The sequence below is a fragment of the Cucumis sativus genome, chromosome 4, assembly GCF_000004075.3.
Source record: "Cucumis sativus cultivar 9930 chromosome 4, Cucumber_9930_V3, whole genome shotgun sequence".
Taxonomy (NCBI): Eukaryota; Viridiplantae; Streptophyta; class Magnoliopsida; order Cucurbitales; family Cucurbitaceae; genus Cucumis; species Cucumis sativus.
This window is the reverse complement of record NC_026658.2, coordinates 15,998,022-16,070,110: the sequence shown is the minus strand read 5'-3', so window position 1 is coordinate 16,070,110 and position 72,089 is coordinate 15,998,022. Positions and strand designations below refer to the sequence as shown.

At 30.1% G+C, this 72,089-nt stretch overlaps 4 protein-coding genes across 4 annotated transcripts; 3 read left to right on the top strand and 1 right to left on the bottom strand.

Annotated features, from left to right (window-relative positions):
- The first annotated feature begins 182 nt into the window (after positions 1 to 182).
- LOC101210304 (alanine--glyoxylate aminotransferase 2 homolog 2, mitochondrial) lies at positions 183 to 4,660 on the top strand. The gene is made up of 9 exons (XM_004149880.3): positions 183 to 542; positions 947 to 1,177; positions 1,892 to 2,062; positions 2,675 to 2,818; positions 3,076 to 3,255; positions 3,339 to 3,564; positions 3,683 to 3,796; positions 4,159 to 4,245; positions 4,326 to 4,660. The coding sequence occupies exons 1-9, from the start codon at positions 306 to 308 to the stop codon at positions 4,367 to 4,369; spliced, it is 1,434 nt and encodes a 477-aa protein (XP_004149928.1). The 5' UTR covers positions 183 to 305; the 3' UTR covers positions 4,370 to 4,660.
- A 30,125-nt stretch (positions 4,661 to 34,785) lies between these two features.
- Positions 34,786 to 50,366, top strand: LOC101210550 (regulatory-associated protein of TOR 1). Its single transcript, XM_004149881.3, has 23 exons — positions 34,786 to 35,088; positions 36,680 to 36,782; positions 38,186 to 38,268; positions 38,348 to 38,506; positions 38,585 to 38,701; positions 38,843 to 38,985; positions 40,614 to 40,768; positions 40,843 to 40,987; positions 41,073 to 41,151; positions 42,150 to 42,251; positions 43,053 to 43,136; positions 43,253 to 43,363; positions 44,579 to 44,932; positions 45,029 to 45,215; positions 45,784 to 46,407; positions 46,618 to 46,947; positions 47,040 to 47,166; positions 47,484 to 47,608; positions 47,703 to 47,848; positions 47,988 to 48,089; positions 48,793 to 48,878; positions 49,211 to 49,295; positions 49,384 to 50,366. The coding sequence occupies exons 1-23, from the start codon at positions 34,786 to 34,788 to the stop codon at positions 49,720 to 49,722; spliced, it is 4,089 nt and encodes a 1,362-aa protein (XP_004149929.1). The 3' UTR covers positions 49,723 to 50,366.
- A 13,381-nt stretch (positions 50,367 to 63,747) lies between these two features.
- Positions 63,748 to 66,401, top strand: LOC101211290. The gene is made up of 2 exons (XM_004149884.3): positions 63,748 to 64,050; positions 64,670 to 66,401. The coding sequence occupies exon 2, from the start codon at positions 64,711 to 64,713 to the stop codon at positions 66,229 to 66,231; it is 1,521 nt and encodes a 506-aa protein (XP_004149932.2). The 5' UTR covers positions 63,748 to 64,050; positions 64,670 to 64,710; the 3' UTR covers positions 66,232 to 66,401.
- Positions 66,402 to 70,169: 3,768 nt separating this feature from the next.
- On the bottom strand, positions 70,170 to 71,052 carry LOC101210793 (senescence associated gene 20). The gene has a single exon (XM_004149882.3). It carries the CDS (start codon positions 70,950 to 70,952, stop codon positions 70,446 to 70,448), a length of 507 nt encoding a protein of 168 aa, XP_004149930.1. The 5' UTR covers positions 70,953 to 71,052; the 3' UTR covers positions 70,170 to 70,445.
- Positions 71,053 to 72,089: the final 1,037 nt, after the last annotated feature.

The following is a 72,089-nucleotide window of genomic DNA, read 5'->3' as shown; positions in this document are numbered from 1 at the left end:
AAAGTGATAAAATTATAATATCTTGAAATTCAGTTTAAAATGAAAAAATTAAGGGAAAAAAATAATGTTGAGTAAAATAATATATTAATATATATATATAAATGGTAGTTGTTTTCCTACTCCTCCAAAGTTCCGATCCAATAAAACACGTCACCTTCTGTTCTTGGCCTATATAAGCGTTCCGTGGTTTTGTTCATCCTTCACACTTCACTCTCTGTTTTTTTCTCTCTGCCTTCAAATTCTCCCACATTTCTTGTGAATTTCTTGAAGGCAGAAGAACGAACAACAATCAATTATTCGTTTCAATGCAGCGCCTCATTCGCCGGAGGTTGTTTTCTCCCTCCAACACCTCCCTTTCCCGCCTCCGTTACTTCTCTCAGCCCGCTCATAACCAACCTTCTCTTCACAATGACGTCCCTCTTCCTTCTATTCCCCCCTTCGATTACTCCCCTCCTCCTTACAACGGCCCTTCCGCTGATGAGATCCTCTCCAAGCGCAAGGAGTTCCTCAGCCCTGCAATATCTCACTACTACCGGAATCCTGTCAGATTTCCTCCCTTTTCTATATATTTATCTCTCTCTTTTTTTCTTTTTTTTTCCTTTTTCTTTTTTTCTTTTGTTGTTGTTGTTGTTGGTGATAGGAATTTAGGAATTTAGGAATTTAGGAATCTAGGAATTAGGATCGTTCATTTTGTTTTTTTAGGATTTCGAATTCTTGATTATCTGCTACTGATCTAATTTAATTATTGCTTGCGTTTTGCCTTCATTTAGGCATTGTAATTGTGTAATTATTGTGTGAACTTGTATTTGTTTTGATTTCCGACGCTGTTTTTGCTTGTTGTTTCCGTAATTGTTTTTATTTGATTTTGGTTTCTGACACGTTTGTTCATGTATTTGAGCACTTAATCGGGAGGACTGATTGTTTTTTTACTATTTGTTTTTTATAGTTGCTTGTGGTAGATGGAAAGAGGCAATACTTGTTCGATGACAAAGGCCGTAGATATCTGGACGCTTTTGGCGGGATTGCGACGGTTTGCTGTGGACACTGTCATCCGGATGTGGTGGAAGCCATTCTCAATCAAACCAAGCGTCTCCAGCATTCCACCGTTCTATATCTGAATCAATCCATCTCTGATTTTGCCGAAGCTCTGGCTTCGAAGTTACCGGGAGATCTTAAGGTTCGCTATTGCTTTTGTTTCTCGACTGGAAGAAAGTAGTAATTAATAGAAAAGAAAATAATATTAGCGCCATCACTGTTTTTCTTTGTTCTTGCAAGTAGTGTATCATAGTTGAGTTATACTCGTTTGTTTCACCTTAAATCTCATATGGTGGAACCCACCTGCCAAAATTAGTTTTGGGTTATTTTAAGATACAAACAAGCTTTTGGGTTGTCCTGTTTACAGTTGTAGTTCAATGAACGTTACTGCTAAAACAAGAGCCGTATGATACATATACACGTATTACAAATTAAGCAATAAGATATAACTTAGTGTATGGAATCTTGATATGTACAGGCTCTTTGTATGACCAGCAATATTAAACAACATTATTTAAAGGAAAGATAAACATGTTGCTTATCTTTTACTTAGTTAGCTTGTCTTATCTTTTTTTCTTTTTTTCTTTTTTTCTATTTTAATGTCACAATTATTGGGTAGATAAGACAAGAACCATGTGGTTTGAGTGTGAATTATTTTGCATTTAGGTAAGGGGGAAAGGAAAAATGATCACTTGGATATTAGGTAGAAGAATGAGATGAGTATCGGTAGGATTGCACTTATTGGGTAAACCCTGGATATATATTACTCATTTTGTAACTATGATGATCCACTATAGTTCAAAAAGTTGAATATTTAATTAACTTTTGGAGCTTATAATTTGATTGTACTAATTAGGTGGTCTTCTTCACTAATTCTGGGACGGAAGCCAACGAGCTTGCAATAATGATGGCTAGACTTTACACTGGATGCCACGACATAATATCACTAAGGAATGCTTATCATGGAAATGCAGCTGGGACCATGGGGGCCACTGCACAGAGTATCTGGAAATTCAATGTCATACAGGTATAAGTTTGTTCTTTGTTTTTTCTTATGTCATTTTTTTATGAATACAAATTCTTTTGGGACACTTAGGAGGGTTTGATAGGCAAATTGATCAATGGTCTTTAGGCCAATTCTGATTGTGCTTTACTGCTCTTCCCCCGCTAGTTTCTAAGCTCTTAGTTTTTCCTTTTATGTTTCCCCTTTTTGGAAAGTAACTGATATTCCACTTCTATACAAATTTAATCAGACGTCGAGTTCTACTTCTATATAATAATATGATGTGGCGATGATTACGATAGCATTTTATACTCCATTAAGCTACGAATGTGTGGTTCTCTTCTCTACAAAAAGTAGAAAAAAAAATATATTGTTTTTTTCCTCTCTTTGTTCTATATGAATTTCATTGTTATCATCGTGTACTAGAAAGTTGAGAAATACGTTCCATTTCGTCTGTCCACCTTATCTGTATGTAAGATGAAGATAACTAGATAAGGCATGGGTCACTGTTCAGCATACATGTTCTTTTAACCTCAGGGGATGAAATTCCCTAAATTTACTTAAGCTGTAAAAACACATTATATACCAATTGTCATAAGCATAATAGTTGGACAACATTCCTAATTATGGAAACAGAGTGGAGTTCATCATGCTTTGAACCCAGATCCATACAGAGGTGTCTTTGGTGCAGACGGCGAGATGTATGCAAAAGATGTTCAAAACTTGATTGAATTTGGAACTTCCGGTCATGTTGGTGCTTTTATATCTGAAGCAATACAGGTCACATTTCTTCCTTTAAGTACTTTCCATTGATTCGTTAGATGATAAAATATCAAATTTACCTTCACTCGTCAACTTAAGTTTTTAGATTCTTAGTAATTTAAGATAGTAATAGAAGTGGTCTAGGATATCTTATATTCAAACCTCTGCAATGTTATTTTCTTCCAATTAAATTTACCTCATCTATTAGTTTAAGATTATGACAATCCAGACGGTTTCTGATTCTCCATTTAAAATTTACTATGTCTATGGCACAGGGAGTTGGGGGTATCGTTGAATTAGCCCCTGGTTACTTGCCTGCGGTGTATAAGTCCATAAAGAAAGCAGGAGGCCTCTGTATTGCCGATGAAGTTCAGGCAGGATTCGCTCGTACTGGGAGCTCCTTCTGGGGATTCGAGTCCCAAGGTGTTGTTCCTGACATAGTGACATTGGCAAAGGTTAACTTTCTCTTCCCTATGAGTTAGAATTTAGCTACACGATGCTTGGGGTGCGTTAATCATTTTCTTTGTGTTCTACATAGGGCATTGGCAATGGTACTCCTCTCGGTGCTGTGGTGACCACTCCGGAGATAGCAAAGGTTTTGACTCGTAGCAGTTATTTCAATACTTTTGGCGGAAACCCCGTTTGTACTGCTGCTGGACTAGCTGTTTTGAAAGTGATTGAGAAGGAAAAGCTTCAGGAGAACGCCCACATTGTTGGCAGCCACCTGAAAGATAGGCTCACTGCTTTGAAGGACAAACATCATAGTAAGATATCTCCAAGCTAATCATCTCAATGTGGAAGAAAATGGTTTTCCATTACATAAAATTGCTTCGTAGTTGGTTGGTTGTTGAAGATTACATTACCTATTTTGAATCCCTGCAGTTATTGGAGATGTGAGAGGAAGAGGACTGATGCTAGGTGTTGAACTTGTAACTGATCGCGAGCTTAAAACGCCTGCAAAAGCTGAAACATTGCATGTAATGGACCAGATGAAAGGTTAGCTGTACTAAATATTTAGACTAAAAAATAATAAGATGATATAAGATTGGAAACTATTTGGTCTTCAATTTTTAATCTTCCAAAATTAAAAGTAAAACAAAAAAATTTGAAAACTAAACAAAATAGTTCTTAAAAAGTTGTTCTTATTCTTTAAATTTGACTAAGAATTCAACTCTTGTACTTCAGCCAGATACGGACTATCATATAAGAAAATGAAAGAAAATATGCTTAATTTTTTAAAACCAAAACTAAATGAATTATGAAATGGAGTCCAAACATTTCTTCCTCCTTTATTCATCTTGTATATTTTTCTTGAGCCCTTTCTTATTGATCAAGTTTTTCACTCTGGAATAATGTAGAGTTAGGAGTGTTGATTGGGAAAGGTGGATACTATGGAAATGTGTTTAGAATAACTCCTCCCCTCTGCTTCACCAAGCAAGATGCAGGTATTTTGTTTTCTTCGACCTTCTAAAAGTCTGTTTGGATTGAAGAGAGTGATCTGATTTGTGAAGTTTTTTGTTTACAGATTTCCTTGTGGATGCAATGGATTACATTATGTCTAAGATGTAAAATTGGGGAAGAAGGAAGGCATGATTGAAGAATAATTAAGGAGGCATATCATCATAAAACATAGAGCAACTAAATTGGTATAGAATCTCATTGTTTATATCAAGGTTGTGTTATGAGAAAGTATTAATATATAATAACTCTGTAGATTTTGTCTCAGTTATCTTGTGGCATATATGATGAGACAACACCTCGTTGTCTCTTTGTTTCGTGATTTTTCAATGTGCAGTGTTGTTATTGTTACGATATATAGAGTTTAAATATAATGAATGAGCTGAAACTGCATCGTCCTAATTGGTTTTTATACTGACACCTAATTTTATTTAGAAACAAACTAAACTAATGAAAACGTATAGAAGAGGAGATCTCTAGAGAATTTACTTCCTCACCCAAAAATATTATATCACATTCCAGATGGATTAAACTACCAAACTATAAGTTATTATGGCAATAATTATCTTTAAACAATAATCAATCAAGCATTAAATTAATTGTTAATTAAAACTTTGGTAAATTAGCTACATCAATTCCCAGGGAAAGAGAACCAATTAATCTCTTTCTGTTGTGATCTCCACACTTAATCGCTATGATTTGATAAATATAGGGTCTCCGGTTTGATATGCTTTAACTTTAATGAAGGACTTCCAACATTACTTTTCCTAGTGCACCACTCTCTTTTTAGTAAATAAGTTCGAATGATCTCAACACTCTTTAACAACATTGAGATGTTTTCTCAGTCTTACCTTCATTTCGTTTTTTCTCAATTAAGCTCAATTTTCATCTTAAATTTTTAGAAGCCTTTGATATGCTCCATACACGTCAAATCTACAAATCATAATAAATGTAAGTGTAAACTTTGTCGTTTGAACTCTAGAGTGAGCCATAGAGATAAATCTTAAAATAACCCACTAATGTGTTTTCACTCTTTTATTTCACCATCTCCTCAAAATTTGTTACTATTACCATCACGATGCACAGATGACTACTTGTATCTAAGGTTGTGCAACAATGACTTCTCGTATCTAAGGTTTTGCAACAACTATCACAATTTTCTACTCATTGAGGCATAAAGTTGATTTATTGGTAAGACCATGTTGATTTATAGATCATGTATTTAATTTCATCCATTTTCGAGGCTAGCAAATTTGATAAGTGAGTTGCTACACACTCTTAGGCAAATTTCAACTCTAACGACCACTGTCTTAATCAACCAACACTCTTTGTGATATTCAAGTTAGCACACAACGAGGTACCACAAGTCTAGACAAACGATTTGCAATGGAATGTAGTGGGTGAGTTTGTTCTATTTCATATACTATTTAGTTTCAACTAAGCTAACTCTATAAACACAATTTTCATTTATGAGTTTATATAGTTTATTATCTACTTTATTAAAAAGGATTTTCAATGTTTTTTAAAACTTATACTTTATTTGATAACGATTTTATCGTTAGTTTAATCTTTATCATAATTTTCACCTATATCAGATAAATAAAACTAAAAAACAAAAAATAAAATAAAAGGCAAGTTTTAAAAGGTTACTTTTTCTATTTTAATTTAAAACTTGACTTAGTTTGTAAAAACATGGAAAGAAAAGTGAATAACCAAATTTATCTCACTTATAATTGAAAATAGTATTTGATCATAGACTAAATTTTCAAATATAAAATGATCAATAATCGTACTAAATTTTCAAATATAAAATGATCAATAATCGTGGTCTAGAAAAGTTGTTTTCTTAACTCTGTCTCAAATTTAACCCCTGCTTTAAAAGATATGAAAATCATCATAAAAGATTACTAGAAAAATTAACAAAAGCTTTTAAAATAAAAAGAATTAAAAACTAAATTGTGTTAGATGAGGAGGTGAATATTTGGACGTTGTTGGTTAACTATTTGGGTTTGGGTTTTTGGTTTTGAAAAAATTAAACCCATCAATCTTACTTTCTCCATTTTTTTTAGTGTTTTTTAAACCAAATTTTAAAAATAGGAAAATATTAGTTTTAATTTTTTTCTTAAAAGAAAAAATTGGCTAAGTTGAATTGTCTAATCTATAATCTATAGTTTATATATAAAAGCTTGGATGAGGATAATTTTTTTCACTTTTGACATTTCATCGGTAGTAGTTTATGTAATTAGGTAGATGACAATGTTGTCTTTTTCCTCTCCTATTTTAATTATGCTAATTGAATAAGAAATTAGATGACTTTATGAATTAATTAGATTAATTGTAGATTATGAATAACTAATAACTTAAAAAAACTAAAAGCCTTTTCAACTTCTAATAGCTTAATAAAAATCAAGTCTTTCTAACTTCTAATAGTTTAAGAAAAATCGAAAGACTTTTTAACTTCTAAATGTAAATAATGAATAATTTATTTTGACATCTACTTATTAGCTAATTGTAATTAATGAACAATTTTAATAGTCCATCTAATTGAAAGAATTAATAATACATTTAATTATTATTTTTTACACAAAATACAATAAATATGAAACCATTACGAATTCTTAAATATGGATAGGTATAAAACTCCCTTTTCTACCTCTGGCTTGCACACAACTTAGATAGTCTTTAGAAATAATATATGAGTTTTATTGCTAGTTTCCACTAGTTGATTGTTTATTTCCTTTCTGTTCTTTATTATTTTTTTTTTTTTTGGAGTTTTTATTACGTTATATGAAGAAAACTTTGGGTTTTTCACCTTCTACGTTAATTTATAAGAAGAAAACTTTGGGTTTTTCACCTTTCTTAATTTGTGTTTTTAAATTCATTCATCAACTCTCTTCTCTAAAAGTTTCTATAATTTAATATGGTAAATAAATGAAGCATAGTTAATTTAATTTTCAACCGTTAATTTAATATGGTAAGTAAATGAAGCATAGTTAATTTAATTTTCAACCTTCAAACGGTTGCAAAGTAGAATTGTCTAACAATCATTATAGCATTTCATTTTAAAAACTATTTATGAATTTAATCTTAAACAATCATTGAAACAAAATTAATCAATTGAAAATAAATATACTTGACCAACAAAAATAAAAGGTTGCTGTGAAAAAGAAATTAAGTTTAAACAATGAAATACATTTGTGATGTGCATGGCACACGTTAAAACTAGTGCATGGGTTTGGAAGAATATGAGAAAAAATATACTCATTTTTCATTTACCAAATGTAGGCAACTTGTGTGTTTCTTCATATGTATAGTATATTAATTGTGAGTTAAACAAATTTAAAACTTACTTTTTCTTCCATTATAAAACCCTGTTTATATTCTTGTTTGGGTTTCAAATTCATTTAAGAATTATTTGATAATTTTAGAAATATTAATTAAAATATATAACAACATTTTAAAAAATAATTGTAAATATAGCAACACCAATATATTTAGATTTTATCATAAATTTGATTATATTTGTATTTTTTTTTACTTGAAATCTAATTATAATATTCTCTTGTTTCTTTCTTTTAAGTAATTAACTATTATACTCTCTTCTTTGTTTCAAGTAATTAACCTAACTTGAACTTTGAATGCTCAATAAAGACAAGGATAAACTTTAAATTCATTATTTAATCCTAACTTGAATTCTCAATAATTTGAAGTTAGAGTTCATTAATTAGTTCCAACCTATTCCATATTAAATACTAATAGAATAACTTTTCATCTTCTTCATCTCCTCAAACTTGACCTTTTGGCTAGAACTTACATTTAGAACGACTTAAAACAATTATATCATATCAATGCTCAAACAACATGTTAACTTGAAAATATTAATTAAATTTATTGATGCATATGATTGTAAATGCAAGTTAGAGGTGTACATGAGTTGAAATTTTAGACCAACTAAAAAAAATTGGATTGATTGAACATGCTATCTAAAAGATTCAAACAAAATTTTCAATCTAATATTTAAAATCTAGATGTGTGTGTGATATGTGTGCGTGAGCATACATCACATCAGTGTTTGTACTCTGGAGACTCAACTCTAGTCTGACAAAAATAGAAAGAAAAAAAGTTAACTCATTTCAATGCAATTTGATTTGGATGGTGGGAGTTATTGAATGAAACAACACTCAACACATGATCCAAAATTTTGTATGGGTTCTTTGGAAAAAAAAAAACAATTACAACTAATTGAACTGCACAATAAGTTTTTCTCTTCATTGTGTATTATCATTTGATGAAAAACTTAAATTGGTAATATATATATATATGAACACGTTTATATACAAATGCTTCGGCAAAAAATTGTGTAAATAATAATAATTTCCAATGGCATTTATCATATATTGAAATTAATTTATATATCTTAATATTATTTCTTTTGATACATTATTTTCGTATTAATTTGTTCAAATGCGAAGTATGTGACATTTGCATATGAATATATGAATAAAATGAATGCAACCACCTGCAATAATAATATTGATTTCTTTGCATATTGAGTAGTTTAAAACCTAAAGTCAATAAATGTGTATAAATTAAAACTCTACCCTTTCTACCTTAGTACTTTACACATTTTTAGTCATAGTTTGTTAGTATTTGTCTTAGTACTTTTACACATTTTGAGCCATAGCTTGTTAGTATTTGTGGTTGAAATTTGGTTGTTTGGATTTTCGTTGTGGTTATTGTTGCTCCTTTATTCAACAGCTACCTTATTTCTTGGTTTAATAGTATTATTGGTTGTGGTTTTTGGCAAAGAAAAAAACAAAAGGTGTGCTGCAGCCGAGCCACTAATAAGACATTACAGTATTGTGGCTTGTGGCAAGTTGAAGAGTTGGATGATGGAAATAGCTTTTCTTCACTATGGAATCAAGGATGCTTGATCGTTTTATTGTAAGTAAACATTGATGGAGGGGAGTGTTCTTATTGATGTTATGGTAATTATATTGTTTATGGACAATTTATGTTCTTACGATTAAACTATTGTTTCTTATTTTTAATCCTCAAAATCAACCAAAATATTACATCACTTTTAAATAGTTTTATGTGTCTATCAATAATTAAATTTTTCATTCATAAATATCTTATCAATTTTCTTATTCTTTTTACTATTTCTGTTTTTAATATAATAAATTATTTATAAAAATATTTAATTGATATATAAAACATAGATCCTCTTAACAATAATTATAAATATAGCAACTAAATTCAAATATAACAAAATTCATGAAATAAGTCAATATGAACAATTGATTCATTTAATTTTTGTTTAATTGATTCATTTAATTTTTATTCATATTTAAAATATTAACGTCAATCATTATTTCTCAAACTTAAGTAAAGACGTGTAAGGCACGAAAATTTTTCATACAAATAAATAAACTAAACTAAATACAAACGACAAAAAGAAACAATATTTTGTTGTTGTTTTCTTCGACATTAAAAGAAGGTAGAAAAACAACTTTACAAACACCTAATTCAAATCTCCCTCTTTCTATGCATAACAATCAAAGATTTCATCTACAAATCAAAATAATGAAATTTTCTCCTTCCAATCATTCAAATATGCATTAAGGTCTCTTTCCTTTCAAATTGATTAATGTGACAAAATATTTATTTGAGCCTTCCATATTCTAATTAATTACTTTATAATTTCGTTGCTTGACATATATATTAACTAAAACTATCGAGATAGCCTATATATGTTTTCTATTCTCTGATCCAAAAAGTTCAAACTTAACCATTTAAATTCTTTAGTAATTTGATTATTGTCTAATTAATTATATTTATTTTGTAATGAATGTTGAACGGATGCTAAACATTGTTGGTACAAAAGTTGTATTATAAACTTTACAATATTTTTCAATTATGCCCTAAATAGTCATTAAGTTTTTCTTATATAAACTTTGAAAATTATTCTTAACTTTGGAGGTTCTATGATCTCAAACCTTAAACTAATAATTGCATTATTTTTTTGAAGTTGGTCAATTTTCATACAGCCATATTCGGTTTGAAAAATGTTTGAAAAATGTTTCGTAGGCTTACTTCAATTAAATTTATATATTATTATAAATTTAAATAATTTACTAAGATTATTTTATACATTGTCAAAATGCATTGATTATTCTCACTTGTGTGTACTCTTACAAATGTATAATTAGAATTGATGCGTAATGATTTCATTTTAGGAATTCAATTAATAAAATTATAAGTTTAACATGTTTATCAAACTAGTTTAAGGATTCAATGGTATATAACCCTAAGTTTAAATACATAAAGTGATATTTTGCACCGTAAATTGGTGAATGAGTTAATGTCCTGAGAATTGATTATAAGAAAAACTTCTCAAACGTGAGTATAATGGAATCCACATGATGACATAATTGAAATTATGAAAACAATAAATACAAACATATTTTATTAAGGGTCACGTACTACTTAGATGGTGTTAGCTTAATTTTCTCGGTTAGTTTTACTCATGAGCACTACTGTGTCAAATTCTCACACTCTTCTTTCTCTTTCTCCTCCTGTTCATCCTCACTCTTCAAAAGGTGACTAGAAGCACAAGTGTAAGGATGTGTAGCTAGTAGTACTCATTCCATCTCAAAAACTAATTGGTCTATATCTATTATAGAAACTGTGACTTGTGAGATTCTCTAACCTCTTAAGAATTTGTCGTAGCAAGTAAGAAGCGATTCATCAAAGGGTTGAAGAGCGAGGGTGAGCATTTAACGAATCGGTGAGAGGTGGGGAGAGAGAAAGGGAAAAGGTAGCATGTGTGCGAGAGCAAAGAAGGAAGTGTGTGATGTTAAGAGTACATGGATTGTAGGCAAAATGTCAGTACTTGTGTGTTTTGCGGAATCAAATCATTAGAGCAAAAAAAAAAATCTAAGAGTTAAGAGTAAATTATGTATAATTGAACTCTAAAATTACCTCATCTTCTTGAAAGGAAATCACTAAAAAAACAAAAATCAATTCCATCAGATTGCACACACATTATGACCTAATTAATTAACTTCACATAAATTTCAAGAGATAGATAGAGAAATATATAGGAAGAAAAAAGAAACAGAAAAAACAGAATCCCTCCTCATAAAAATTGTTGAAAATGAAATCAAAAGCGGGAAGCAATGAAATTGAGAATCAACGATGAGGGCGAAGAATCATGAGAGACACCGGAGAGTACCTATTATCATCGGCGGAAGAAGAAATAACTTGGAGAGATGAGCGGAAATGCCATCGGATAAATCTGATGGCGGAGGAAGCGAGGGCGATGAGATCGGTGATGAAGGTAGAAGCGCAGCGAAAGAGAAGGAAAGTTTTTCGGAGAGGAACACGCATCATCAATATTGGGATCGTATTCCCAAATCTCCATGGCCACATTTTATTATTTTTTTCTCTGTTTCTTTCCAATTCGTTCTTCAATACTATTCTCCGTCAGTCGCGAGAGAATCTCAAACCCTCTCTTGTTTAAATTACTACTATATCCTTCCTTCTCCACTATTTTAATCTAACCCCCAAGTTTCATAATTGCAAGTCCGTTCATTCGGTTCCTTGAATGAAGTTAAATGCCTTTGTAGAATTTCTCCAACTTTGTGATTGTTTAAACTTTGAAAGTTTAATCACTTTAGTTTTTATAATTTATATATGCACAAACTTTAAGTCTTCATTGGTTTAACAATTGATCATAGTAACTTTTGCCATAAATCATCCTAAATCGTAAAATATGATATCTAAATTAATACTTATTAAAGTATAAATACTATATTGTTGCAAATTTATAATTAAATTGAATTAAATTGTAACCATCTAAAGTTTAAAGTTTAGAGATCAGATGATTAGATGGTTGAAAGTGAAAGTTTAATTAAGGGTTAAAAAGTAATTTTTCAACTTTGTTTTTTCTTTTTACATCTTCATTTCTATTAGGAGAAACAAAAATGTTTTAGGTTAAAAAGTAAAATATAATAATTAGAAAAGGAAGTAACTTATACTTTAGTATAATCATATAATTAATACTCTACATTAATTGATAGACCATCGTTATTTTGTTTTAAAACCGGCAATATAAAAATTGTATAAATATAAAGATCGAAACACTTGAACTAAAGCAATTGTGATTTTTTATGATACAAAGGTGAGAGTGGTCCTTCAAATAAATATAAATGATATGAATTGACCAACAACCAAATAGTAAGCTATTGAAGTTGATGGAACACTAACCATTAAAGAGGAAAAACGTGTAAGGTACGGATGAGGGACAACTAGTAGTACGCTCTTGAGTCAAGGGAAGTATAAATGAACTAAATTGTAAATCATCCATTGATCCAAAATTTTAAGTTCATGAAAAAAAGAAAATTTAATATAATATCCAACGCTAAACATCTTGTTAGAATGAAAATAGTTTGTTGCATAACACTTGTTGAAACTTATTAATTATAATTATATTAGTTAATTTATAATTTAGAATAAAGTAAATATGGTTATTTACCTGTATGACATTTTTTATTAGAATTTATTATTTGCATTGATATACTTACCAAACTTAAAAGTTTAGATGTGAATTAGTATTTTTCTTTAAAATGGAAGGGCAAAAAAAGAAGGAAAAAAAAAACAAAAACAAAAGCAATTTAAAAGATAGTTGGGGCATTGTAGTAATTCAACTGCAATTTTATTATTATTTATTTTGTATTATTGTTTTGTAATAAAGAATGAGGACATTATGACCTCATCCTCCAATTAAAAACTTATATTTAAACATTCTTTTAGTTTAGTCTATTTGAAAACATTCCAATAGTGTCGACATTTTCATTTATTGATTTATTTGAATTTTCTTCCTATCAAATATAATTTTGGGACTATGTTTTCATTCTTTTGAATTTGATCATCATTTTCTGTCTTTTTCTAAACATCTATATGAGTTTTTTATTTCTTTTGCTTCTTCTTTTATATAAAAAAAAAAAATGGACAATTGGATCTACAACCACCTAGATTAAAAAGAAAATAAAACAAGAGAAAAAATATATAAGATCTAAAGATATGATGACTATTTTCATATAAGTAAAATGACTTGTACAAGCTTTACAAGCTACATGGTAGATTATTGTATTTTCAGTCCTAGAACAGTAAAAACTCACCTAAATGATTGGTGATGTTTTCACTTTTGTTAGATTTTTAAAACATTCAATCAAAATAATTAATAACTTTAAGCATATTTAAAAATCTAACATTCAATCAAAATAATTAATAAATTTAAGCATATTTAACTAAACAATTAAGATAATTATCCCTCCTTAAATAATTTAGTTGAAAACATTTTATACATTTGCAAAGTAGCTTTGGTCTCTAATGCCTTCCTAGTTTCTATATATCATTTGCAATTCCTAGTTTCTATATATCATTTGCAATTGATTGAATTGTTGCATACCAAACCAAATCAAAAATCCATCAAAGTCATGTGGAATAATCTATCCCTTTACATTGCATGAGTGAGATTGAATACATTTTAGACCTTATCAAATACTTTTGGTCTCTAATAATTTCATAGGTCAATTGTAATGGAATGGTTGAATATCAAAGGAAATCGAAAATTCTATCAAAGTCATAAACCTTTTTATCCCTTTTGCTCGTAACCCTATAAATACAAAGACAAATAGGGCTTCAAACACTGTCCCATCTCAACTTTTTATCCCTTTTACTCATAACCCTACAATCTGCAAAAAAGAAAGTTACTCTTTTCAAGATCATATTGCTAGAAAAGCCAAATGATATTTTGTCTCCATAGTTATTGACAAAAGAAACACAATACAAAAAGAAAATCATTTTAATATACATCAAATTAGTTACGTGTAGAGCAGCTTCAAAATTCAAACACTATACTTTTGTCCTTTCGCAATGGACATACAAATTGCAATAATGATTTTCTTTTCTTTGGAAAACTTATCCTTTTAATCCGATTTTGAAGAATATGTATATTTATTATCGTGTATAAGAATAGACTAATTTGAAGTTTTTAAGATATATCAATTTTTTAAAATAAATATTTAATTAGAAAGTCTCTTAGACAACTTTAAACTTGTGTTCGGAATAGTTATATGTCATTTTAAATTAAGAAAATAATTTTTAAGACTATTTTTCTTAATTTTAAATATCATATAATTATATTTATAAATTTGAGGATTAATAAAAAGAAAAAAAAAAGTCATTTTTTCACCTAGAAAAGCTAGTGAGAGCCTAAATTATCAAACTAGTGGATTTGATTAGATGAATAGCATCCTAATTGATTTAGACTAACCCATTATGAATAGAAATTACACTCACGTGAATATCAACTAGGAATTACCTAAATCAATATTCCTCGTGATTAGAGCATTATTCACTATTATATGCAACAGTTAGCAAGTTAATTATCTAACTTTTTTCTAGTTAAGATCCAATCACAATTATATATATCATGCATTATGTATTGCAATAATTTGATACCTAGCTAATGATTATACAACCTCTAACGGTGATATAATCATAAACATACAAACAGAAAAATAATTCAAAGGCAAAATCATAGAATTATCGGTTAACAATCAAAATCTCACAAGTTATAAGATTAGAAAAATTATAACTAGAATGAATCTCAGCTCATAATCGGTTGGGATGAAGAAAAGCAACCTAACAAATCTAGTAAAGTTTATATCTATATGTAGGTCAAAACGTCACGACACTGAGAGAAGGTGTGCGTCACAAGTTGATCAGTACATCGCGATACTATGCCTTGTACCCAAAATTGTTGCTCTTACCCTTATAGTGCCAAGTTTGGCTCCTAGCTAGCACTGTTGTCCCATGCCTAGGGACAAAATGGACTTCTCCTTTCAAGTTAATCTAATTAAACTCCTTTTTGAGTAATATTAATTAGCTTTATTTCATCACCAACTCCTTGTTCCACCCATTAGTACTCAAAACCTATATATAAAATAATAAATTATACACATAAAATACAATAACAATCTCATGTTAAGTTAAGTGGAATATGTCTTTTTACTTTCTGAATTCTCTCTCGAATTTTCTGGTGGTGAAGAATTAAAAAATATTTTTATATTAGGACCAAAAATAGGGTATAAGGCAGTTGTTTATTCAAAGTGAATGTGGGCGATGTGAACTTCTCCTTCTCTTTTTGACATTTTGAATGTTGAAGCACTTCTGATTAATTGTGGTAATTCGTTGGATTTTTATTTCAATTTTACCCTTCATCCCTCCACTGTATAAACCCTTCTCCTCCTCTCTCTTTTATAGAACACAAGAACTTCACCATCTCTCAATTCTCTCTCATTTTCTCTCTTTCTGCAGAAAAAAAATATATTATAATTTATTTCTCTATTATTTTTTAGTTCGTGAGTATAGTGAATGTTTATCTTGAGAATTGGTATTTTGGTGGATTCAAGTGTTGTTTTATTTCGGGGACAACGAGGTTGTAACAACTGCTAGCACCTAAAGCAGAGTCGTGAAACGTTTAAAAGAAAACGCGTTTCACAACTTAGTCCAACAGCTGACGTGGCCAAGTATGTCAGGATACAAAGCATCGAGAATGACCTACCATTCCTGATGTTTCTTTGCAAGCGTTGGTTTAGAGTAGCACGTCTGACGTATACATTTAGAGGTTGGAACAGCTCTGCCATTTTTTTAGTTTTTTTATATTTATTAATAAGCATTTCCCGGCGTCAAGGAAAACCCGTGTCAGGGAAAGTTACATTTTTCCCGACCTGCTGAATAGATACGTCGAAAAAAGTGAAATAATGATTTAATTGGTCCACTTTCCTCGACGTAAAGGGGAGAAACGTCACGGAAGCCAAATTAATTATTTAATGCTTCAACCTTTTCCGATGTGTCTGCAAAAACTTTGGGGTTGGTTCCACCTTCCTGACTCTATGTTGACCACATTGGGGAAAACTATATGTATAAGTTTTAATGGTTTATGTTCCTCAACGCCATTATTGGAACGTCGAGGAAAGTTTATAATATCTCCGACATTTCACATTATGACGTCGGGGATGGTTGTATTTTCTGACGTTTTCAAAAACGTCGAGAAAATCTAGCTAAGAACGCACAACGAAAGGAAAAGAAAAAGAGGGCAGAGAAAGAGTGTGACTGTTACCGTCCGTCGTCGTCGCTGCCAGAGTTCTCCACCACCCATTGTCCTTCCTCGCCGTCCATCGCCATCGCTCTCAATCAAGGTTTGTTCTTTTTTTTTAATTAGAAAAATGAATGTATTGCTATGATGTAATTTATATTTTTATGATTTAGATTCCAATGTATGTTATGTATTAGAAAATGTATGTATTGATATAATGTATGTATTCAAATTTAATCTCATTTTTTTATAATTATTTCTAAATATTAGTATTAAATTTGAATTGGTTTTAGAAGTTAAGATTGACATCGAGTATTATTGAATTTGAGATCGATAAATAATTTAAGATTGTTGAGATTTGTGGGGTTATATTGAATTGAGGGGACGCGAGAGGGGGTTGTTTATTAAATTTGAGATGGGGCCGATGTTTACTGAAATTGAGATTGTTATTTAATTTGAATTTGATATTTAATTTAAATTTAAATTGAATTTGGATATGAATTTCAATTTCAACTTCAATTTAAATATTTGGAAATGTTAGAATAGGTGGTAAAAAAGAATGAGTAGTTTGTGATTGATTTGTTTTATGGCTATTATGGAGTTTATGACAGCATTGCTTTTTATGTCAAATGATTTTTTAATTTGTTAGTAGTGTTGGGATTTATGTCCTAAAATTCGTAGATTGTAAATATAATTAATTTATCGTTATCCTGTGTATATTATGAACTCTTGTTCGCGATAGATTGTTTTTTACTTTGTATGGGTGAGAATAGTCAGATTGCTGAATCAATAAGCTTATCATTTTGGGGACAAGACCAAGTGAGGAGCTGAAAAAATAATTACACAATATCAAATTCACTTCTTTCCTACCTCAGGATAAGTACATAAGTATTCTCTTAAATAGTGTCTCTAAAACTTGAACAAAGAGTCTTACCCTCTCTATGGCACGAGAAGGGTTTCTGTTTATTGTTAGAACCATAAACAGGTTGTTCAATAGAGAAGTACTAGTATTTAAGGATTAGAGGTAACCCAAGGTAAAACGGTAATTTGACCCAGTTAGTGTTACGAACACTCGTGAATGACTAACTTACTGTTATTGGTTTATATCTATGGACACAAAAATATATTTACAGTTAGAAGAGTTCAGTTGTGAGTCTTTGACTAATGTGGTTTATGAATTTAGCCAATTAATCTTATATCGTTGTAGCTTCTGATCTATAGGTCCATTAGGTCTTATTCTTAGCTCGTAAAGGATAATGAGATTATTTGATAGTAATTTGAAATGTTCGAAATTTACTTTGAAAATTAGTATGATGTATAGTGATACATTATAATATAAAGTTTATCAAACTTTATTATATAAATTTAATTTTGAATATGATTTAAATTAATTTATGGGAGATAAAATATTTGAATGAATTCAAATAGTAATTTAATGTGAATTAAATTCATACTAAAATTATTGGTCATGGAGAAACTTATAATTGAATATGATTCAAATTTGATTTAAGTTAAAGATATATTTAATTTAGCTATTAATTAATTGAAAAATTAATCAATTAATTAATAATTTAGTTTTATTTTATTTAATTAAATTAATATAAAACAATCAGATATTATAGAGATATTTATTAAATATAATTTAAATGAAATATATTAATTAAATATAATTTAATTAATTATTAACTAATCGATTAATAGTTAATTAATTAGTAGATTTGAAATTTAATATTTTGAATATTAGTAGAATGTCACGATTTTTTCCTACTTCATTTCCTACTCCAAAAAGGAAAGAGAGTTATAAATACGTAGAAGAAAATAACTTTTCTTTAACAAATTATTTTTCTTTTTTGCAAAATAGTTTCTCTAAAAAAATCTCTAAACTTTTTTCCATCCCAATTGGTTTCCACGAATCAATCTCATCCTAGATGATAAGAAGGTCTCTGACGAGTGATGTCCTAATTTAGAGATTTATTTTATAAACTGAGAGAAGTCAAACAAGTTTTCTTTCTCTAATATATAATTAGAAAGCTTGCTTAGCCTTTAAGTTTTAATAAGAAAACTAGTTTCTTAATTATTTTTTGTCAATGTAATGGTATTTTGAGATTTTCAAATTAAATTGAGAAATTGTTCTATAAATTCTTCTACTGTCATAGGACTTTTATCCCTTCACTTAGGTAGCATTTAATTAAGTATGTTTGAAGTGTTGGATATGTTGGCAGTGTAAGGTAGTTTTAAATTTAAATTTAGTGAAAGTTGGGAGATTGGACATATATAGCGTTTTAATTGAGTAAGTTGGAGCAATTGAGATGAGAGATATAAGACTAATCAAACATATTTATGTTTTTAGGGTTTTTGACGATTATAAGTTTTCGATTGAGTATAGAGAGAGAGTATTCCAATTTTTAGAGTTTGCAAAGTATCATATGAACTGTACAAATACATTGTACATGTAACTTGTAAGAAACGAATTGTCATTTATGTAAGGATATAATTGATAATAAATTATTTTTAAAAAAGTAAAAAAAGAAAAAAAAAGTCTACAACGAGCAGTTTTGTTATAAATTTTAATATATATTTTTCAATTTGTTATTTAATATTTTATGATTGTGATGCTTGTCTCTTCTTAAAATTGGTATCGAATATAATTAGCCATTTTAGCAGGAGATCCATGACAAGTACCCAAAAACATTCAGGTTTGAATAGGCCCAGCAAGAATGGCCCAAATACATAATTTTAATAACTATTAGGATTTAGGAACATACATATGGTTGATTTATGAGCCCATGAGGCCCATTGAAAATAAGGTAGTGGAGCCCACTGAGTGGGCCATTAAAATCCCTCTCTGCGAACAAATGTAAAGATGACAGACCAATCATGAAGCTGCACAATCTCAATACACTGACCCTCCTCGACAGCTATTGGTTGGCTGTCCCGCATAAATAATCCACGTGATTTCTGGAGCTCACACCCTCACTGACACCTTAATTCAAAATTATAACTTATAATTCCATTATTTAAAACATTATAATACATATATATATATATATATATTTATGATTTTAGGAAAAAGAAGTTTTAGTGACCTGGAAATTAGGCGACCAATGACCGACATTCTTAACAAATGAGATGGGCCCCATTAAGATGTTCAACCAACTCCCACTGTTTGATCTTGCCGACATGTTGGCCCAACCCGTTGTCAGTATGGGCTGGATTCCTCATTATTTCGGCCCATTCATTATTGTTTCTTCTATTTTCCATTTCTTTTTCTTTTTCTTTTTCTTTTTAGCTTTACCAAAACTGTCTTATTAATTACCTTCATAATACTCAATTAAATGCTCTCTTAAACCATCTCTTCCTAATAATTATTTAGATTCCTAATCTTCTAACTAAGCTCTGACTCCAACCCTAACTCTCCTACTTAACCCATTTTCTCAACTAAATATTTTAATACACACGTATGCAACACTAAAGAAACAAAAGACGAGTTTTCTCTTTCAATTTCTTTCTTCTTTTTTTTTTTTTGTTTAACCATCACCTCAATCCATGCACTTGTTTGTTTTATTGTCCACCTAAAATAATTTCAAAAGTTAATTTTTCAGAAATAAAAAAAAGGATGCATACCAAACATTTTCAAATAAAACGTTGGTTAAAAACAATAGGAAAGTTGTAAATATAAAGATGAAATGAAAGAATCTAAAACCAAAAGAAATAGAGAAGGAGGTAGAAAAATAGTATTTAAAGGTTGAAAGAAAAAGAAAGTTGGGGATAGGAGTTAAAACTTTGGCAGAATTAAGAAAGAAGAAGGGTACAAAAATCATAGGATACCAATCAAATCACAACATATGATTTGGTTTGTGTTAGCACTTAGCTGTAACCTTTAATCCCAAATTTTCTAATTTTACCATTCCATAATCCCTTCTGACCTCCCCACTTACGTCACCTGCATCTCTACACTTCATACTTATTTTCCATCCAATTTTATGTTTCTTCTAAATAAGCCTTTCAATTTTGACACCTTTCATTTATTTGTTTTAAGAATGACATTAATTATTATTCACCACACAATCAAAAGGAAACACTCACAAAAATAAAAATGTTTAATAATTCTATTTTTGTTTCTAATAGTCAATATATGCTTTTTTTAAAACAATTATTTAATTATTTAGGTTGTTTTTAGAGAGAAAGGGTAGCCTTCCCATCAAAAAGCCTCATTTTTAGGCTATTTTCATACCTATCCTCTTTTATATATATATATATATATATATATATATATATATATATATATATATATATATAACTTCTTCCAGAACTTATTCATTCCTATCTATATTTAATTCAATCAAAAAGTATACCTAAACAAATATTGACAAATAAATATTGTTTATTAATTGAAAATTAATATCTGTTTCACTATATTCTATAATAGGAATAAAAGGTACCAAAAAGCATAATCACAATTAGCATAATCACAATTGAGACTGATTCTTTCAATTGAGTTTGAAAATTATGTAAGACTAGTCGTCTGATTTTTTTTATATGCGTTTGAATGGTTTTTTCAAAATGTTATCTCAATACAACGTTAATATCATCCACAAAAGTAAGGATGCAATGCAAAAACATGTGAAGTCGACAACTTCAATCTTAAACAAACATAAATAAACATGATTAAATTCAAGTTCGTATGTAGTTAAAACTCGTTACAATTACATAATTTTATGGGTGAACTTGGCTTCTTATCATTTACTGTTATATTTTTAAAATTGATGTCAGCATGCATATTATTAATTTCTGTCTTCTTAAGTTTTGTTCTTTTATTATTAAAAAATGGATTAAAGAGGGTTTTTAAATGTTAATTTAATTGATGCAAATATTAATTTAATTAATGGGTATAAAGTGATATTTTCTCAAAATGTTTTGGAATGATTCTTAAATTTACGCAAAATGTATTCAAACTAGTTTGATTGATATAAAGTTTCAAGTAATTTCTTTGGAAGTTTAGGGTACTACTACCTAATAGAAAAACAAGTTCAAGACATAATTATCTATGCATTTGAGAGGTAAAAAAAAAAACTTGTCTAATGTCTATGATGACATATGTAATTATTTTTTAAAAATGCAATTCAATAACAATAATTAAAAATTGTTTATTTAAAAAAATACATCAATTGGAACCATATTCCTCTATGTTTTGACATTCAAATCAATTAGCCTCCATTTCATTTGGTTTTTTTATGTTTATTTTTTAAAATTATTCCTTTCACGGCGAAAAAAATAATAAATTTAACAAAATATTTACAATATATAATTTCAAATTCTATCAATAATAATAGACTTTCATAATCACTTATATGCTTTATATAAGTGACATTAATAGACAATAATGTATCAATGACTATCATTGATAAAATATAGAATTTTGTTATAGCGTGTAAATATGTTAATTTATTTATTTGTTTTTCTCTTTTGTTATTTACTATTTCAAAATTTAAGTCGTTTTAATTTTAAGACTAGAAAATTAGTTTTATTCATTATTAGAAACCCGTTAAAAATGCAAACTAATTTGCTTAAGAAATTTGAGAACGTTGGAATCAATTTAACAATTAGTTTCAATATATATAATAAATTATATATCAATCATAATTATGTTATTTGATGGCCACATTGTGCTATGTTTGAGTATAGGTTCATAAAACTTCATAGGAAGTATACATTATAAGTAGAAGTTATAGTTTAGTGACCTTAGAGAATTATGAGATCGAACTTTAGGATCAACTTAACTATAAATATAAGATTATGCTATCCAAAATAAGTGTAATTCATCCTCCTATTTTCCATACGATAGTAAGGATTACTTACTTCGATGGAGTTGTTTGGTTGATAAAACCCACAAAAATTCATATATCTTTGCATGTTAAGGTAAAAGTTTTAGGTAGTTCTAAAATGTTATTGTTTGTTTGTTTTCACATGTTCCTAAACCTTCTATTTTGGATATTCGATTTTTGATGTTTTATATATTTGTAGAAGAAAACTTTTAAGTTTAAAGTTTTGTCTGGTAATTATTTCGATAAACAACTCTATAAATTTGATTTTAATAAAAAAAGAAGAGAAAAAAACAGGTGTTTAAGGAGATTCTAAATTTATAATAGCATGGGATTGTGTTTTAACATTGGTTATTGGTTTAAGAGGTTTGTGAGATTGTCTTTAGGCAACCTTGTGGATTAGATTTGTTGCCAAAAGCACTCAAAATGGCATCTTCTGTTCTTTTTCTTTTTTTCTTTCTCCACTGTGTTTTTATTTTTTGGTCAAGAATATTATAAATTCTCGAAATCTAACATTTAAGTTAGAATTTTTGTAAAGAGAAAAAAGAATATTAATTAGATGTAATTTGATGTGGGTTATTTGGGTGGGTGGATGATTGAGGAAAAAGGCAATATGGGGAAAAGTTTGGGCACCAGAAAAGCTGTTGTCTAATGTGTTGACGAAAGCTGTTTCACACTTGTTTTTCCTAAATTCTTCTTTCTCCCCTTTAAAGGTCAACCTTCTTTTTTTTTTTTTATATACATCTTCATTAATCAATTTATAACTTTTTATTATTATAATTCACATTTTAAATTCATCCTTACTTACGCTAACTCTCAAACGTATGTAGACTTCCTCAAAACGTTAGTTTTACAAAATTAGCTATTAAAGTATAAAAGTATACAAGATTTTCGAAAAAGAAATATTCGGTTTAGGAGTTTAATTCACGGATACAAATATAAATTTTACGCTAGATTTTTTCAAACATAATAAAACAAATTATGAAAATTAATATATTTTTACCATTTAAATTGTTGAAAAATATTTAATTAGAACAATTTGAATGATATAATGATAGACGTGAATCTACAAATTAACATACACGTTTAAAAAAGATTAAACTCATATGTCCAAGTTGAAAATTTTGGATATTAAAGATATGTTTAGATTGATTCCAAAATAGCATTTAACGTTTTCAAAATTACATACTCTGTAATGGTTGTTTAATTATGGAAAATTAATGTTGATATATAAAATTAAATATTATTTTAATTTTGAATAATTATGAAGAAAAGTGATCAAACTCAACTAGAAAAATATATTAAAATTATAATTTAAGAAAGAAAGAAAGAAAGAAAGCGGTGGTTCAATGAATTTGGGAAAAGGAAGTTTGGATGCACTTAGCATATGCATACCTCCACCCTATATCACTTTTAAGAGAATATTATTATTAGTTGATCAATTAATTAGAAAAATATGTTTAATTATTAATATTACAAAATGACTTCTTTTTTGGAGTAAATTTATTTTAACTCAATTATAATGAAAATAAAATTTAAACTTTGGTTCATTACATTGCAAGTGACTCAAACCCAATACTCCTCTAGAAATACACTTGAAAATGTATGGTTAATTTATTAATACAAAATTAATTTTGAATGAATAAATAAAATGAGAATTCAAAGTAATGAGTATTTGAAGTATATGGTTGTAATAAACACATTTAAATTGAGGGGGGTTATTTTAATTTGGTAAAGTTGAAATATGAGAGGGAATTGCACTGAGGGACATAAATAAGCTTTTAATTTGATTCCAAAATGCAATTGCGTTTGTTTTGTTGATTCTTTTTATAGACCCACATGGCTACTACTAATTCTACTCTAATGTGAAGAAATTTCAAAGGGTTTTCTTTTCTTCTTTGTATTTAAATTCTCATTGCTTTTCTTTTGATTACGCACCAAAACTGACCTCATTTTCTTCCAAATCAAAAGTGGGTGAGTTTGTGACCCACAATGCCACCATTATATTTATATCATAACCCCCATTAACCACAAATGAATACAAATATTGTGAATGTACGAATGAATCAAGTCAATGAACACATTTGACTCTCATGCATCTATGTTATCTTAGTTTGTAAGAATTGGAAAATTATACTAATTTGAATTTTAGTTTAGAAAGATATTTAAAAAAAACAGAACTTTTAGATTAATAAAAAAAATTCTTTTGATCTCTTACATAAATTAAACTAAATCCAATAAAACGGTTTTGAATTTTTTTTTTTAAAAAAAAAACAACCAAGTTTTTAAAATTGATTAATGAAATTTTTTGATATTTTTTTAGAAACAATAATAATAAAACAAAGGAAACAAATTAAATTTCAATTTGGTTGCTAATTTTGTAGGTTAATGAAAAAAAAATGTTTTGGTGAAATAAAATAAACCTAAATGTATCAAACCAAATCTATACCTTTTTTTTTAATGGGGAAAAATCCAAATCTATATTTTTTCTCGTTAATGAGATATTTTTATATTTAAAAAAAATGTTCGAGTTGATAAATGAAATATTTTTTATTAAATGAAATGAAGTTAATTTTCAAATTGATAAAAAAATATATTTGGAGATTATCAAAAAAAATTATATATTAAAGATAATAAATTAAATCAAATCCAAACTAATAAAATGGAAAGTTCAAAAATCAAATTCACATTTTTCTCAAGTTTGCTCGAGCAAAGACTTTATCAATGTTTTTTACCATACATCTATTTTCTACTATCCATCTATTGAAATTTCATTCGTGAAAGTCAAATATGGCCCACCACAACTTCGAAGGCTAAGGGCCTAGGCCAATTAAGCCTTCACAACCAATTGGCTCGCTTCAATCTTGAAGGTCGAGGCCAATGAGTCTCTCAAGAGTGGATAATCCAGATTGACCTTCTATTTTGAAACGTCTATTGTGGCTAAGTTGAGCTCTTGAGTGTCTAGTTTCTAAATAGGTAGATGAAGTACTTTTTTAATTCTAAAGGGATAAGGAAAACTTTTGAACTCCATTACAAATGAAACATGGCAAACATTTTAAAAGGTAAGTTTATCTTTATACTTTAATAGCTTGTTTTGAGTTTTTATGTTGTGATTCAACTTAAGCATTAAAGTGTTTGTAGCAAACACCCCAACGATATATTTGTTTATTTTTGCTTGTGAACTCCACTCCAAATTAAAAATTTGTCATTGGTAGTATATGACCACTTATTTTATTTTTTTTTCATTTCGATTAGAAATAATAATGTAAAGAATTTTGTGAAAGAAGATTATTAGATGATATAATTACACAAATTGTATATGAAAATGTGAAGTCAAACTAGAAACAATACTTAGTTTTCTTGTTGGTGCAAGAAATTTGTGCATGTTTTGGTGCACATATGACCCACTCGTCTAGCTCAAATATGTTGTTTGGAGTTGATGTATCATAGCATTATTCATATCAATATGGTATCGAGTCGAGAACACTTTGATGCATAAATTAACACATGAAGTATTTAGTTTGACAAAGCACATATCAGATCTTAAGGTGATTATTGGTATATGTTTTTTCTACAAGATCTACCGGAGGTATGTGCAAAATCAATATTGTCAAAATTTGGTACACAATCATTCAAAGTTGGAGAGTGTAGTCTCAAGCTCTGCACAATCATTCTTTTATTTGGTGAAATTTGATAAGGTGGGCTAGCTGACTTGAAACCCAGTGTCTGACTTTTTATTTTTGAATGTGTGGACGTATATGCAAGCTTTGAGTGCTCATTGAGGTTGGACCTTGTCTTTTGGATGACCTATGTATAAATAGAGATAGATGATGACTACCAAATGTATAAGCAAAATTTTAAATAACAAATATGGAAAACAACTTGACAGTAATCATTTTCACCAAGACAAATGGGATTAGAGTTAATTGACACACGTCAATAATCTTTTTCAAACAAGCATTATTAGCCTCTTTTTTTTTTTTTTTTTTTTGTTCAAATATAGATAACTAAATGATATATCAATTTTCAAAATAGTAATAAATGTCTTGCTTGTTTGCTCAAACTGGCAAAAACAATTTAATAGCGAACCTAATCATTAACATATGAAAAGAAAGAAAAGGTACGCGCATATATTAATAGTTAATTTTAAAACACAAATTGTCAAGGTTTAAGTTAATTCACACATTATATACCATGTAAAAAAAAACCCCTCACAAACATAAATTTATATATACTTTTTAATAATAAACTTACAATTTAGAGCTAGTTTGGTAACGTTTTCGTTTTCTGTTCTCTGTTATTGATTTTCTGTTCTTTTTTTTAGAACAAGAAGCAATAATTTGTTTGATAACTGTTTCGTTTTCCTGTTTCTTGAAAAAAGAAACAGAAACAGAAAATGTGTTTGATAACTATTTCTTGTTTCTTTACTTTCTTTGAAATTTATTTTTTATTTTATTCACATTTAATTCAATTAAACATCAAGCAAAATTATATGTCTTCCATTAAACATAAAAAAAAAAAAAAATTATCAAACCTAGATAGAAAGGTTTTCTTGTAATCTTATGGAGAACGAGATGAATATTGAGATCTGAAAAATAGAGCCGACGAGAAGAAGATGAAAGCCCAAGGCAAAGAGGAAGACAAAAACTTACAGCTAAAACACAGATTTGACAAAAACCCACAAATTCTGTGAAACCCCATAGCGAAAACACAATTCATGCAAAGAGGAAGAAGAAAACCCAGATCTAGCGAAGAGGAAGGTGTTGTGTAAGGGAAGACGATGAGAGGTGAAGAGGAAGACAACGAAGATGATGAGAGAAATATTTGGAAAAGATGAAGGAGATAAGAGGAAGAAAAAAAAATCACGTGGAGAGTGGTTATTTGGAGAAGAAGATGGAAATAAGAGGAAGAAAAAGGAAATCATACGAGAAAAATGGAATAGGAAAAGAATTGAAAAAAAGTAAAAGAAAACCAATAAAAAGAGTTGAGAAAAAGAAAAGAAAACCAATAGAAACAATTGAGAAAAAGAAAATAAACCAATAGAAAAAATTGAGAAACATGAACGAGATAAACTACTTTTTTCTCGTTTCCAATAATTCCTTATAAAATGAGAAACGTTTTTACTTTTTTAAAAAAGAGAAATAGAAGACGTTACCAAACATATTCGTTTTTAAAAAAATAAAAACAGAAATAAAAAATGTTATCAAACGAACACGATCTAGTAAATTAAATAGAATACTAAAATTGTGGAAGAAATATTAACATAAGAATATACACAATATCAAACTTTTGAAAAGCACAAATCAAAAAGTTATAAAATATATTTATAATTAATCCAATTAAAACAAAAATAGGTAGTAGATGATGTGTACTCTAGATGGAATGGATTTTTTTTTTTTTTTTTTTTTTGACTCAATGTAGGTAAGATTGGGTGTCATTGATTATCAATATAATAATAGTATAAGCCAAATAAAAAAAAGTTGAATTATACACTTAAAAAATTAGTAGTAATATTTTTGTAGAAAAAGAAATTGAAAAGAGAAGAAGAAGAAGAAGAAGGTTTCATTAATGAAAAGAGGTACAAATATAAGAAGACATATAAAAGAGTCCAAAATGCATGGACAAGAAAGCAGTGGAAAAAATTGAAAGAGAGATTATTGGACAAATTGACAGCCTTTATATGGGTATCACTAATAAAACAAATAAATACAGCTTTCCAAACCTGACACCAAACTTCTACTTCATCCCTAAACCTTCTATGTTCCAATTACCATTGGCCCAACAGAAAAAAAAAATGTAAACTATCTATTTGTCCATAATTTGAATCACATTCTTTAAAAAGTAGTGCAAATATATATTATAGCATTTTGTGTACATTTAATGAATGTAAAATGTATGGTTAATATGAAGTTAATGATACTTCAAATAAGAATGACATAATCTGTGTAGAAATCAATGTGATTTTTGAAACATTTGTTCCATTTTATATTGTACAATAGTGAGTTTGGTTAAAATTCAGTATGGTGGTGTTTGGATCCAATCTTCGTCCAAATCACTTTTGTACCATTTAAAATTCAGTTTTCGTCAATCTCTATTTTAAAATAAATTATTGAAATGACTAAATAGTATGTTAGGGGTGATTTTGGTTCAAATGGTATAATCAACATCAAACAAAAAAATTGAAGGAATAGAGTCCAATAACTTCGCTTCAACAAGCCTATGATCGAGCCTAGTAAGACACATAGCATGAGACATTTTATGCTTGCCCAAACCTAAAAGATATAAACCAAAACGTCAAATGCTACTAAATAGTAGACCTGAGGAAAAGTGTTCGGTTTTAGCTAGCCAAAGGCAAATAGGGTACACCCCTCAGCTCAAGAAGTGGAAGTGATCAATTCTCCACACTATAAATTCAATTTACTATATATACTTATCGATAATGTAATTTAACTATTACCTTGTATTATAAACACCACGTTGATGTGCACATTTGAAGATGTTACAAGTTTGCGTTTTTTTTCTACATTACAAATTTATCTATATTATTAAGTGAATTTCAAATACAATTTTTACCATCCAAAATGGGACATTAACTAAGTGAATACAATACTTTTGAAAAGAATGCAAATATTTTTTAATTTATAAAAAATACCAAATTTAATTTGAGTATTTTTCTAGAGAACTAGTTTTAAACAACAAAACTATTAAAAGTATTTAGAAATTAACAAAATAAATGTCTATTTGAATCTATCGTAGTCGTGCACGTTTATATGAGTCTATCACAGTCTACTACAGATAAAAAGTAAATTTTTGCTATATTTGTTAATAAACTAGCTCATTTTACTATAAAAACGTCCATTTTCAATATACTATGGCTATTATGATGAAAATATGAATTGAGATATACATCCTTTGTTTCCTAGTATATATGTCACTCTCTCAATATATTAAAGTTACGATATTCACTTTGTTATTTACTTTATATCTTTTGTTGTTTTTCTTCTTCTTGATCTCATTTTGTTAACAATTGCAAACAACAAATAAAAATAATAATAATCAACACGGCAGACAAAACATAGATAAGAAATTAGAAAGACCTAAAAGTAGGAAGGAAATGTCAAATGACTCATGTTTTTTTTTTAATCTTTGAATGTCAAAAGACACTTTGCTGACATCAAATTTGAGTGAAATTATCTAAATACGCCCGTGCACAACCAGTTTCGCTCTTGCTCAACCTTAATGTGTCTTGATTGGTGTTGATGCCATTAGGTTCGGTGTGGTTGGGACAACATGAATGGTTGCAAAGAAGCCATGTTCAAGATCTAGAGAAGCTAAAATAAAAAAGACGAGCGGATAAAGGAAGAGACAATATTGTAATCTCATGCAATGATGACTACATCAACAAATGAGTATTTAGCATTTTCTTGAAAAGTTAATTTAAAATGGATTACAAATAATCCAATTAAGGGTTCAAATTGCACATATCTTAAATGTTATGGAATTCCGAAAAAATTAATAATAACGTTTTTATAAAAAGAAAAATAAAAAAAGATGTAAAAGAAAACAAAATGCATTGAATGGGAAAACGTGGACGGCCTGCCGTAAGCACGCGCGAATTATCTTTAATGCAAACTATAATATAATTTAGTTAACTGCCTAATCATTCGCCTTAATTTTCCATCTTTTTTCCCCCACTTTCTCCCATCTTTCTCTGGAACACTTCATTTTGAACTCTAATTTTTTTTTATCGCATTTCTTATTTGTTTAAAATCTTTAATCATCCAATGCCCACATGACACATGGGAAATCTGAAAAAGAAAAAATATATGTTTTTCAAATATTGTATTGCAAAGTTTAAACTAAACATTAAACATTTTTTTTGGGTTAAATACATATCTTTTGAACAAAATATCAAATTGGTCCTTTTAAAAACTCTCAAACTTACCTACCTTTGGTGTATTGAAAAAAAAAACAATTTGGATCTCTTTATTTATTATTTTAGATTTTGTTAATTTTTTAAAAAAGTTATGAGTTAATTGGTATGTTAGTGAAAAAACAATGTAGTGATAGAATTACGTTTTTCTCGATAAATTTAATAAGAAGAAGAGACCGAAAGATTTACCATTGAAATATCAATACAAAATTAAATTGAGATAAAGTTTAAAATATTAGGTACGATTTTGTAATTTTTTAACCAATTGCATAAGATAAAAAGATAAGATTACATTCTATCATTATTAATTTCACAAGATTTTGTGGGACATTTGTGTACAAATTAAATTTATTATGTAATTTTCAAACAAACAATAATTTTATAGTGTGAATAAAAATCACAGACAAGACAAGACAACAAACAAATTGGTAGGAAATAAGAAAACAGCTATTTTCAAACAACCATAAAATAAAATAAAATCACTCATGTTATTTTATTAAATAACAAGTCTACAAGAATATATATAAATGGTTAGAAAGAAAAAACAAACAAACAAATCTGAGATAATTAAATTAAAAAATAAAATAAACAAAAACTTAGGTACATTTGTCTAATAATTAATTAAAAAAATTGAGAATAAATGATTAGTGTATGTGTGGTGTTAATATTAAGTTTTATATGGAAAACACTTGGACTACTTTTTGGTGATTTAAATTAAATTAAATGATTAATTGTTATTTTAAAATTAAAACGGTTGCGGATTAGTTGGAGGTGATTCAACTCCAATAAGTCTCTTTTGGTCAACATTTTTCTTTTCTTTTTTTCGCTAGTCAATTTTAAAAACTATATAATTTTGTATGCACATCCTTCCATACATATATATATATATACCAACTGTCTATAGTTTATAATAACAATTGTGAATTTATATACAAAATATTATAACAATCCCTTTTGCAAGTTGGTTTATAAGGACAACCACTAAATTAAAACTACAACTACAACAAGTTTAATAGCTTAATTCAATGATAATTTACGACCTTCCATCTTCAAAATGAGAGTTTTGATCTTCATTTTACACTTCTTGTACTAAAAATATATCATTACCTATTTCTAAATTTTTATTGTTTTTTCTTATGTACTAAAAAAACTAGAAGTTGATGTACTTTGATAGGAAGAGGTGTGTAATCATTCTCTTACGTCAAAATATCAAATATTCTTCATACTATAAAAACAAACAACAGCTTCAAGGTCGTGTATGTATCATAAATTATTTGATTTATCTTCGAAGATATGATTAACACATGATAAATAATAATAAAAAAAACAAACGACTCAAGTATATATGCGGGGCATAATCAATATAATAAATGCATAAGCCTAAAATTACTAATTAGTTTCATCATCAATTACAAATTTTGTAACAAAAAAATCTTAGTTCAATTCAATAAATTGAACACGTCCACTCAAAGATGTATCACGTCAAAAAATGATTTTGGGGTGAGTTTGAATGAGACGTTTAATTTAAAATATAAGTTACCTGAACAAAAAAAATTAGGATGTTTTACCAAAATTAAAAATGATTTTTGGGTTTATTTTAAATAAAAAAGAATTATTGCAAAATGTTTGAGTAAAAGAAAATAAAACTTAAAAAATGAATCCAAACCTCCCAGAGTTGAATTGACAAATAGCTTTAACTATCCAGAAATTTGAAATTATTGTGTGTTACAAGAAAAAGAAATAACGTGGAATATAATGAATAATTAAAAACGATAATATTCTCACTATTTAATTATCACTCATAGCTACTTTTCATTTAAAGTGAAGAAGAAAAAAATAAGCACGTGATTTAATACATAAAAAATATTTTCAAACAAATTTTCAACTTCATATAACGAAAATAAAGATACCCCCTTACAAAGTTCAAATATTAATTATACATCCTTTCACCTTTCATCTTCCACCTTTTCCTCTTTATATCTTTTAATATATTTCCAATTTCATCCCTATGAACTAAACTTCGTTTTAATTCTTTATGTTTGTATATTTACGCAACCATTTGGTATGTGTGTCTTTAATTGATCTACTCTAGCATTGTAGGCAAATTTATAACCAAAACAAAGTGTAGGGATTAATCAAAGCAAACCAAGGAATGTATTTTGAAGTTAATAAATGACAAATTTAAGAATATTATTGAGACCTAACCCTCTCTTGAAGTTAAAGAGTTCTGTGAGAAGCTAGTTTTACTACAAATAATGACCACATGATCTTTGTATTCATTTTTAGTTTTCATAGTCTTTATACTTTAATAACAATTGTCAATAAAAATGAGTGTATTTTAACAATTTGTAAAAAACCATCATTGAATTTGTACTGTTTTTAATCGAATTATTATTGTTATTTTGGATGAAAACTAGTAATGATAGTTAAAATGGAGATTAAAATATTATATCACAACTTTTCGACTTTTCAAAATAAGAATGGTAGATTTCCTCAAGTACTCTTCAACACATTCATAATTTAAACTTGTTAACCTTTTACCAAAGTTAATATCTATACCACAAACTTAATATACATTGCAACGTTTTAAATTTAAGTTTGAATTATAACAATTCAATGAACCTACTTAAAAAAATATGAACGTCACCGGCAAACTTGAATTCTACAAAATAGATAGAAGCTCATTATTGTTTTTCTATATTAAAAAATAAAAAGAAAATCCCTTGCTTTAATGAGTGAAAATATAAGAAGTTATTGTGAGGGAATATTTATAGAGTATAACAAAATTTTAAATTATATTAGTAATATACACTATTAGACATTGATAGACTTTTTTAATGTATATAAACTGTTAAAAGTATTGCGACGTTGAAAATATTATATAAATGTCTACGAGTACTTATAATTGATATATTATGAAAATCTGATATATTTAATAAATACTTTTATTTATTGGATTATATTTGAGAAAGCTTATTATAAATATTTTTTAAAAAAAATTTAAATTTAATTATAAAAGTTATTTTAATTTATTATGCTATATTTAAAAATAGGTAGTTCATAAACAAAATACAAACCAATTTTTTAGCATAGAGTTTCATGAAGAAAAAATCTTAAATTCAAATTTACTAGACTAATTAGTTTTCTTTTTAAATAAATGAGATTAGATTTAATGTTTGAAAATCAAGTTTATAAATCCTAATTTAATCTCTATTGATCTGTTATCCATTATTTTAGAAAAACAATTTTCTTTTTTAACGTGGAACTGTCAAAAACAATAAAAGGAACATAATATTTTCATTTTCTTAAATTTTAATTTAAAAAGATATTTTTTGAAAACCCCTCTAAAAAAACTAAAATTTATTTGTAGAATTGTATTAATAACAATTCTTCTATTTTTAAACAATCAAAATTATGCTTAAAAAATTGAGGAAAGTAAAATTAGCTTTAGAAAATGAAAATAAAATAATTGTCTAAAAGGTCTAAAAGGTCCAATTTTAAGAAAATGAAAATTCCAAGTAACTTATTAACCTTAGAAAAATAGAAGGAAGAAGAAGAAGAAAAATTAAATTTTTGTATTAAGTTCATGACAAAAATTCAAATTTTATATAAATAAAAAACGTTTATAAAATATCAAAATATTTAAACTATTTACTATATATAATAAATTCATATTAAAATTAAGATATTTTGTAAATAATTATATTTCTTTATGCTATTTATAACAATTTCCATAATAAATCAATAAATCAATTAATTTTAGGAAAAATGTCAAAAAATAAAAAAAGTGACAAAATAATTAGGCATACAAAATTGGATGCAATGAATTTTGGATGGTTTTTTTCGATAGATAGTTTACTTTTTTTTTTTTATATATATATTGTGATAAAAGTCCTTCATTTTATTCAAAATTAGTAATAAACAGAAGATAAAAAAATAAAAAATATAAGAATGCACAGAACATATTTAGGAATGCAATGAGAATTATATAATTGAACCTAAAAAAAGTTTTAATTAATAAAATTTGTTGGGAGAATAAACCTAAAAAGTTCATAAAGTCATACTCATAAATAAATAAACCTAAAAAAAAAAGAAATAGAAATTAAAGAAAAACAAACTCACCAGAAAAAGACTCTCTCTCTCTCCCTCTCCCCCCCCCTCTCTCTCTCATATGTTTGTGTGTTTGACAAAATCGTAATGCAAAAGAGCTGAGTTTTTATTTCCGTTGGTGCCGCCACTGTTTTATGCGCCTCCATCCTCTTCTTCTCTTCTTCTTCTTCTTATTCACCTTCTTCTTCACCTTCTAGGGTTATCATCTAGGGTTTTTCGACCTGGATTCTCTCTCCTTCCTCCCTCATATCTCCACTCGCCGTTCCTTAACCGGCTTCGTCGATTAGCTCTCTTCCAATTCCCTTCTTTTCTCTCTCTCTCTCTCTCTCTCTACCTTTCAATTCGATCTACAAAACCCTCTTCACAATCATTTTATGCTATTCCTTATCCCTTTCCGGCGACGTGGTATGGTTCTTCGACGATTAGGGCAAGGTTGATATTGGGTCTTTTCTAGATTGGTTTCTTTTTTGTGTTTCGAGGGTTTTCGATTTGGATGGCATTGGGTGATTTGATGGCTTCTCGGATTTCTCAATCTTCTTTAGCTGTAGTCTCCAATCACTTGGATGACTGTTCTTCTTCTAACCACGACGACGATGGGGATTTAATTTCTCTCAGAAGAGATTCTGAGGTTGCCAGTAGTAGTTATGCCAATGCTGCTGTTACTACTGCTACTACCATGGTTTACTTGCCCCAAACTATAGTCTTGTGTGAGCTTCGTCATGATGCCTTTGAGGCTTGCTTGCCTGCTGGCCCATCTGATACCGGATTGGTCTCTAAATGGAGACCTAAAGACCGAGTAAGCCGTTCCCCCCCCAATAATTTCTGTTTTCTTCATAGGGTTGTCACTAGCTTATCATCTTAGAATTCCTGCGTTTTGCTACCTTTCTTAGATATCTATGCTTATTGCAGTCTAAAGAACCATGTAAATTTCTTATGGAACTCACTGTATATCATTTTAGCTATTTACATGTCAGGGAAATGGGGATTATCTGGGTATATTTGGAATTGCTGATGATACGAATGAAGTTATTTGACATGACCAAGTTACGGATGTTGGGTAGGAAATGTATATGTACTAGCGACCTGAAATGAAAAATGTCATCACTAATATATTACCAATCCTCATGGAAGTATACGTTTCTTTTATTTTATTTTCTTGAAGTGGTTATCTTCTAAGGTTCTTAGTAATTGTTGACATTATTTGATTGTACAAAAATTCCAATGTAGTCTTTAGTGCATTTATACTACAAAGACTCCAGAATCATCTTGATGCTCTTAAGCTCTAGAATGTCACCCGAATGCTCTTTACCGTATGAATCCAGTATTGAGTCAGATTCTCTAGGAAAACTGAGGGAACAGTCCACCATTGTATACGCAGACATCCACTTGCCCCTGTGCTTTTGAACATTTGGACAGTGAGGTTTTTGTAATGGACAATATGCATATGATACATCTTTACTTTCGCTTGGGTGGCCTCTTATTTTTATATTTACCTTGGTCCAAAACTTAAGTCTAACGACACTGTCTGCAACGCTCCAGGATTTGATTGTCTGTTAATAGGATGGAACCAAAATTTGAAAGTTCAAATTGTAAAAATCTTGATCAAATCCATTTGGAAGGTATCAGAATTCTCAATTGTCAGGCAGTTGCAGTCTTGGTTGGGCTGATTCGACAATGAATAAAAGAAAAGGAGATGGATACTCTGTTTTGCTTTTTTGGGTTTACCTCTTGCAGAAAAGATACGAGGATGTATTGGAATATGTCCTAAATGTTTATTTGTATGGCATGGAGTACCGATGGATCTTTTTGGATGCAATGCACAAGAAATATGGATTTTATTCAGATTTATGAACCACTTGTATTTGACTGGCTGGCAACCATGTGGTGGAATTAGATTTTGATAGTGCGTCTTTTTCCATTGCATCTGCATCTTTTGATGTACACAGCAACGTCTTGGTGGTGCCTTTATCTTTTTCTCCACGTCAATGGTGGACAATCTAGTTTTAGGCCTAGTATCTTTCTGCTCTTTCTGTTCTAGCAATTTAATTTGAAGCAATCATGTGAATCCACGGTTAAGAAGTCTTTCGAATCCAAAAGAAAAAAAAAAAGAAGAGAAAGATTAGTCATGAATATGTGAACAAAGATCTTTAGAACTACAGCATTTTGGCTTGTATTGTTTCTAACAAAAAAGAATAAAATTGAAACAATTGTCAACAAGTGTGAGACCAAAGCTGTTATTTGATTAGGAACTTGGAAGTACTGTTTGAAATTTGAATCTTTGCAGTATATGTTCAATATTTTCTTTAGTTTTCATTTTCTTCTTATTCTTTGGCGTTCATACAGTTATGAAATTATCCATATATTTTAACTGATACCATTTTATGCAGATGAAGACAGGATGTGTAGCTCTAGTATTATGTTTAAATATTAGTGTTGATCCACCTGATGTAATTAAGATTTCACCTTGTGCCAGAATGGAGTGCTGGATAGGTAGATATTTTACACCATTACTATTTTTTTTGAACTTTTGCTTTTATTTGAGTTTTCTGTGAGTATCATATTTCACTAATGGTGTGTTTGGTTGGGGGATTTTGGAGGGGGGAATGGGCACCGGCAGTTGAAGCATTTGTTTGTTTCATGGTTTTGTTTTACTTTCCTGGGAAAATCATTTTTCAAGGCATCCTTAATAAAGTTGAAGTTGGGTTTTCTTTTACCTTGTAAAATGGTGGGTTTTCAAGGCATTCTTAACTCTTTTTCTTTTTGTCACTGATTTTTTTAATCTATTACTTTTTTCTTCTTCAACTTTTGCTTCTCCTCCTCCGTGCTGCTGGCTTTTTTTGCCATCATTCTTCTTCCTTCTTCTTTGCCTTCACCTTTTCAAGGTCCTCTAGGTTTCTTTTGTTTCTTCTACAAAAAACGTCTGATACAATCATTAAATCTATTTGTTTTTGTTTTATTTACTTTGAAGGATTTGAATGATTTAAGTTTTGGATGTGATTTGATGACAAAACCTGGGTTTATCGATTTCAAATGTCCTTCCCCATTTTCCTAACCAAAATCTCCATCTCCAAATCCAAATTCAAATCCTTCCCCACTATTTTCGCACTGCTTGGATAAAATCACAGCCCCTGATGTAAATGCTTTTGCCAAGAACATGGGAAAGACAGCTATTTTGTGGAAGTTAATTTTCTGATAACTACTTGCACAAATTAAAAAAAATATCACAACTTTTCTATATGTAAATTGGAGATTTATTTCTAGAAAATTGGATAGCATTGCCTCCTAACCAAACACTATTACCTTATACTCCCAGGTACCATATTGCCAGACATTCTTAATTCCCAGCCATTTGTAAAACCTTAAATTAAACGACCCCTAATTTTTTTCATATTAATGATTTTCTGTTCAATAAATCAATTACCATATGTCCTTCAAAATGTAATGATTGGAAATACTATCGAAGACAAATGTGGATTGGATCCTCAAAATTATTAAGTCTAATCTGGTTATATTTTTTTCCATGCTCCTAAGGATGTTCATTGCTTGTTTCCATCGCATTTGTTCTCTGGAATTTTTATGAGGTGTATCTTTTATACGCTAAGTGTTAAAGATAAACACTAATGTTTTTGGCTCTTTATTTCTCATTTTTACTATTGGTCTTAGACACCTTTGTACGATCTTCCTGTGGTTTCTGTTTTTGTGTTTTTTCCAGATCATTGCATTTTCATTGAATTATCGCAATGCATTTGATTACCTAGAGAGGAAAGGATGCAACTTGTTTGATAGGAATTGGGATCTCACATTTCAGTTCTGGTTCCAGTTAAACATATGCACTTTATCATATTTAAAGTTGTCTTTTAGGTCTGTTAATTCTTTGTTTAATCTTATTGCAGATCCGTTTTCTATGGCACCCCAAAAAGCACTTGAAAGTATTGGAAAAACATTGAGTGTACAGTATGAGAGGTGGCAACCCAGGGTGGAGACCATTATGCCCAGAACTTTGCATGATTTACTGTATTGCTAGTCTATATTCTAACTTAATGATGTGTATGCAGGCTCGCTATAAAGTTCAGCTGGATCCCACTGTGGAAGAGGTAAAAAAGCTTTGTAGTACATGTCGCAAGTATGCAAAGACTGAACGGGTTCTCTTCCATTATAACGGACATGGTGTTCCAAAGCCAACAGCTAGTGGTGAAATTTGGCTTTTTAACAAGGTCTATATATTCATACATTATACTATTTTTTTGTCAATGTTTGTTATTGTCTTATTCTCACGATTTTTCATGGTGCAGAGTTATACCCAGTATATCCCCTTACCTATTAGTGATCTGGATTCGTGGTTGAAGACACCTTCCATTTATGTGTTCGACTGTTCTGCTGCTGGGATGATAGTCAATGCCTTCACCGAGGTACTTACTGTCAACTGTGTTTTTAGTTCTATTTATTTTATCTGCACTAATTTATCATCATCGAGTGATATTTTTCATTTTCTATTAATAAGATTCACGATGTTCCTACTCTTAATTACATCAATATCATTCTTTTTATAGCTTCACGATCCCTCTGGATCAACAAGGGATTGCATTTTGCTTGCAGCATGTGAATCACACGAAACACTGCCCCAAAGAGCTGAATTTCCTGCAGATGTTTTTACCTCTTGCCTTACAACACCAATCAAGATGGCCTTGAGATGGTGAACTTATTCTCATTATTTATCTTGAGCAATTCACCTTTATATTCTGAAGTGTCTCTGAATCTGAGATGTTAACTAGTCATCACTTTGTTTATGAAACACAGAAAAAAATATTTATGACCTACACTGTTGAAGTTTTGAAGATTAGGTCTAAATTTATAAATTTGAGAACCGTTAGTTTGGTTTTTCAACTGCATGACCTATGTAGACTAGGGCAGACTTTTCTCGAATATGATATAACTGCAAGCATAAATAAATCTACAATGGAAAATAGCTAAAGGTTCAATATACCTATGAAATAAATTTGAATTATTTGTTGTCAAATTCAAATGTATAAAAGTTGAAGGGTTCTCAAGAATTCAATGGTTACTAATTTATGTTACTACATTGTATTATTGTTGATACTACCTGAATTCTATGAAAATTTGGTCAATGGTTGATGTTGTTGTTCGTCCTGGGAGCTCTTGCTCTTTATTGGTTTGGTTTTGTCATCATTTACCGATGGGGAAATGATTGATATCATGGTTCTCTTGTCTTTGATTGGGGAGTATGAGTTTAGACCGCGGAGGAGGGGCTTTTGTCCTTGGAGCCTTGACCTTTCTAAGGGATTTTGTTGTTGATCTTCTTTTCATTGCTTGTTGAACCTTTCTCCATCAAGCAAGTATGCCTTTTCTTCTTTATAGAACGTGAAAGTCTTAAGTACTTTGTCTAAAAGGCTATTCGTGGAAGAGTTAATACTCTTACTCGGCTTTTGAGGAAGTTTTCCTCCTTGATACTGCCATTTTGTTTTATCTTTTATCAGAAATTTGAGGAAAATCTGGATAACATCTTCTAGAGTTGTGGGTTTGGTTAGTTTATCTGGAATTACTTTTCTTCAACGCGTTTTAGCTTGCTAAACACAGAGATTAAGAGAGATGATTGATGGGTTCCTCATTCATCCTCTTTTTTGTGATTAATGGAGGTTTGTTTGGTAAGCTGGGGTTTGTGCTTTATTGTGAAGTCTTTGGAGGAAAAATGATAGAGCCTTAAGAGATCTGGAGAGTAGTCCTTGGGATGTTTGGTACCTTGTTGGGTTCTATGATTGAAGTTCCTTGCCTTAATGGGACTTTCCTTTTTTTGTGGCTTGTTTTCTAGAATCTCCGTTGTTATCTTCTCGTTATTATCTTCTTTCAGTGTTTGGTTCTTTATTAAAAAACTATGTTATTTTTTTCCCTTTTCATCTAGAACAGTGATATTTAGTAATGAACTTGATCTATACAATTAATTCCTATGTGAATATCATCTGGTACATGCTTCAATTTAGGGGATTGAATTTTGTAATTTCTTCTCAATGAAATTCTTTTGAATGTTTCTCATTAAAAAAGAATTCAATTTTGAATCAAAGATTGTTTGAATAGCTAGCACTTCAGGATTTACTATGTTTATAACTGTCCCTTATGCGCTTCTATATTTTGAAAATAATTTTAGTTTTGGAAATTTACATGTATTGGGTCAGTCTCTTGTCTTCCTCTACATGCAAATTGCAATTTCTATTCTTAATCAATTTTCTGTTTTTGTGGTTTGTTTACGAAGTATTGGACTTTCATGGTTTTCGGGATACTCTCTTATCATTGGATCTTGTCCCTCAGGTTTTGCAAACGTTCATTGCTCCGCGAGTCACTCGATGATTCATTGATAGACAAAATACCTGGTCGGCAAACTGATCGGAAGACACTTCTTGGGGAATTGAATTGGATTTTCACAGCTGTCACTGATACAATTGCATGGAATGTTCTTCCACATGGTAGCTTTCAGATTTACTTAACAAATGCCGTCCTTTTGCTTTCTCATCATAGCTAATATGTTTTCTTCGTGCAGATCTATTTCAAAGGTTGTTCAGACAGGATTTGTTAGTTGCCAGTCTGTTCAGAAATTTTTTGCTTGCTGAGCGGATTATGCGGTCTGCAAATTGTTCACCAATTTCACATCCAATGTTACCTCCAACCCATCAGCATCACATGTGGTAGAGTTTGAGAAACTTTGATTATTAGGTCTGTTTGTTCAATTGGTTCATTGACTGACCTGTCTAGTTGTTCTGCTTCTTTCAGGGATGCATGGGACATGGCTGCCGAGATTTGTCTTTCTCAACTTCCAGCATTGGTTGAAGACCCCAACTTAGAGTTTCAGGTCATTTTCTCTTAACACGTGTTTTTATTGTATCAACGGTTAGATCTTGGTATGTGTAAGTGTCTTTACCTTGAAGGCAACAAACCTAATTTTATTTACCAGTGAAAGTTATAGAGGGAGATCCATTAGATTTTATATTACATACAAGGTCAGGCTCTCCAATTGAACTCACAAAATGCCACCCCTATGTTAGTTAATTATATAGGGATGGCCTGTAGATGCTAAATGATACATCAATGTTACCCAACATGAATTCAAAATGAAACATGACAATTTGCTAATTCAAACATTTCTCCCTGATGTTCTGCCTTTCTCTGGAATAATTTATTATTTCTTTCTAAATGTTCTTAAGTATTGATTTGTTAGCATTTAGAAATCATTTTAAGATTCTTAGATATTTATCTTAAAAGGGTGGTCATGTAGCAACTTAAGTAAATTTCCATACAAAATGAAACCCATAAGAATTGAATAGCAGACTTCAAATTTTCTTCCTAAAGGAAATCTAGAAATAGATAGCATTCTAGTCCATTTCTCCCAAATATGAGAGCAAGGAGAAGGATTCAAGGTTAACTTGGGGTATCTATTCTGTAACCTTTCTTTTTAGATCACAAAGACAAGCTATGTGAATGAATGATTTTAATATTTTCCCAGGCACTTTTGCTTCCTTTCTTAGTGTCCAACATGGTTAGTTTCTGTCAGCCTTAATTAATAACTCTTGGAGCCCATCAATTTAAATGCTACAGCCATGTCGACCAAATCTCCCTTCCACTACCTTAAATCAAAGTTTAGAAAAGTCAATAAACTAAGCCAATTAAGTATTTTTAAATGGGATAAGGAAATGGATCCAAAAATAGGGCTGATGTTTTCAACACCCAAGGAGTATTATTTAAAATTATTGTCACATTTTTTTAAACTTCTTTCATTCATTTCAAAAGTTTATTGCTTAAAAGTTATCCTTTAAATCTTTAATTAAAATTTTGTTTTCTGTAATGTTCTAGCCAAGTCCATTTTTCACCGAGCAGCTGACAGCTTTTGAGGTATGGCTTGATCATGGATCCGAAAACAAGAAACCTCCAGAACAGCTACCTATTGTCCTTCAGGTACCAAAAACCACCATCTCTCTCTGTCTCTTGTACTTTCTGGATAACACTGTTGAGTTTTGCTATGTTTTTGTATTGTTTGCATCTCTTCTCTTAGCTTCTTTGAGCTGCCACTGTTTCTGAATATTAGCATTTTGTGTAAAGGGCTGCTATAGAATCTCTTGATTTCTATTTCTCATCACTATAGCTTCTTATCCTGCTCGACCCGATAGTTGGCTGGTTTGATGAACAGTGATACGATCTGTCAACGCGAATGGATACTGACTTGGAGCTTATATTTGAGCACTGCCTTGAAGTTTGGGATCTTGCCCTGTTTGATCATGTTAGCACCTGCATGAAAAGTGTTACTTCGCCATACTTTTCCATGCTTTATTTTGACACCCTGAGGGGACTTTCTACTCTTCGTGTTGAATGCTTGATTTTAGCTCCAGAGAACTATTGCTGGTGTTTCTTTAAATTGTTGATCCTTTATTTCTTCTAGAAGGAATAATGGTTAAGCTTAAACATTGATCCATAATCGAAATGTGTAATATTCTTTCTCATGTTAGTTTTTTCTGGGACACTAATGTCTCCATCATTATTGTGTGGAGAGATGTTTGTAGAGCCAAATCAGTGTTTTTCTCTTCCTTTATCTTTTCTTTCCATTTTGCTCTTGCTTTGCTTATTTAGATCCATTCTCAATGTGCTATGGCTATTGATTTCATCAGTCTCCATATAGTAACCTCGTTTTCCCTAGGGTGAACGTTTTTCTTTCTTTTTAATTTTTTGTGTATAATTACAGCAGAGTGACCTTTGTCATAGGTTTTACTCAGCCAAGGACATCGATTCAGGGCGCTGGTTCTTCTTGGTAGATTTCTTGATATGGGACCTTGGGCTGTTGATCTGGTAGCCTTACTCGAGACTTTGCAAATCATTACTGTGCCATTTATTCCTTCTTTTTCATACTTTCCATCTCAGTGGCAATTGCTGTTGGTGGCTAATAGAATAAATTCATTTGTTAGGCCTTGTCCGTTGGAATATTCCCATATGTTCTAAAGCTTCTGCAGACAACAACACCGGAGCTGCGACAAATTCTGGTTTTTATATGGACAAAGATTCTGGCCCTAGATAAGGTATATAATATAACTAGGTTATTCTTTTCCAACTGTGGCTTTGAACGATGACTGGCTTTTGATGGGATAACTCGCTTTGTCTTCCAAGTTTGTTTTATTGAGTTGTCTTGAAGCTCCTTGGTCAAGGAGTTTTGAGCTTATTTTCATTTTTGGGTGCCATACTGCAACCATATTTGCAATTGTGGTTGTTTTGTTCTTTGGAGGGTACTCTAATCGTAGCTTCCATTTGTTGATTTTGTCAGTAGTTTTTGGACTCTTTCCTTTGAATGTCATGGAGAGAGTTTTTTTTCGTGTGAATGGTCTCTATTTTTCTTTTTATTTTATTGGTTCTTGTTTGTGATATATATAATTAAATTTGCCTTCAACCACTAGCTTAAGCTTGACAATTTAATATGATATCAGAGTAGGTGGTCCACGGAGGTTATGTGTTCAAGCTTCAGCATTGTCGTTTCCTCCTCAGTTAAAATTAATTTCCATTTGTTGGGCCTTCTAAATATTTCAAGCCCATAAATGCGGGGGAGTGTTAGTGAAATATAATTAAATTTGCTTTCAACCACTAGCTTAAGGTTTTGGTGAACTGGTGGTTTAATAATTCTCATATCTAATGCTTTTGTTTCAGGATACAATTACTAATATCTAATTATTCAATCTGTATATTTTTTCTTGTTCCTACTGTGATCTTAATGTCTTATGTGTCTTGGTTTATGTTTAAAGTTGAACACTTGCCGAAGTTTCCATTTTGTCCATCATAATCATATTTATAGACAAAATTCCTGAACTGTTCAGAACTAAAATTGAAGGATTATTGCCATAGTCATCGTGGTTTCAAAAACCAGTCAACAGGAGCACTTTTGAAACAACAACATAATGTTTGACTCATTTGAAAATCAAGTAATTTTAGAGGGCATAGATGACAATTATAATATAAGTAATTGTTGTTCAGGTTGTTGATTTTTTGTTCCTTAATACTCTTAGAGTTGATCTTTCTCTGAAGAATGTGGAAGTATTTTTTTCCTGACATCCCTGTTTCTTATTGAGAACTTGGTCTATTGGGGACTTTTTTAACTGTTATTTCACTCAGAAAGTTCTTTCACGCCACCTTCTCCACATGGACTCTCTCTACTCTCTAGATGCATTTTATTTTTCTTCACCATTCTTGTGGGCAAACGATTTACAAACCTTTGTGTGGTGACCATGATTCTTGTGGAATGACAGTCTTGCCAGGTTGATTTAGTAAAGGATGGTGGGCATACATATTTCATCCGCTTTCTTGATAGCCTGGAAGCTTTCCCAGAACAGCGTGCAATGGCTGCATTTGTTTTAGCTGTAATTGTTGATGGGCACAGGCGAGGCCAGGAAGCATGCATCGAAGCTAATTTAATCCACGTCTGTTTAAAGCATCTCCAGAGTTCAACACCAAATGATGGACAAACTGAGCCGCTATTTCTTCAATGGCTTTGTCTTTGTCTTGGAAAACTGTGGGAAGACTACATAGATGCTCAAATCATAGGATTGCAGGCTGATGCCCCTGCTGTCTTTAGTTCTTTATTGGCTGAGCCTCAACCAGAGGTTCATAATTTACTTCCTTCATTCTATACTTGGATGTGTAAGTCTGTCTACACTTAAGCCTCAAGTGTATATCTCAAACGTAAGTTTCTGTTTCAGGTTAGGGCGTCAGCAATTTTTGCACTGGGTACTCTACTTGATGTAGGAAATGACTCGTCTAGAGATGGTGTTGTCGATGATGATTGTGATGATGATGAAAAAATTAGGGCTGAAACCAGTATAGTTGGAAGTCTCTTAAGTGTTGTTTCGGATGGAAGTCCACTTGTTAGGGCTGAGGTTGCTGTTGGTACGATTCTCTATTCCCCTTATTTTCTGCCTATGCTTGCTGTCTTCGTGTGGTTAGTTATAATATTATTACTAGTATTGGCCAGTTTTCTTACCCTCTGATCTGTAAATGTATCTTGAGAAAATCTTGTTTATTGGAATAAAGAAAAGTGGGTTGAACTAAATGTAAGAATCTGCTATTATTCATTGTAGTATACACCTTTTGAAGTTTGCACTTATTGAGTGATTGGTGTTTGTTTGTTTTTGTTTTATTTTTTAGTGTGAGTAAGATATGATTGGAGGGTTAATTTGTGATAGTATAGATTTTAATACAATCTAATTTTGATGGTTTATCTTTCCAGTATGTACTCAGTGGGGATTTAACCTATGGGTTTCTGGTCTGAACTTTCATTGAGCATGTTTACTGTACTATCGTACACACACTGCTACCTCCAAATTTTGGAATCAAGGCTGTGTGTCATTAGTTTTATTCCTTCATTAATAGGGATTATCGCTAGTTTTTCAGTTAGGTGCGCTGGATATCTGTGTTTTGATTATTGCCGATTTAAAAATGTTTTATGTTTTTACAGCCCTTGCTCGCTTTGCCTTTGGCCACAACAAGCATCTTAAGTCCATTGCTGCAGCATATTGGAAGCCTCACTGTAATTCTTTATTAAGTTCTCTACCCTCTTTGGCTCATATAAGAAGTTCAGGCAATGCTTATACCAATTCAAATCAGCATATGCCTCATGGAAGCATTGTATCCTCCCAAATTGGTCCGTTGTTGAGATTTGGAAATGAAAACTCAACTTTAGTTAGAGATGGAAGGGTTTCCACCAGTAGTCCTCTTGCCAACACGGGAATGATGCATGGATCTCCACTTTCAGATGATTCATCTCAGCATTCAGATTCAGGAGTTTTACATGAAGATGTAGTGAGCAATGGGACCGTAAATCATTCGAGGCCCAAACCTTTAAATAATGCGTTATATTCACAATGTGTTTTGACTATGTGCGCTTTAGCCAATGACCCATCTCCTCGTATTGCAAGCCTCGGTAGGCGGGTGTTGTCTATTATTGGTATTGAACAAGTTGTAACAAAACCTGTAAAGGCCAGTAGTAGTGGTCTCAAACCTACTGATGGGACAGCATCATCTCAGCCTCCTAGTTTTGCTGGACTTGCTCGTTCATCTTCATGGTTCGATATGAACGGAGGTATGGCTATTCTTTTGGCTGTGCATTATTTACCACTGCTGTGCAATTTTGAGAAAAGTCATCAGTGGTTTGATTACTTTGAATGATTGTTATTTCTTCTGTGTTGCTGCTTTCCCTCTCTACTGAAAAAATAAATTTAGTGCATGGTGCTTATATATCTAACTTTTTCTTTATTTTCTTCCTGATTATGAAAACTCGTTTCTGTGTCAGGTCATTTGCCTTTAACTTTCCGAACACCTCCAGTCAGCCCTCCCAGACCAAGTTACTTGACGGGAATGCGAAGAGTTTGCTCATTAGAGTTCCGGCCTCAGCTAATGAATTCTCCGGACTCTGGGTTAGCTGATCCCTTATGGGGCTCCGGTGGAACTTCAGGAACATCTGAGCGCAGTTTTCTTCCACAATCAACCATCTATAACTGGAGCTGTGGGCATTTCTCAAAGCCTCTTCTCACTGTTGCTGATGATGGTGAAGAAATATTTACTAGAAGAGAGGAGAGGGAGAAATTTGCTCTGGAACGGATAGCCAAATGCCAACATTCTCGTAAGCCTCTTGTTCAATTTTATTTGTATTCATGATATTCAGGCTTCCCATCATTGAACTTGTTCAACTCTCTTCTTCCTTATTTTCATCAGCTGTTAGTAAGCTGAACAACAACCCAATTGCTAGCTGGGATACAAAATTTGAAATGGGTACAAAAACATTATTGCTACAACCATTCTCTCCCATCGTTGTTGCTGCTGATGAGAATGAACGGATTAGGTATGGGGGATTTCTTTTATTTATTTGTTCCTGTAAGTTTCTATTAAATCGTGCTGTGAATCAATGTGGGAATAGGTGACAGTAGTACATTTGGGAACTTTAAGTTTCATGTAAAACCTGCAGTGTCTACCTCTAGCATGTTTTTTTCTTTTACTACTATTAGGTTTTTGGAGACTACTGCTTGTTGGAAGTCAGTATTTTGTCAGTGTCACACCACTGTGCACATATTGAAATGAGTATGGTTCATTTGTTGTTTATTTCCCTAATCATTTTTCACCAGTTATTACCCTCTGATTTTTTTCGCCTTGTGTCTCCAGGGTTTGGAATTATGAAGAACCGGCCCTTCTCAACAGTTTTGATAACCATGATTTTCCTGACAAAGGAATTTCAAAACTGTGTCTTGTGAATGAGCTTGATGACAGCTTGCTTTTGGCTGCTTCATGTAACTTCTTACATCATTTTCGATTAATTTTCATAGTGGTCATGTTCATAACACTATTAGTGTGCCTGACTTCAAAATTTCCCATATTTTTTAGGCGATGGAAATATTCGTATTTGGAAGGATTACACTCTAAAAGGAAAGCAGAAGCTTGTAACTGCTTTCTCGGCAATCCAGGGGCACAAACCTGGTGTTCGTAGTATAAATGCTGTTGTAGACTGGCAACAACAGTCTGGATATCTGGTATGTATTTAGTTTAGGTGCTATCTCCTCCTTTTCCTCGAAAACAAAAACACAGAGAAGACAGAAGAAAAGTAAAGAAAGTATTTATAGTTTCTTGCTGGTATGTCACTGAAGGCCTCTTTTGTCATGTGATTTGCAGTATGCTTCTGGTGAGATATCGTCTATTATGCTATGGGACCTAGATAAGGAGCAGCTTGTTAAATCTATTCCTTCATCATCAGATTGCAGCATATCAGCATTGGTGAGTACCTCTTCACAATAATTTAGGAAGTAGCAGGTTACTCCTATTTTGGGTCAGCTGGAGTAACCTCTTCACAATAATTTAGGAAGTAGCAGGTTACTCCTATTTTGGGTCAGCTGGAGCTGCTTAAAATTTAAAAATATGGTTCATCATCCTTTTTCTTATGCATTGCTTTGTGAATAACTGGGCCAATTTGAGTGTAGCTCAAATGGTTAAAAGCCAAAATCATTGACCAGGTGGCATGGGGTTTGAATCCCCAATTCCACATCTTTTAGACAAGGAATTAGGAATTATCTTTTGAGTTGTCTGTCTATTGGCCGATAGTAATATAAACTGATGTCATCTTGTCTGATGTCTGTTTATCCTTGTATCATAAAAATGTTATCGGAGGCAAGTTGAGGTGCCCATCATAAAAATTATATTAGCAACTATTAAGATATTGTTGCCTTTATGGCTTTACTTTGTTTTAATGCAAATATAAATTATTTATTAAAAATAATTTCTACTTTTTACTGGTGTTGATCCTTTTCTCTCCTCTTTACCCTTTAATCTTTATACTTTCTAAGCTTGTGTTTTGTTTTAGGTTTAGGTTTTGAGATCGTTAGTTCTAGTGTTGGATGCGTTGTCTTATGAACTAAACGATTGGTATAATGGTACAGTGTCTGTATATATTTAAAGAGCTCTTATGTTCATCCCTTTGCAGTCTGCTTCTCAAGTTCATGGGGGTCAACTTGCAGCTGGTTTCTTTGATGGTTCTGTTAAGCTTTATGATGCTCGGATTCCTGAAATGTAAGCATGTGTATCTTTTCTCTCTCTTGATGCTTTTGTTTGAATAAAGCCCTTGGTTAAGCTTTTTATGACCCGCTTTGCAGATTACTTATTAGTTATTTCCCCCAACAATGCGTGCAACATAAGTTAGCTTTGTTTTAGAGGTCAAATAAAGAACTCAGTGGACTTCTGGTTTTCTACCATTCACCGGGAAACTGGAATATAAAATATAAGAAATCTTATGAAATAAATAGATGTATAAAACAAATCAAATGGTTTTTCTGATATTGTTAGTTGTTTTCTATTTCTTGCATACTTGCCTTCATGCCTTCAACCCTTCTCTGAACTTGTAGGCTTGTCTGCACAATGCGGCCACATGTGCAGAAAGTAGAAAAGGTTGTGGGGATTGGCTTTCAACCCGGACTTGATTCATCGAAGGTGATAAAACTTCTTGGCTGTCATCACTGTATCATCAGTATCCTATTAAAGTGTATTTGTTAATTTTACTTGTCCTTTTCTTCTTCAGATTGTCAGTGCCTCTCAGGCTGGTGATATTCAATTTCTGGATATCAGAAATCAGAGGGATCGATATCTAACCATCGATGCTCACAGAGGTTCACTTACAGCATTAGCTGTTCATAGACACGCTCCTATCTTAGCTAGCGGTTCAGCTAAACAGTTAATTAAGGTCTTCAGCCTAGATGGCGATCAACTAGGCACCATTAGATACCATCCTACCTTTATGCCCCAAAAGATTGGTTCTGTAAGCTGCCTCACCTTTCACCCCTACGAGGTTCTGCTCGCTGCCGGAGCTGCAGATGCTTGTGTATCTATTTATGCAGACGACAACTCTCAAGGGAGATGAGATTGATTTTCCCGAGTTCCAAGTTGGACATCAGAAATGGCATGTGCACATCGATATTATTTATGGGTTGTCCATGCAGTGCTCATGTTGATTTGGTTATCGCTCGAGTGCGAATCAATGAGATGTTTGAGCTGCCCCATTCTTTGCTTGTAGCACGTGGAAACGTCCCTCCATCATCAACAGTGTTGTAAGCTATAAATTTATTGGCCTCTGGTGTACAGTTTCACAGCTGATCAGGAAGAAAAATCCTTCATATTTATTGGGGCTTTGGCAAATAAAAAAAAAAAAATCTGTTGTATAGTTTAGGTGGGTGTAAATATTTTCCAATGTTCATCCTCTCTTCCGGTGTGTTCATCTTTCTTTATCTCATCGTTCAATTTGTAAAAGGCTGTCAACTCTTTTTTTTTTTTTTTCCTTTAATGGTTTTCGTCATCTTAGCCTTTGTATATGGGCTTTAGTAGTTAATCTCCTGAAATTCTGGAGATCAAATGAGTCCATATTCGATCAGTGTTGAATATTATTGTTTTTTTTTTTTTCACTTTGCCCCCCTACATTAACCATTATGTAACTTGTAATTATGTCGCATAGTTTGACCTGATTTTGTTGTTGATTTGTGAATATATAATGCTTGATTTTATATGTCATTTTCGTTTCGAGTTTCTTTTTAACACGACAGTACCTACCTTTATAGCAACATATGTTTAATGCTGGTATGTTCAAGACAGAGAAAAGAAAGACTCATATCGCTCCTTTGAAAAGATCATTTATGGAATAGCATCCATTTCATTACGGATAAGCTTGAGATCATGTCAAGATCAATGATGATTTTTTTTTTTAACTGATGTGAATTTGGATGATTTTTTGAAGGTTAGTTTTGTATGAAAAACTACTCATTCGAGTGGATTGGTTGACACGTAAAGAATGAATGATGATTGCATTACTTCACTCGGTATAATTCATTCTCAGTAGAGGTGTAGAACAAGAGATGGGTAGTACAAATTGAGTGAGACAAACAAGCTTGGAAAGTGATTCTTAAATGCTTAAAATCATATGCTGTTATTAAAATTAGTCTGTAGTTAATCATTCAAAACCCATTTCGACAAGTTTTTTTCAATCTTCTTTTAGAAAGATAACAGGAATTTTAGTTAAATAAATTAACTCAAATTGTGGTTATCTTTGATATTATAATAACAAAATCTTAATATATATAGATGCTAATGAATATCTCAATGATTACGCAAACAATTCACATTTTTCAACCATCTCAAATAATTTTTTGGAACAAATGTGATTAATGCAAAAATGTATCCTAACATTTACTAAAGTTTTAGAATGGTGTAATATAATTTTAAAAGTAAGTCATTCAAAACAAAAATTTTTGGATGATATTATTTGTTTGAAATTTTTTAAAGTTTATTTTAAATATCAAAAGGTAAATAAAAATAACTTTTCTTGAAAAACATTTTTTTTTCTAAAATAGTCTCTTAATCTCAACAAAATTAATGTAAAGACAAATTTAGTCATCATCATAACGGTCAAATAGAACATTAATTGATCAACTTTTTCTTGTGGATTATGATAAGTACATTCGAGGAAAAGACCCTTAAGACGTTAAACGGAAACTAATTAGTCAATGTTATCTTAAGAAAAACATATAAATCAGTAGATCAAATGGTAGACACAAGTGAACCATATGAGTAATTATCCATTGTTTTATCAATAAAGATTTGTCAACTAAAGAATCTTACAAGCCTCCTCTTTCCTCTTTCATCGATTATGGAATGCTTAATCAATTCTTTTCTAACATATTGAGTTTTAAATCTCCTTCTCTTCCTGAAAACAAATTATCTGCACTACAAAATTAAATCACTAATCACAACAAATTATCTGCACTACAAAATTAAATCACTAATCACACGGTACAAAATTAAAGACATGCCGTGTCACATTTCGATGTTCAAACATTTCATCTATATGCATAGATAAGTGGAAGAATGTGAGAGTTAAAGTAAAGCTTTGTTTACCTTTAATTATTTTAGATGAATTATAATACGTTAATTTTGACTCATCGATAGTACTTTGACCTCTAGAAGTTCATAACTCTTTTACGCTTTTTGCCTAAAAAGTTGTGAACATATATTTATTTTAGTTCAACCACTTTATCGGAAAGAAAAAAACAAACAATTGTACGTTTATAGTACAAAACAAGATTGGTCCATTGTTTGTTAAAAGTAGTCACTTTGCAATATTTTAGTTGTTATCAATTTCGATTTCTGTTACTATTAAAGTTCCGTGTAAGAGTAGAAGTAGGTATATTATCATATTTGATTGAGATATAATTTATGAAAAAAGTCATAATTTTGCGTTGATACAAAGTCTTTTAGATATGAAAGAAAGCAGATATATGAAAGAGTTGATACTAGAAACATGTTTGTCTTTTTAATCTTTTTCTAAAATGCAAAATACTAAGAACAACAACAAAGAACTTATTTATGCCAATGATCATTTTCTTTTGAGAGGGAATGAAAGAGGCACAAAGGGAAGAAACATGTATGATAGTGAAACTGTCTCCCAAGTGGTTGTAACAAGTTTTCCTATTGATCAGAATTCATCCACAACACTGCTTTTTCTTTGTCCTATCTTTTTTTATTTTGAAGAAAATTATTGAATAAGATTGTCATAATGTGGTTACATCGTAGTAGCCAATGAATCGAAGTTATTGTAGGCATGGATAAATATTAGGATACAATGTATTTAAAATCATCTTACAACCTTTCTCTCATATATCCAAGAGTACTCATTTGTGTAGAGTTTTCTGCACCTTTGTATCTCTTGACACAAAATTGACAGTGTTCACTTCGTTTGGCTTGTTGAATCCATTCCACTCCAAGTTTGTTGGGTAAGAAAATTTCTTGCTGAAGAACACTAGAATTATGGAGGCCTCTCTTGCATTATAGATTTGTAATTTGAGGATGATTTCACAATTTGTATTTTAGAAACATTAACCATTGTATCTCTAATGTCAAAAGATAATAAATGATATATAATTATAAAACAGCCAATTCAACAGTGCAATCGAAAAACAAGTATAAAAAATCCAACAAAATCAACATTCCAAACACAGGCTCTTCAGTATTTCTAGCAATAACCCTAACTCCAAATACAATTCATGGAAATGAGATCCAAATACAATTCATGGAAATTACGATCCCATTTATATTGATACAAACATCCTCTCAGTTTCATGAACATTGGAGCTTGAGTCTATTTTGTTGTTCAGTTTTAAAAATTGCATATTAGTTGAACCTTATATTTTTCAAAAGTTCACAAAATTATACACAAAATTAAAGATTTAAAGATTTAGAGTTCTACTAAACATAAAATTTGAATATATCCAACTGATCGATTAAGTTTAAAAAGTCTTCAAATTAAAGTTTAAAATTTCAAAATCTAAAGGAAAATTGAAAGCTCATAAAACAAATAAGTGAAAAGTAAAACGTAAAAATTAAACTGACCATTAAATGAAAAAAAGGAGGAAAAGATACACAAATATACTAAGTCATACAGACTTATAAGTTAAAAATATTAAACATTAGCATTATGAAAAGGGAGAGCAATGCATTTTTTTTGTTTGAGTTCAGCAACATAATATGAATGGGAGAATTCGAATTTTGAACCATCCTAAAACTTGATTATTCTATTCTTTTAATTATTTGATTTTTGGAGTTTGACTAATTTTTTAAAAGTAGTATTATATCTATATATATATATATATATATAGTGAATCACTCTTGAAAAAAGAAAGAAAAAGAAGAAAAAACGTACTAAAACAAAAGTACTTCTAGTTGATCTAAGATCACTTACAGTGTTTTTAGGATTTTTAACAGCAAAAGAAAAAAAAATAGTTTTCCATTATTGGCTAAAACTCACCCTAAATTGTTACACGAAACACAATTGAAATGTAAACTCTGGGTTACACTAAACACAATTGAAATGCGAACTGTAAATAATTTGAAAAGCAATTTCAAACAAAAGAAACATAAACCAAACCAAACCCAAAAAGAAAAAAGAAAAAAGAAAAGAGAAGTCTCAAGTATTTGTCTTTGTCATCAAGAAATAAACAAAATATACACATTTTGTGAGTCAATCATATATATATATTCCAAATTTAGTAAAATCAAAAGTACAGAGATTGTAAGAAAACCAAAAAAACCAATGTATAAAGCAAACAAAAAAGGAAAGTTCTGACCTGAAAAACAAAAAAATTAAAAAGTGCTGAATGAAGAAGGCAGAAGCAGAAGCAGAAGCAGAAGCAAAGTTTCCATTAATTAAGGTGCAGTGGTCTGGATGGTGAAGAGGGGCACATGAAGAACTAACTCAAAAATACATTGAAAAAGAAAAAAACCCTTTTTTCTTCCAAATTTCAAAATCACTTCTTAACAAACATTAGGAAAAAAAGAAAAGAAAAAAAAGAAGATGGGATTTTTGAATTGGAAATGAGTTAGTAAAGCACGTGCCCTGCTTCTCCATCTTGCTCTTCATGCACCTTTCTTTCTTTCTTTCTTTCTTTCTTTCTTTCTTTCTCTTTCTCTCAACTTTCCCAACTCTTCTACTCTTCTCCTAATTTATATAACAAAAGTTAGTGTTTATTTGTTTTATGCTTAAATTACACTTTAAAATACACTTCTATCCTCTTTTCTATTTCTTTTAAAATCAAATCTCCATATTCTTCTTTTCCCCTCTCTAATCTTACTCTTACTCTTTCCTAAATAATTCAAATCTATCTTTGGAGTTGAAATTTGTGGTGATGATGACTCCTATACTATGCAACTATGTTTTCGTTCTTGGTATCATGTATTTATTCATCTAGATCTTAATGTTTTTTTTTTTTAAATTATCGATTGATTCAAAAGTTTTTGATAGTTGGATGAAAGAAAAATTTAAAATATACCATCTAACATTAATGCAGTTTTCTAACGATTATTTATAATGATTGAGAGTGATGTTGCAATATTTAAGAGAATAGACCGACACATTTTTAGAAGGATAATTGCAATAGGTAACAAACACTTTTAGGACCAGCAATAAACTGTAACAATAATTTAAAAAAATTAAAAATATAGTAAAATATATATATTCATGATAGACTTTATCGTTTATGAACTTCTATGAGTGATGTAATCTACCACTAATAAACTCTAAGTAAGAGGAGAATTATTTTAGAAATTGAAGTCTGAAACGATAGAAATTGAATATTAAAATGGGTAGGTAATTGTTATAATTTGAAGAATTAAATAAGTGAATGGAAAGTGAAATTGTTAGAAGAAGAATATAGTGGAATTATGAGGATAGCTGATATTTAGAATTCAGTTTTAAAAGGAAGAAATTTAGAAGTAGTTTTGATAATTTTGCATAGTTTGAAATGGTTATTTGTGTGTGGGGGCAAGGAAGAAAATTGAAGGCCTTAGTTGGGAGTGGGACCTTACAAAACTGCCTTCTCACAACTTTAATTTTATAGGACCATTCATTATTGTTTTATATTTATGTTCAATCTCTACTTCTTTCATCCTTTTGGTACCTCTAAATCATCTAACTCTACATTCATTTCTACCTTTCTTCTCTCTTTTTTCATTTTCAAACTGATTCAAACAAACCTAATTAATGTAAAACCCATGGACAATTTTAGAATTCTAACCATTCATCATCAATATCACATTACGATTTGATTGTGAACTTAGTGCGACAGCCCATAATTTCTTCTCTTTTCCTTGTTTTTCAAAATTACACTTTTATATGTGTATCCCATATTTTTGTTTTCTAACCAAATAAGACTTTAAATGTACTGCACATTACATCAATTTTGTAATTTTGTTTTCAATACAATTTCTTTCGTGGTTGAGATCACAGTGCATTATATAACTTATAATATATATATATAAATGATGAGATGCTAACTGGCGGTAATTATAAAATCATATAGGCTTTTAGTAATATATAATATTAGACAAAACATAAATTTCTCCCACCCCAATAGTTGTATGAATTTATCTTCAAATTTTAATATATGAATTGTTCATACACTTTTGGATAAAAAAATATTTGAATTCTATTCATCCTATAGAACTAGATATTTGAAAGAGTCTACCCACGTCAAAATAATCGTAACTTATAATTTCACACGATATATTAGTCGAACGAAACAAAGAAGAGAATGTGTAAATTGATAGACTTAACAAAAGTCAAAAGTTTAAATTTACACAATTGATTATTTAGATATTTTAAATAAGTCCTAATTAATTAAATGCATGTACTAAGATGTATGAAGAATGAAATGATAGAAGCCTATGAAGAAAGCAAATGAAATAGAATGAGTATTATATATTATGATGAGTTGTTTTCAGATCTTAATAGCTGGGGTTTTCCTACATTTGCCTATGTTTTTTGGGCTGCTTCTCACCACAGAACATGCACTTCTATTATGTCTTAATCTTATGAAATGTTGCTGTCTCAAAACTTGCAAACCTTCCTTATTGTAATAATTTCAATATAGTTTTTTTTTTCTTTATAAATATTATTATTTACCCCATCACTCAATTAACACTCTTTTCTCCCTTTCATTTCTTTCTATATGTATACATATATAATATAATTGCAGAATAGTTGAATTTGGTAATTTTTATTTTTGTCTTTTCTATGGTTATTAGAAATGGTGTTATTTGATGCTGTTGAATTTGGCTGCTTCTGATTAACTTTGATGGGAATTTAATTCATTTTGGTCATCTCCTATAGAATTATGTTGCATAGTGGGGCACATAAAGCATAATAATAATAAAAAAAGACAGATGAAATTAGGCTGATTAGATCAAAAGGAAAAAAAAGAGGTTGAATATTTAGGACTATATGCTTTTCCTTGAAGACCATTCAAATCTTTTATGAAATTGAATTCTTTTTAGGAACATATTTTACGACCAACATCATCATTATTGAAATATATGCACATGAAAAATATACAATTTTTTTCTAAAATTAAAAAAAAAAGTTAAAAGTGTGAATTTGTAATAAACAAAAGTTAGAGAGATCCAATGGTAGAGGATGCGAAATGGTTACTAGAGAAAATTTAGATCACTACTATTATTGAGTTAGATCAATAGGTAGAGTTAATTCACTTTTAGTTTGAAATTTTAAAATATATCAATATTAGAGTCCAATTTCTCCATTTTCATGAATTTTTTCTTTTTTTTTTTTTTTGTAAATAGGAGATAAAATATGAACAAATTAAAAATTAAAACTGATTGACAAAAATAAGTAAAAGAAAAAATATGTAAGAGAAATAAAAAAAAAGTAGATATAATAATTATTTTGGTTGAAATATAGACGCAAACTATAACCGAAATCGAAGGATGTTACACCTAAATGAATACTAATTCTTATCATAGAAATGGATTATATATAAAGATATATAAGAAAGAATGGAATCTAAAAAAATTGATATTTTAGATATGATTTGAGGGTCACTATCAAATAATGAAAAGTGGGAGGAAATTAGGGGTTGGCATTAACATAAGCTATTTGGGTTAGCTTTGTAGAACTTTGATGGGTAAATTAGAGGTATAAATTTTGTGGCAGAAAATGGAAAGGTGGGGTAAGAGAACCACAAACAAGAATGGTGGCTTATAAGGTGCTGTGGTTGTGCCTTTTTTTTTTTTTTTGTTATCAACTATATTTAATGAGTCTAAATCACACATTCATAAATTTATTTCAAGTTTATGCTAGCCTAAATCACCAAAAGTTGTTCAAGGTCTAAATTACTACTTAAGTAACTATTCTTTAGTTTTTGTTGTGTGATTTAGAAAGACAACTACTAACTCAATATGTATCTCAAAATATCTCTTTTATTATTATTATTATTATTATTATTATTATTATTATCTAGAAATGATCATTATTCAATTTTAAATGTTAAAGTGACATAAACTTATACATAGAATGGAAGATAAAATTTCCCACCCTACCATGTTAGTGAAAGAAAGGGTTGCATTGCACATGATATCATGCTACCAACACCAACAATGGTGTTTGAAGAAAAGGCCTTTCATGATTCTACAAATTGTCCTTTTTTCTTTTTTTTCTTTAAATGGAGAGGCCCTTAATTCTCACACTCTCCCACTTTCTCATTGCCTCTATATAACATTATATTGATGGAAGAACACACCATAATTCTTTTTTAATTAATTTCTCATTTTCAATCACATGCTTTTTTTTTTCTTTTTTAAAAAACTAATTAGTTTAATTAAATGATGCTTTCATCTCTAAAATTATGTGAAAAATAAAATTTTAGTATTTAATTAATTTATTGATAATAATTAAATGTGTACAGTAATTTTTTTTTTTAATATAGCAATGTACATCAACACTATATACTTCCAACATGCCAATATTTACAATATGATCTATTATTTTTATCGTTAATAGACTTTAATAGATTTCGTTATACTTAAAAAAATTGTTATATATTAATTTATATTTTGAATCTAATTACTAAATTGTCAAAGATACTCTAAAATTTATTACAGATTTAATTCATACTTTAAATAATTTCATCAACATTAAACGGTAATCTTTACTATGTAATGAGTTAGTCATGCATAGTCATAGTTGGTCATAATCAATTTACTAATCTATATATATATATAAAAGAAACATTATTGTTTGTACCATACCACAACTCAATTCGTTAGGAACCAAAAGTAATTTTTAATCAAAGGAAGTTGGAAGTTATCAGACATATTATCCATTTCCCTAAAAGAGTTTCATTACTTTTCTATTCCAAATTAGCACTTATAAAATAGCTTGTGACTCATAAGCTATATTAGATTTATATATATAGCCTTAGAGTTAAGAAGCCCCCATCTATATTTATATCTATATTTGGGGTTAAAGTATGGACATGTTTTATTTCACGCATTTGTAGATCAATTGTTGAAAAGATCTCGTAGATTGAATTTATAATCTATATACATATCCTAGAGAGTTAAGAAGCTCGATCTATAGTTAGTGACCAAAAATATGAACAAAGTTTTATTTCAAACCCAAGGTATATAATATATAGCTCATGAATTAAATTTATAGTTGATAGACCCTAAAATTAAGACGCTCGATCTATGTTTTATAGGTCGATTTATTTATTCTAAATTAGGACCACTTGCCTGTATATAAATTCAGGTAGTTATTACTTCTTCTTACCACTATGCAAACTTAAATTTCTCAATTAATTCCAACTCTTGCAGAGGAAGATCATAGTTTATTAAAACCATGATTTAAATACTTTTAGGTAGATTTTCTTTTTAGGTAGGTGTAATAATTTTGGAGGAGGAGAAAAATGTGAGTCACCAACAGCTAATCTTCTAAGGTCAATCAATTCAATGGCCCATAAAAGCAAAATAAGAAAAAAAAAGTTAAACAGCTGAATGAAATAAATTGGGGTACTCCCAACACAAACCCCATTCCTCTTTTGCTTTTAGGGTCCCCCAATTGTTTAAAGGGCAACATTTTCTTTTTGAATTTGGTATATATACCTTGGCCTTAAAAAAGGTTTGATCATTTATAAGATAAGATATGTTTTGAGTGACATGCATTAATTAGACGTATTCAACGTGTCGCAAATTTATTTGATAGATACGAATATCAAATAAATGAGAAATAATCTAATGTAGTGATCATTAATATAATGCACCTATCATTTTCTATATTGAGAAATGCCAAAGCTAAGAATATACTTTTCATATTTGTTTTTCTTGTAGATCTAATGGTGTAAAACTTTTAACCATATTAGGAGTTTCTTCTCAAATAGTGCCAACTCAAAAGTATATTTCCCTTAGAATTATTTTGTTTGAGAGTGATATAAAACAAAGTAGTTTTTTTAATAATGAAAAGCGTTTTACAGAAATGCTTCATTTGAAATATTATAATGTAACATACAAAATGTTTTGATGATCTAGATGTTGAAAGGAAGTTAGCTATATAAGTTAATTAGCATTTTAAATTGTTGGATGCATTTTGTATTTGGAAATTTAAGAAGTTGAAAATGTTTTTTTTTTTTAAAAAAAAAAAGAAAGAACAATGAAATTATGGCTGTTGATGACATTAATTGTTAGAATAATATTATCAAAATTACATTAGAGTTCATATAATTGATTCCATTTGATAATAGAAAAAGAAAAAGAAAATGTTGAATATGAGTTGGCAAAGTAAAAGGGTAGAGAGAGTGTAAAAAGTGAAGTTGAGGGAGGTGGACAAAAGTGGTGTGAAAGAATATAATTGTATTATTGTTTAGCAATTTTGGGGGAACCATGTTTTTTACTTTTTGGTTGGACAAAATTTGTTTGGATGTTACGCAATTGAACTGGAATTCCACTTCAACACACACATATCAAAATGATATCACTAGTACTACCTCACTAAACTAAACTAAACAAACAAACAAATACCATTATTATAATTATTAATTATTCCACTCTTAATCCTTGCAGTACTTGTGCTAAGTTTGTGATTCTAATTCCGTATTTCACATCTTTTTCAATTCTATAATCTTCTTATTCCATTATGTGTTTGAATTACTTTATATACATTTAAATTGGACTTATAAAAAAAGTGAGCCAACTCGCTCAAACAAAACAACAGAAAACAATAATATATATATTGACCTTCAATGTAGTTAGTCCAAACTTAGTTAGTTATTAATAAAGTTTGTCCTAATGATGATTAAATATCATAAAGTAGTTGTATAATTAAAAAAATGGTTAGATTTTCATTTTTAAAATAATAAAAGTGTATTAATGACATTACAATGTATTTTTTTTTAAGAAAAATGGGTCACTCTTTTACTAAAATTTGTAATATTTTATGTATCAATTTTTATCGTAAATGAAATTTTAGCTTTAGATAAATGTTGGAATGTTGGTCTCTCGTAATTTCAATCAAATCAATTTTTTTTCTTAGCAATATAATTACTAATTTTAATCCAAAAAAAAAATTATATAAACCCATTTCAATCAAATAAAATTTACTAACATTACAAATTAAGTTTACAACATAAACGTAAATAATAAAAGAAAAAGAAATCAATTTTATTGTATTAACTTTTGTTTTCATTTAATTACATACTCTTACCCATTGAACATTTAAACTGTTATAACCCATGTACATTTTTTTATGTTGAAATTTATTCGTTTATGAAATGCAATGAAACTTTTTGAAGCAAATTGACCGTTTAAGCTGTGTTGGAGAGCATTTACTAACTCAATCTTTTAGTTTCTTTTTGTTGAATTAGATTGTTTAGATACTGTCATTAATTATTAATGTTGAATGATGCACATTTGACATTCCTAAAGTTACTTTTTTTTATTGATCGAATCCAAAGACTGAGATTGTGAGATGAAATTGTCTCTTCTCTCAAGTTCGTTGTAGTCAAAATGAGTTTATGTGTGATTAATTTTGAGGAGTATGAGTCTTTTGTTTTTCATATTCCTTATGTAAATAGTTAACTTTGTTGGCGTTTAGAGTACCACGTAACGGTAGTAGTTTGTTCGAAATTTTTAGTTTTATTTCATTGTATTGTTTCTGAACAAAAGAAAAGAAAAAAGGAATTGAGTGGAAGGTGATGTAATTTTAAAATGGCCAGCTGATTAGAGAGATTATATGTTGCTATATTTAGTTGTATTAGCACTAACAAACCCAAAAACCACATTAAATTAACAATAAACTTAGCACAATAAATTATATGAATCATTATAAGTGTTATGCATTAAGTGAAAACAAAAAGTTTACTCTTAAATTTGTTATTAATTTTCAAAGGGTTGACATTGTTACATATAATAACAACTTTGTGATGTAATATTTCCTTAAAATTCAATGGTGCCATTTGTAATTTTATATTATATGTAATTCACTTTTAAATTTACAAAATTTCAAATTCAACAAATATTTTGTTTCACATATCTATTTTTAAAATTGATTTTGAATTTCCTCATTACTCAAATCGAAATTTTTTATGGTAATACATTGTTTTCATTTTATTATTTTAAAATTTTAAAATGCAAATTTTTTATGGTAATACATTGTTTTTTTTTATTATTTTAAAATTTTAAAATGTATAATTGCATTAAACCAGTGATACAAAATTAGATAAACGGTGATGTTTGATAACATATCGTAGATGAATATTATCAAACACATTTTGAACAATTATTCAAAGTAAAATGCATTTTCTAAATATGCTACGATTAATATGTTTCTTAATTTCTCCCCCTATCAATTATAACCAAACATTCATATTGTTTAGTATATAACATATAAATATACATAATTTTTTTATTTTTTGCAAACAACCATTCCAAATGCACCATAATTCAAACTTCTATAGGCTACTAATTCCCAATTTTATTAAATATAATTCTTAAAATTTGTTTCAAAAAAGACAAATTAACACAATAATCCATCATCTGTAAGTGTAATTAATGTGTGTATTAAGCATGTATTAATTTGTTTATTGGTTTGTAATTGGTGGACATGTCAACATTCAACTTATAAAGATTATAGTACTAGAAATAATGTTTGAGAATCCAATGCAAATATACCTTTGCACTAATCTTTTCCACCAATCTACACTTTAGAATATTCTTAAGTCATAAAAGCAATTATGTACTTTCAACTAATGATAACCTAACCAAATTACTTTATCAACACATTTTAAACTACCTTTATTACATGACATGATTTAAAAAATTCTACTCTTAGTTCTTAATAATAACATAGTTACGTTGTCAAAATAAGCTTAGCATAAACTCGATGTGAAATGACCTTCCTCTTTAAGTATCGAAATTTTGATCTTCTATCTCTATGGTTGTTGTACTAAAAAAAACTTAACTCAATGGTAATTTGTTGATATAATTTAAAATAAAGTTTATGTTAAAGTTACATTCTTAAATTGAAGTATTTTATCCTAATGAATACTCTTTTTCTTTTGGTACCTTCGTATACTTGAATGGTGATTATTTTGTATACAAATTAAATACATCATATTATAATGTAATGTAGAAGAAAATAAGAAAAACACAATAACTACAACACTTAAGATAGCCTGTAAAAATGAAGATGATCAGCTTCATTAAAGTTGGGACAAATTTAGGTAAGTGGGAAACATGACAACCAAATTTTATGTCTAATCAAAGCATAAAAAGTAGGAAAGATTGCCTATGATCTCACTTTTTCTTGTCTACCCTTTGCTGGGGTTCCTTGCTTGCAGCTAAATCCTTTTTCAATCCAATTTGTGGGTATCAACATTTTCTAACAATTTTCTCTTTCAAATGTGTTGAATCAATAGCTAGAGCCTAGAAAGTGGTCGAATCTCTTTACAACCAACGCAAACAAAATACAACGAAAAAAAGGTTATAATATAAGACAAGCAAATACAAATAACTCACTCAAAAGATTTTTGAAACATAATTATTAGAAAAAGAACCTTGGCATATCTAGAACTTCTTGTGAGGAGTACATTTTCACATAAGGTTACAAGTTTATAAACATCTAAACTCGAGTCTGGTCTAGAGTTTTAATTTTCATTTTATGTGTAATAGATTTTTCAATGACTTGTATCCAAGACTTTCTCAAAGGTATTAAATTGTATGAAAGAGAAGAGAGTCTTAAACACAATCACACTTCAAATCTTAATAAAATAGATGGTGACAAAAAGAACCCACCAATTCTCACTCAAATTTTCATCAAATCTTCAACCACTTTAAACAGTAAAGAAACATCAATACAATAATTAAATTAGAAAAGAAATCCAAATAGTACCAGTCGACAGATTTCAATAGAAACAATAATTCATTTACAAAAATCTACAAGGTTTCATTGACTTTGGGTTATACAAGATTCTAATAGGCATTTTTGCTGTATTACTGAGTTTTTTAGGTAAACATTTCTTGTAATTCCTCAAAATTTCTATCAAAATTTGGGCCAGGCTTGGAGAAGTATAAGGAAATTCATTCCAAATCAAGAACCTTCAAAGTCAAGCCCATGAAGAATTCAATCAGTTCCCATCAAAGTGCTCATTACAGCCCATTTGAAAGGCTAAAAAAGGAGGAAGCTTTTGAAAAAGTTTCCCACCATAGCACAGAACATTTTGAAGCTCAGTCCTTTTAGTAAAAGCAAAAGTTTGCCACCATATCCTTTCTTTTTGGACCATATGTGATTCCTAATTATACCTTCTTTTGTTTTAGTTTCTTACTCACTTTTCTTTGATGAGCAGCTGGGAACTGCATAATTCAGGTAGATTTCAAATTTCCATTTCAATGGAGTTTTTTGTTCTTTTTTTTAAAATTCAAATAGTTAGTTATTTGAGTTTGCTTATCTGGGTTTCTTGTAATACTAGTGAATTTTGCTTCAATTATTTTTATTATGTGAATGGATGCAGAAAATATCAATATACGTGATTCTCTTAAAGGAAATGGTTGCCCCAAATTGAGTTTTGGATATTTACTTTTTTGTGGGTTTCCATGTTTCAGTTCTTGAGTATGATTTCAAATTTGAAAGAAAAAGTTCACTGTTAAAAATTCTTGGGTGTTTTTGTTAATGCCCAACTGCATTATTGCTTTTAATGTGAGTTGTGAATGAATCATTAGAAGCAAATGTTCAAAAGATGAATAGATTTAGTTAACTGCTGGTAGTAATTTTTGTTCTTCTGACATGGTTAGGATGTAAGAAAAATTGGAAACAGGCAGAACAGCTTGAAAGGATTGGATTTTGAAATTATGATACAATCATTTCAAATACAATGCTTTACAGATTAGAAAAAAGAAGATTTTTTTCATAGTTTTAAATGTATGCAATATGCTAAATTGGTAATAGTCAGTGTGGTTCAATGGAATTTGAAATGTTTGCCATGAAGGAGTCAAGGACTCAGCTTATTGACCATCCCAAGGCTTGTAAATGGATTCAAAAGCACCTTCAACACTGAGTGCTGCATATTATGAACACGAAGACAAGTATCACGACGAGCTTCACCGTTCGATATCCCAAAGGAATCTACTTAGGAGTGAAGATTCAAAGATTGGCTCAGCAAATGTTCCCTCTCCATCTGCTAAGTTTCAGAACATGGTAGAGAGAATGGATGGGAGTTCATGGTCTGTTCCCTCTTCTAGAGGGATTCTTGAACAGAAAATCAAGCTGAGATCTTCCATAACATTTTGTAAAGAATGGATCAAAGACCCTTTGAATATTGCGTTGCTTTTGTGGATGATATGTGTAGCGATTTCAGGAGCGGTCCTCTTTCTTGTAATGACTGGAATGTTAAACAATCTCCTGCCAAATAAATCAAGGAGAGATGTTTGGTTTGAGGTTAATAACCAATTCCTGACTGCTCTCTTCACTCTCATGTGTTTGTATCACCATCCTAAGCGGATTCACCATGTGATAGTTCTGTGTAGGTGGAAACCGGGTGACATCCTTATGCTGCGAAAAGTTTACTGCAAAAATGGAACTTACAAGCCAAATGAATGGAAACACATGATGGTGTTACTTCTATTGCTTCACATAAATTGCTTTGCACAATATGCTTTATCTAGCCTTAATTTGAGATACAAGAAACCTGAAAGGTCAGTTTTTGGAGTTTCAATCTGCCTTGCTGTTGCAATCTTGGCTGCTGCAGGTGCTGGTTTATATTCCATTTTCAGCCCACTTGGAAAGGACTACAGCCCCAGCGAAGATGAGAATCCAAATCGAATCAAAGAGAGCATCTCATTTGAATCAAGAATTGTTGACAAGCCTCAATGGAGAGGGGGGCTGTTTCATTTCCTTGATGACATTAAGACAGCCTGCCTTTCCCTCTTCTGCAGCTTCTGTTTATTTGGATGGAACATGGAAAGGCTGGGATTCGGGAACATGTACGTGCACGTCACGACATTCGTAATCTTTTGCTTTGCCCCACTTTGTTTGTTTGGTTTGGCAGCTAATACTGTGGATCCTTGGTCTGTCAAAGTGGCTTTCTGTTTAATTGGCATTCTTCTTTCTGTATTTGGGCTACTCTATGGAGGATACTGGAGGATTCAAATGAGGAAACGGTTCGACTTGCCGAAAAACAACTCATTTTGGGGGAAACCAAATGTTGCAGACTGTGCACAGTGGCTTTTTTGCTGCTGCTGCTCTCTAGCTCAGGAGGTTAGGACAGCTGATTACTATGAAACAATGAAGGACAATCTATGCAAAAATAGAACGAATGACGCCGATAAAAACGAAGTCCTTTCACCTTTACCTCGTGAAGGTAGAACCGTTCATGGGCTTAGATCGAACCTGGCTTCACCAATCTGGGATAGTGTTAAGTTAACTGAGACGATGGCCAAAAAAGATCTGAATTCAAACAGGTTGTTAGATGAAAGTGATGAAGTAGAGCAGCTTATGAGTCCCCCTACTCTATCATCAATGCAAAGAGATCAAAGGCCATTGAGTCTCTGATGAATTTGATTATATATTAACTCTATTCTGTTTTCTTTTGTTTTTGAAATTGGCCATGTTTGAACTGAACTGATATGTAGTTTTTATGTGTATTATAATGTAAATACATAGTGTATATATGTTGGTTTTGTTCTTGTCTATACATACAAAGGAACCTTTTGTTGTTTAAAGCAGAACAAGTACGTGAGCATAGTCTTTAAAAGTTGAAGGCTCAAAACTTCATACCCAATTTATTTGTACCAAAAAGAAATACTTATATCAATAGTGTCTTCTGTTGTTTAAATGTTCACAAATCTCAAAGAACTAAAGGAACAAATATTAGAAAAAGAAAAACCTTTGTTGTGTTGTGTTTATACCATACATGGGGGTTTCCCAAATTGAAGAAAAATTGGTGTGTACATACGTTTTTTTATTGAAAAAAATCTTGAAAATTGTTAATTTTTTAAAAAGTTAACTAATTTATAAATATATATTTAAATAGTGCGTAAACAATCATTAAAAGTTTTTTCATATTACAATTGTATGGCTAAACTTTTTAAATTTCTAAAAACTGAGGATCTACTAATAAATATAAAATATATATTTATTTTTATGAAAAAATCCGAGTGCCTTCAACCATAAATTTTTAGTTTAGGAGATGGAAAGAGAACATGAAAAAATAGAAAAGAAGAGATCAGCACTGGTGTGGGCTTGCAATAAAATCTCTTATGCTCAACTCATCAATGAAAGATAACCGATGAAGCAAGTTAGACTAGACCGGTTGAATCTAATGTCTCAATCAGTCAAAGGACTTATTATGATTAATTCAGTAATAGGCTTTACATGACACCTATTAATTAGTTAATCTACAAATTGAGGTTTGAGTTCATTTGGTATCACCCTAGTTGATTAGGATTAATAATTAGATAACTCAATAACCTATTTCATATGATAAATTCATATATTAATCCATGAATGATCCAGTGTTCTCTTAATCAGTGAAGGCAGTCTCATGCTATTATTCTCTCGAAAATTTTATCTTAGAAAGATTTTAACTCAGCTAGTCTCTATTGTGGTTATACTCGATCATACTATTGATACTATTTAGTAATTGAATTTTTTTTTATCATTATTATAATTTTTTTAAACATTTAAAAAGTCAATCCAAACATATACTAAATGTTATTTGATTGATTAAAGACCTTGATGACCTTCTCTTCTTTGGGTGGATGAAGGTCAGTGGCTAATAGTTTATGAATTTAGAATGAACTTGTTTTTTTTCGTACCAACCCAGTGAATGTGCCTTATTTCATATTTGGTTAGGGTCGTAACGAGGTCGAGTACCTTCCTTACACTTATTTTGATTCTAGGGTGATGCTTTAGGTTAAGGCAGGACTCAAGCTAATTTTCTCCTAATGTGTCCATTTTATTTTTTCAAAATTCACTTAAAAGGTTAAAAATAGATTAAAAAAGAAAAAGAAAAGAAACAAACCCTTAAATAAAATCAATGTTTTTAAAAACAATTTAAAAAACTAAAAAATTATGACACCTTCAAATATATTAAAATAAACTAAAATATTTACAAAACATAACAAATCAATAAACTTGTATGATTGTTTATCAATATCTATTCTAAATAGAATTTAAAATTTTATTACATTTTGAATATTTTATCAAATTATTTGTTTGAAAATTAACGATTTAAAAAGGATGTATTAAAGGACTTTTAAAGCATAAAAATCAAAATAGACACAACTAGAAAGTTGAGGTGACCAATGACTTTTACATCTACAACTAAAATAGTTATTGTAATGACCAAATTACTAAAAGAGTTTAAATGCCATTTTAATTATATTATAATAGTTATTTACGCATCTGCAAAATTCTATATTATAAGTTCATGATATTTCAAAATGTCGAGGCTCTCCTTTTCTCTATGCACACAAAATCTATATATATATATATATTAATTGCCACATGTCCATTTCTAATTTAGAGCAACATGAAGGTGTAAAATGGATAGATGAAGACCTATATACTGGATCCAAACGTTTTCCTATCTCAAATAGAAGAAGAGTACTGTCGAACACCTAACAAATAGTACCATATATATATACCTGTTTCTCTGTCAGTGAAGGACACAAACATGCACATATGGCAGAGATTTTGGGAATAGAAAAGAAAATTTTAGAGCCATTAGAGGGAAGGAAGCTGTCCATCTCTTTCTTAGGGCTATGATCGATATATATATGTCCTTAATTAATCACTTTACATTACAATCATATTCAATGGCCTACTAGAAAAGGAATCTAAGGCCAGCCCTTCCACACTTCCCACCAATCATTTCATAAAAGGCAGTAGAGCCATGAAAATTGATAACACTCCCCACACGTGTGATCACGACTCATAAGAAAGTGAAATGTGTATATATATATATGCATGAAATTATAACAATGCAATAAAGTTGAAATGAAAAAAAAAAAAAAAAAACTATCTATGCATTGGATTAGCTGTGTGTCGGTATATTTAATAATTGAGTCATGATCAAAGTACAATTTGTATAGTGTTTTTGAAGTTTGAAAACACATTTGCCTCTTTTAAGGATCATACAAGGATCATATAGTTTCAAACTTCTCTTTAACAATTTATAATTGTTTACTATTTAGTTAGACTTCAGCATTCAAATCAAATCAGAGTTTGCTTCTACCAAAATTGAGATTGAGCTACTTCATTATTGATGCATTTAAGGACATTTTTTCCCTTTTATATTTATATTTTCTTCTTCCCCTCTACTTCAGTTTTAATCGAATTTTGCTTATATTAATTGGGTTTTGAATTTGACAAGGTTACAACAAGAAATAGAATTATAGAGGTTTGATGATATGGGTGGAAGTTGACAAAGATAGTATCTGAAAAGATTATTTGGGTTGGAAATTAGCTTAATCATTTAACTAAAAGATTAAGTTTTGAAGTTCAAGAAATGAATGTTTGATTGAAGATCAAGTAGAAAGAGTCTTTTGAAGATGTGTGTACGTCCATCTGTTGAGATAATAAATAGTTATATTGACACGAAACAAACGAAGAATATCAAATAATAAGACCCTAAAATTTATAAAGTCTAGCCATTAAAAAGACTCATTTTGACATATATTAAAAAACATCAAGTAGGGCGACTGATTTTTTATAAAAAAAAAAAAAGGAAAAGTATAAAACCAAAAGTAAAAAGAAATAGAAAGGTTAAAGAGGCAAAAAAAATTAAGATGTTAGATCTCTATATCTCTTATCCTATTTTAAAAAATTTCCCTTTCAAGATTGCAACTAAAAAGTTTTAAGAGTTGAAAAAATCCATAAATTGATAGGAATACAATATCTCCGTATAGGGAGAAAGAACATCCCTATCACCCTTTGATATCAAGGAGACACAAGTTGTAATATCACAATGCATAAGCTAAAGAAAGTTGCAATTGTTTGACCTAAGTATGAAATTGTGTGAGCAAATTAATTTGCCTTACCACTAATTTGTCCGATCTGCTCCTACCCGCTATGAAGTTTATTGAACTATTATTATTTGAATTATCAAATGAGTAATATTTCGAGTAGATTTAACTTGTTGTAGAAAACTTTTGTTTTCAATTCAAATGGATGTGAATTTGAGAATATAAACCTCAAAGTTTTGAATGAGAAGCTAATGCTCATATTAGATTAAAATAAAAAGTATTGTAATTTTAAAATTTTAAATGGTAACAATTTAGTCTATATTATACTTTCAAATGTAAAATAGTGACTTGGTCCTTGAGCTATTACTTAACAAATTGGTTTTTATAGTTTCCAAATAAATTTGATTGTTGATCAACTTATCAATCTACAAGTATAAAATAAGTATAAAATGATGTCACGAAACTATACTATTATTTTTACTATAGAGATTATATCATTACAAAAAGGTAAAGTATTGAGACTAATTCATAACATGTGGAATGTTTTAATTAGATAAAGCTAGGCTTCATGTTTAAGTTTTTTTCAATATAAAATCTAAATCATTACTTTTACCAAATTTCAAACAAAAAAACGGTTAACCCCTTTTTTCACCCAATATAGAGCAATTTACATTTTGCGATATGAAATGCTAATCCATAATCCACACAACATAAACCTTCTCCCATTCTCTTAATTAATTAAGTTTAACAACACAAAATTACATACTTTTAACTCCCCAAAATGCTTATTGTGACAAACTACAGAGCTAACACAATCGCCGGCAGCGATCGGTGAAACAGATCCCGAGGTTGGCTCCGCCACACTGTCAGCCCATCGTGGCGGATCTCCTCCCAAGCTGGCTGCCGGAGATCTGTCACAACAAGCCACGTATTAAAATACTCTCTAAATTGCGTAATCAGTCCATCTTTCAACGTCCAAACATGAACCCAATACACCTGAGCTCCTTCCCAGCCTTCCGCCACAACAACAGAGTCGCCAATCGCCGTTATGCTCCTCGGCTCAAATCGGAACTCGCCGTGGCTCGAGTCGCCAGTTAGGACACGCATCATGTACTGGCAATGCGGCGGGCCGTGGAACCACCACTCCAGGTCTGGGGCGAGGAACTTGGCGACGGCATGAGTACGGCCGGTGGCGAGGGATTTGTAGAGGGTTTCGGCGGTTGCTCTGTTTCGTTGCTCTGTTTCTGAGAGGGCGATTTGGGTATGTTTGAGGATGTGGGCTGATGAAGTGGAAATGGAATCCATTGTTTGAAGAAAATGGGTTTGGATGATTTGAGGTTTGAAAGCTTGGGATTTTGTGTGTTCATGGAGATATTGGATATCGGCTATTTATAGAGCATGTTGAAGAATGGAGATCGAGGCCAACGTGAGGAAAATTTATGGTTGAGTTGAAAAAAAGAGAGGAAAAGTAACACACTTTTCTTTTTACATATTGCGTTTAGTTCGTAGTTATTTAGTAAGTTGAAAATATTATAATGTTAATATTTAAATTTTAAATTTAATTTTAGTTTAATTCTAATATTTTAAGTTTTGTTTCAGTTTGATATTTATTTTTCAAAATTTACACCTATAATCTTCATTTACACTTAATTAAAAAAAATTAAAATTAAGAATGTAGTAAAATGACACAATAAAAATAAAAATAAAAGTGGGTAGGTATTCATTATTAGTCTCTAGAGTTTAGTTTCAATTTAGATATGGTTTTTGTTTCCAAAATTATTATTTAAATACATGTCACATTTTTTTAAACTACAAATTGAAGATGAGAAGATTTGAACATACGAGGGTGATTTGAACATACGAGGGTGTTAATTGAGCTCAATTAACTTTTTATACTAACATTCTTTATGGTACTCCGTCAAATATAGAGATAGAAAAGTTGGATCATACATTTTTTTTATAACAAGTAAATACCTTAATCAATTGAGTTTTTAATCATGATCTCTTTACATGCCACATTTTCTATTTACATAGTGACAGTGGCAAATATTTTATCTTTTTTTAAAAAAGTTAATTTGGCTAATTGGGTTGGTTAACTGTATTTATTTATTTATTTTTGTAAAACACTTAATATTAGGGGTAAGGTTGAGTATAGAATGAGAAATCATATAAATAAACTTTTATTTGAATTAAAAAGCAGTTTAAAACCCATTTATGAGATTTAACACAATCGTTGAGCCAAATTCAAGTTTTTGGGTTTTTTTTTTTTTAAAAAAAAAAATTAATTGGGTTCCATACGGGATGCAACACATATTGTACCTAAAATTTTCCTATTTCTCTTGATAAAAACGTTGATATTTGAACTTGTCTATGAAAAAACGTTGATATTTGAACTTGTCTATGACAAAATAAATGAGTACCACAAAGATACAAAATGAATGG

Bases quoted from the DNA above. Each gene is read 5' to 3' on its own strand.
- LOC101210304 (XM_004149880.3), top strand. From the start codon at position 306: ATGCAGCGCCTCATTCGCCGGAGGTTGTTTTCTCCCTCCAACACCTCC. The intron at 543-946 runs GTCAGATTTCCT...TGTTTTTTATAG, and splicing joins CTCACTACTACCGGAATCCT to TTGCTTGTGGTAGATGGAAA. The intron at 3,565-3,682 runs GTAAGATATCTC...GAATCCCTGCAG, and splicing joins TTTGAAGGACAAACATCATA to TTATTGGAGATGTGAGAGGA.
- LOC101210793 (XM_004149882.3), bottom strand. From the start codon at position 70,952: ATGGATTCCATTTCCACTTCATCAGCCCACATCCTCAAACATACCCAA.
- LOC101210550 (XM_004149881.3), top strand. From the start codon at position 34,786: ATGGCATTGGGTGATTTGATGGCTTCTCGGATTTCTCAATCTTCTTTA. The intron at 44,933-45,028 runs GTTCATAATTTA...TTTCTGTTTCAG, and splicing joins TGGCTGAGCCTCAACCAGAG to GTTAGGGCGTCAGCAATTTT. The intron at 48,090-48,792 runs GTGAGTACCTCT...ATCCCTTTGCAG, and splicing joins ATTGCAGCATATCAGCATTG to TCTGCTTCTCAAGTTCATGG.
- LOC101211290 (XM_004149884.3), top strand. From the start codon at position 64,711: ATGGATTCAAAAGCACCTTCAACACTGAGTGCTGCATATTATGAACAC.